Raw genomic sequence first — 72,089 nt, 5'->3', positions numbered from 1 at the left:
ATCTATGTTCTTGATTCTTTAGCACATTTATGTCTATTTTTGAGTTATGGTTATGTGTTGCTCACTGGGGGCAAATGGGTTAGCATACTTTTTTTCCAAGATCCCTAAAAAAGATTTTGGGTGTGCCTAGACCTCTCTAGTGCATATATGTCATTTGTTCCATCATAGCTATGAAATCTACATCTATGTTCCTAGTCTTTATTATGTTTTGAGATTCTAGTCCACACAAAAGGAACCTTATCATTTATGCTACTATAGCACCTGATGCATAGCTACTCTTACAATGTCAAACTAGGGTGTGCTCTCCCATATGAAGACAATTGAATCCTTGGGTATCATTTAGTTAAGATGCATTTAGATTCATTATCCATATTTTTGGGGTAAGTGATCATTGTCCCATTTAGTCCTATCTACCCTATAAATTATGCAAAATAATCTTTTAGTTTTTTTTCCTTCTCGTGATTTTTTTACAAGAAAATTGGGCAAAATACACACCTTCTTCACCCCATTTTCTTGAGGGGGTACCCTCTTTTTAGGACTAAACATAGACATAAAATAACAATTACATGAAAATATTGTTAGAGTATATAGTCCACTGATATAATTGAGGGTGGGAGGGTGAATTCGTTATCCAACTATTATCACAGTTATCAACATTAAACAAACTTAACCATATGAGCGATGTAAACTATAACCACAATAAGATACTCATAGAAAATAACACTAGATATACTAACTAGGAAAACCCTTGATTAGAGGGAAAGCCCTAGTGAGGATGTTACCCACAAGATGATGTACTAATATAAATATTCTTTGTTAGAGGATGAACCTTGTTAGGAGTCTATGAATACATTCAATACATATGAGTCCATGTTAGGAGACTTTGAGTCCCTATAAGGAGATACCAAGGAGTTGTGCTAACACCGTTAGGAGTTGTAGAAGATAGTTAGACCCACTTCTCAAACAAATTCAAGGGAAAGACCAATGAACCCACTATCCAAATGATCTCTATATTATTCCTTGCAAAATAATAGAAATGAAATATACTCCCTTCCTCTTCTTTTTTCCTATCAACTAGACCTCTACTCCTTCTGATCTTGTAACCAAATCACAAATCTCACATCTTGTAACCAAGTGTACTATTTTAACAAGTTGTGTTACTATTCACATCTTCTAACCTTATTTGTAGGTAGTTAAGGGTCCATTTTACAGTTCTTAAAAAATGAATCTCTTACAATGTTCCATGCAAAAACAACTTGTTGATGAAGATAGCACTCATGACAACTGTCGTTGGAATTACAAGTGGGAAAGGTAAACTTTTGAGTGGGGGGGGGGAGGGTGTGAATTAGGAGTTTAAATTTTGACCCATAAAACTTTCAACATTCATACATCACATCCATTAACATACTAAAATAACATGTAAAGTAAATGCATCTAAAACATGTAAGCAATTAAACACACACACTTGACACCAAATATGATTACCCATAAACCCTCCAAATGAGAAGGTATTCTAGGGTGGGGATGACACCCACAAATCTTTACTACTACAACAATAAAGTGTAGCCAATGAAGGTTACAATATTTTGACCATGAATCATGATCTGCCTTGTGAAAAGCCTACCCTATTAAAGGCTTACAAAGATTGTTAAGTCCCACCTTGTTAGAGGATTTCAATACCCTGTTAGAAGTGTGCCTGGTTACAGGAATTTAGAACACTCACTTGGAATGCCACCCTATTAAAGGATTTGGTAAAGCCTATTAGGACTACTTTTCTTAGGAGATTTAACTAAAATTGCCTGTCAAAATGTATCAGCATAGATCTTGTAGTTGACGCTTGCCTGATAACAGATCACCTCTATCCAATCTTTGATTAATCCTTCATGATTTGATGTATCAATGTTGTATCCTCTATCCTCTATTCTTAACCTACCTAATTCTACAATTCATTCTTACTATTAAGCCACCTTGAATGCTCTACAAACTATCTTGTTTGCTCTTGCAATTTGATCATTCACCCCTTCTCAATGCTCTTCACTCTCTTTTTCCTCATTCTATGAACGTTTAGGGCTTCATCCTCCTTAACAAGACTGAGGTGGCTTAGGGTTAGATATGAATCTATGGATGAGATTCATCCATTTTGCCACTTAAACCTTCCCATTTTCTGATTGTCTACATGTAATTACATAGGGAATCTACATGTAAATTCATCCTTATCTCTAAAGAGTCAAAATCTATCCTTATTTTGACTAAAAAATGGTTTACATAGTTGTTTGTGTCATAACAAGAAAATATGTCCAATTTGTATTACTCGAGATATGTAGTTACTGATGCTTGACATATACTATAATTCTACTTCTAACTTGGCACTTGAACTACTTGGCATCTATTGTTCACTTGGAACTTGAGTCACTTGGCATGGTCTATCTGCTCAAAACTTGAGTGACTCGACACATGAGTGACTCAGCACTCATTGCAACTCAGCATGGTCTTGTATTTGCATGTTGTACTTGACATGCATTACTAGTTCAACATGAACTAAGTAAATGTCTTAAGTATGTTGACACTCAATCGTCAAAACCAATCTAAGATCAACAATCTCCCCCTTTGACATGAGTGTTAAAAACACTTGAATATACATAAGCAATCTAATCTTCTTAAGTATAACATAACCATGACTCAGCTTATATATAGAACTTCAAAATTTTCAATTTTTTTGCAATAACCTATATACCTCAAAATGTATAACTTCCTCTAAGTTGATGTGTCTATTTTGCATCCAAAAAATTTTCTCCATTCTGAGTAGATTTGTCTCTACTGATTGGTACTCTTTGTCTTCAATGCATTTATACTCTTTTATGCTCTACCTTCGCTGATATTTTCTCTAGTCTGCTTCTATCTCTACATTTTATTGTATATCATTGGGGTCAAAATTTGATAACTTTTGATTGCTCCACCTTTATTCAAGCTTCCCCTTTTTCTTTATTCATCTCTCCCCCTTTCTTACTTACTCCTCATTTTAATCTATCTCCTGCTTGCTTATTTATATCCCCCTTTTTGATACTTATGTCAAAGGGGATATACACTTATAGTGTATTTGTCAAAAAATGATTTATGGACTTCCATGATTATTTTTAGAGTTGCATCCCTATTTTCATAGGCAACATCCAATGACTCAACTTGGATAGCAACCTCAACTACAAGGTGTACTAGGCCATCAAGTGTAGAAAGATTGGGATCTTTCTTTAGCAAAGTTTCTATATATCCTAATTCTTTATGGAGGATTTCCATGTGTGGGCTGAGAGAGGCCTGAATTTATGTCAATTTGGCTCTTATATTAGCCTCTTCTACCATTAACATAGCTAGTTGACCCTATGATTGAAGCAATGTATGGAAATGCTTCTCACTCTGAGCTGGGTTCTTAGGTAGTTGTGTACTTGATATGCTTAGATTCCTCTCTAGGCTCAAAATTATATGTTTGGTGTCTTGGGTGAAGAGTGTGGGATCACATAGTTTGGTGTAGAATGAGAAGATATTCTCAAGTACCTTCTTAACATCCTCAACCTTGGTTTCCAATGCAACTTGAGTAAGTGTTATATCACCAAATATCTTTTCATTCAATTTCCCTTGAAACGTTCTTTCAAACCATTCCAAAAGTTTAGCATTTGTATCTAGGTCTTCATTATTAACCTTTTCCACAATATCTAATAGTTGTTCCAATAGTGGGTTGGTTTCTTCAGGAGTAGGCAAGATGAATGCATCTAAGAAGATGTCTTTAATTTATTGTAGTGCTTTCTTTTTCTTGTACTCCTTCATAAGCATCTCTTGGCATTTATCCTTTTAAGCAATTTCAACCCTTCAATCAAAGTAAACAACAACCATAAAGAGATTCATACACAAAATTACACTAGATATGTTGACTAATGATGCCCACAAAAGAATGTACTAATATGAATATTCCTTGTTAGAGGATGCACCTAAGTCTATTACAACATTTAGTACAAGATTCCCTATTAGGAGACTTTGAATCCTTGTTAGGAGATTCCAACCCTGTTAGGAGTTATGAAAGGCAGTTAAACCCACTATCCAAATAGCTTTAGGATTAGATCAATGAACCCACTATCCAATTAACCTCAGTAATATTACTTTAAGAATAATAGATGTGTGACAATCTTGTGCTCCTTCCTCTATTTAGTACATTAGACTTCTTCACCTTTAGATCATGCAATCAGATCTGGAACTCTATATCCATCAATAGTAAACCTTAAGGTCACTTACATGCATTATCAAATCACTCTGCTTTGCTACTTCACTATTCACAATTCTTCTCTACTCATTGATCTCATCCATGATGTCTAAAACTCAAAAAACATCTTTCCTTTATACCACACTCAATATTAAATCCTTGAGTTAGCTTCATATTTTATCATTATACATTAATTAAATGAAATACACATTTAATTAATGTTGTTGACTCATAGTTATACCCAAACTTTCACACATGTGGCTTCCATACCTATGGACTCACTAACATCATTAGTGGTTAGTGTACTACCTCCACTTAATTGTGCAACTCTTCATTTCAAATACAATGCACTATATTGATCATACAATAACAACAACTTTCCTAATGATCTATTTCCATGGTCTTTTGTATATCAACCATATCTTCCATACATTGTTGATTCAAGTTCTGAACACTTACCCAAGTGAAAAATACATACTATAGTATGTGCAAGTAACTGCATATAAGTAGATAAGTAATGTATTGTCTTAATACAAATATCATAGTATGTTGCTCTATCATTCTTTTACAAACTCATTACTATGTTGTCATCAATGAAAAACACAGTTATAGATACATCATAACAATGTTATGCAATACTCTCCCATAGCATCAACATTAATGCTAACAATCTCCCCCTTTGGCATTGATGGCAACATAGATGGAAAACATCTAGTTCTAGGAATACCAACAATTCTCTTCATCAATCAAATCTTGCTTCATGAAAATTCTTTATTGCGATATTTCTCTCCCATAGTACAAAATTTCTCCAATATTTTTCATGTCACTCTCTCCCCCATTTACATCAATATCAAAGATAGTACATAAATTGTTCAATTATTTTGAACATATAATAATATATTAGCATGACCATAAGCCAGTTTGTTGTTTTACAACTTTTCATATAACTCTATAAATAATACAAGTTTTTAAAGATACTATTGCATACTAATTACCAATTACCAATAGTCCTTGACTGACTTTTTTCATCACATATAATCCCCCATTGAGGAAGCATCAACATTCAATCTAGTCTAACAATGGTGCTATGTACCCTAGACTGATGCACTTTTGCATCTTCTATTCTAAACTAGGCAGAGGCATGACCCCAAGCATGCCACTTAGGTACTTAAATGTATCCTTTGGTAAGGCATTTGTAAAAATATCTACAATCTATTCCTTAGTGTTAATATACTCTAGTCTGATCTTTTTCTCTATAGCTTTCTCTTTCAATGCATGATACTTTATAGAGATGTGCTTAGTCTTAGAATGAAAAATAGGATTCATAGACATGTTAAGTATACTTGTATTATCACAGTAAATGATAACAAGTTCCTTGAATATAATTCCAATATCCTTCCTCATCTACTTCATCCATATGACTTGATTATAGTTGTTCGTTGTTGCAACATATTTTGCCTCTACAATGCTTTGTGAGGTGCAATCTTGCTTCTTGCTAAGCCAAGAAACCAATCTTCCACCAACAAAGAACACTCCTCCACCGGTGCTCTTTCTATCCTCCCTATCTCTAGCCCAATCAACATCAGTATAAGTGCAAAGAGTAAAATCATTACTTTTGTCATTCCAAATGCCATAATCAGATGTTCCTTTCAGATATCTTAATATCCATTTTACTACTGCATAGTGATATTCCTCAGGATCAGCCTGAAATCTTGCCACAATTCTGACTACATTAGCTATATTAGGTCTATTATGAGTTAGATACTGCAATCCTCCAATCATAGATCTATACTTCTTTTGTTCAATAGTAGGTGTCTAATCCTTGCTTGATAACTTGTGACCAGTTACCATAGGAGTTTTAACAAGTTTATAGTTTTCTAGACCAAATGTTTCAAATACTTTTTCTAAGAAAGAAAGATTCCTTCTTTGTTTTCAACAATTTTTAATCCTAAAAAAAATTCATTTCTCCTATCATGCTCATCTCAAACTCATTCTTCATTTCTTCTAAGAATTTTTTGTTGGCTTCATCATTTCCTCCAAAAATGATATCATTAACAAATACAATAATTATTAGCAAACCATCTTCTATTTCTTTCAAGTACAAGTAACTATCTATTGTTCCTTTAGAAAATCCAAGCTTTGCTAAGTATTTATCCAATCTTGCATACTAGGTTCTAGGTGCTTGCTTTAATCTGTAAAAGGCCTTTTTAATTTGCAAACCATATCCTTTTCTTCTGTCAAAGGAAATCCTTTCGGTTGCTCAATATAGACTTCTTCAAGTTCTCCATTCAGGAGTGCTAACTTAACATCCATCTGATATAATTTGAAGTTTTTGTTTGTTGCATATGCTAAGAATATTTTAACTACTTCCATTCTTGCTACAAGTGCATATGTTTCCTCATAATGAATTCCTTCTTGCTGAGAGTAACCTTTGCATACTAGTCTTGCTTTGTTTTTTATAACTTCTCCTTGTTCATTCATTTTATATTTGAATACCCATTTTGTGCCAATCACATTTTGGTCCTTGGGTCTAGGAACCAATTCCCATGTATCATTTTTAATTATTTGTTTAAGTGATCATCCTCAATTGTTTCATCTGCACTTTTTGGTTCTACTTGAGATATTAGGCATAGTTCTTCATTGATTTTGCTTCTTGTCATTACAACATTTTCTTTACTTCCTATTATCTAATAAGCATAATTATTTCTTATCAAATTCCTATTTGGAGTAGGAGTTGCTACGTCGGTTCTTATTTTAGATACTATTCTCTATTCTTCTCTTATTACTTCAATTTGCACATTATTCTGCAAGTCATTGTTAGTTTTGAGAAATAGTTCATTGCATTTGTTGGTCATCCCAGAGTAATCATCTCCATTAGAAGTATAATCCATCATCTTTTCCTTAGTGCCAAACTTTTCATCTATTTTTACATTTGTGTACTCTACTATAGTTTTTGTTCTATAGTTGAAATATTTATAAGCTTTACTCTTCAAAGAATAGCCAAGAAACATACCTTCATCGCTTCTTGGATCAAACTTACCGATATCATCATCTCTTTTGATGTAGCATTTGCTTCCAAATATCTTGAAATATTTGATTGATGGTGATTGACCAAACCATAACTCAAAGGTGTTTTCTCCATAACTTTTCTAATCTATACTCTATTTAGTGTATATACTATTGTATTGACTACCTCTCTCCAAAAGGTCTTTGGTACATTGTTCTCAAATAACATAGCTCTTGCTACTTCAGAAATTGATCTGTTTCTTCTTTTAGCAATCACATTCTACTCAGGTGTACGGGGTGAAGATAGCTATCTCTTGATACCATGCTTTTTACAATAGGCATTGAATTCTTTGGAAGTGAATTCTCCTCCTCTATCTGATCTTAAGCTTTTGATTTTAATTTCATATTCATTCTCTACTTTGTTTTTGAATATCTTGAATTTTTTAAATACTTTTGACTTTTCTTTAAGTAAACCTACCCACATCATTCTAGTAAAGTCATCAACAAAAATCATAAAATACCTTTCTCCGTAGAACCCTCTTGCTCTTGCAGGACCACTCAGATCTATATGAACCAATTCTATATTTTGTGTAGTACCAAACTACTTGCTAGGAAATGAGACTTTATTTTGTTTATCCAAGATACATTCCTTACAAATAATATCTATGGGCTTAGTGATCTTAGGTAAATCTCTCACAACAAGTGTATTATTGGCTTTCACAATGTTATCAAAATTAATGTGACAAAATCTTCTGTGCCATAACCAACTATTGTCAACATTAGCTACCAAGCATGTTGTTTTAGTGGAGTTTATCTGAAATACATTACCTCTAGTTCTTGTGTTAGTACCAAGTAGTTTTCCTTCCTTATTTTTGATAATGCATGTGTCATTACCAAATTGTAGTTGGTAACCTTTGTCCATAAGTTATCCAACACTTAACAAGTTATGTTTTAGTCCATCAACAAAATAAAAATCATAAGTATTTGTTTTACCATCTAGTGTGATAGATCCAATTCTTGTGATGTGGTAAGCTACATTGTTTCCTACTCTAACAATTCCTCCATCATGGCTTCTGAATTTGACAAATTTTCTCATATCACTAGTCATGTGATGTGAACAACCACTATCAATGATCCAATCCTTCCTTTCAACTTGTGAGATCAGTGTACTTTCTTCTCTAATTTCTCTGTTAAGATCATCATCCTTTATAGCTACAAATCCTAATTCATCTTCACTTTTTCTTTGATTAGATTCTTCTTCTTCTTCTTCATTAACATATAAACAATTTCTAGATATTCTAGATTGAATTTTCTCTTATACTTTCTTTCTCTCCTAGGACACTTAGATGTATAATGACCATATTCATTACATGTCCAACATTTAAAGATATTCTTACCATCCTTTTATCTTTCTACAAGAAGAGCCACTCCTTCCTAAATCTTTTCTTCAATAGACTTGCTGCTGCTAGCAATGTCTTCTTGCACTTTTGTGTTCCTTGCTAGACCTGATTTAATGTTAAATTTTCTCAAATTTTGCTAATTCTCCAAATTGTTTTAGATTGAATTATTTAGCTTCCAATCTACCAAGCAATTTTTCTTTGGTGAAATTAGTAGTACAAGGTAACATTACCCAAATCATTTGTGTTATTGTCTTGAAAGGTGGTGTCAAAATTTTCAAGATCTTCCATATAACTTCATCATCAGACTTCTTTCCACCAAGAGATGTGATTCCTACAACAATCTTAGATATTCTACCAATATAGATTCTCATAGATTCATCTTCCATCATCTTAGCATCTTGGTATACAAAATATAGATTTTTTAATCTAACCCCTTTTGCATGCGTATCACCCTTATAGTTAGCTTCTGAGGTTTTCTAAATTTCATGAGATGTTTTGAGTTGTTTTACCTAGCTATACTCACTTTTAGGTAGTGCAGGAAGTATTGCTTCTCTTTCCCTTATGTTGCACATGAATACTTCTCTTTGTTCCTCAATACAACTTTCAAGATTGTCTTCTTCCACTCTATTTTTAGATGCCTTGGTTGCAAGCCAATATCCTAGACAAATGCACAGGAAAAGAGTCTTTATTTTATCATTCTAGCTATTGTAGATTGTTCCATCAAATCTCAAACTTTCCTTTCTAAATAGATTTTCCATGGATCTCCCAAAGTTGCTAAACTTCTTCTTCACGGACTTGATGCTCTGATACCAATTATTAGAAATAATAGTCCATCAATATAACTAAGAGTGGGGGGATGGGGGGGGGTTGAATCAGTTATATAAGAATCTAAAACATTTATCCTTTTAAGAAATTTCAGCCATTAAATCAAAGTAAACAACAACCATAAAGATATGCATACACACAATTACACCAGATATGTTGACTAGGGAAACCCTTGATCAGAGGGAAAATCCCAATGGGAATGATGCCCACAAAAGAATGTACTAATATGAATATTCCTTGTTAGACGATGGACCTGATTCTATTACAACACTTAGTACAAGAGTCTCTATTAGGAGACTTTGAATCCTTATTAGGATATTCCAACCCTATTAGGAGTTGTGAAATGTAGTTGAACCCAGTATCCAAACAACTTCAAGATCAAATCAATGAACCCACTATCCAATTGACCTGAGTAATATTCCTTTAAGAATAGTAGATGTTTGACAATCTTTTCCTTTTTCCTCTCTCTAGTACATTGGACTTCTTCACCTTTAGATCATGCAATCAAATTTGGAACTTTGTATCCATCAACAGTAACCCTTAAGGTTAGTTACACACATTAGCAAATCACTCTGCTCTGCTACTTCACTATTCACAATTCTTCTCTACTCATCAATCTCATCCATGATGTCTAAAACTTGGAAAACATATTTCATTTATACAACACTCAATATTAAATCCTTCAATTGGCTTCACATTTTATCATCATACATTAATTAGATGAAATGCACATTTAATTAATGATGTGGGCTCATAGTTATACCCAAATTTTCACGCATGCAGCTTCCATACCTGTGCACTCACTAATGTCACTAGTGGTCAGTGTACTACCTCCAGTTAACTGCACAACCCTTCATTTCAAATATAATGTGCAGTATCGATCATATAATAAGAACTACTTTTCTAATACTCTGTTTTCATGCAGTCTTTTGTATATCAACCATATCTTCTATACAATGTCAATTTAGGTTCTACACACTTTCCCAAGTGACAAATACATACTATAGTATGTGTAGGTAATTTTGCATAAGTAGATAAGTAATGTATTTTCCTAAATACAAAAATCAGAGTTTTCTACTTTGTCAGTCTTTTACAAACTCATTACTATGTTGTCATCAATGATAAATACAATTATAGATACATCATAACAATATTCTACAATACTCCCCCATAGCATCAACATTCATGATAACAACAGTGTAGATTGATCTAGAATCTTTTACAAATCTTCTGTAGTTAATGGATTAATGTTCTGAGTTGATGCATTAGAGACATCCTTTACAATGATAGTTTTTGCAAGTGCACTTGTATCATGAGGAGGACTGGCACTCAACATTTGTGTGTCTTGCACACTTTTTTCCTCATGTTTTTGTTCAGTTGTTGCCATGTCAGTGTCTATCTTCTCAGTCTCCTCCTTTGTATTTCTCTCTTCCTTTCTATCCTCATTTTCATCTTCTTCTTTATCATCATTTTTACCCTCAAAAAGGTCCTTTTCTCCTTGCTTCATAGTTGTTAATCCATAAATTAATTTCCACATTTGAGTGTATTTCTTGACAATAGCTTCAATGCCATTTTGAAGAATGTTGAAGGCTCTATACTTGGGCGTAAACCTTCCTTCATATTTCTTATTTGCCTTAGCAACTTTCCCTTTTGTTAGTTTGGGCATTACTTGGGCCAGAGTGGTCTCCCTTATTGTCTTTTCCAAATTCAAACAATAATTCCATTTTTTCTCAAATAAATCATACAATGTCTTGGGTATTGAATTAGAAAATTCTAATGATGTATTCTTAAATTTCAACATCATTGTTTATAGGGCTTCTTCTACAAACTTTTTCTAGACAAATCTGCATTATTTCTGATATTTTCACATAGATTTTCAAGATTAAAAAATGGTGTATGACTTACCACTTTGAATTGGCTTGTATCTTCTAATTAAATTATTTCCTCATCTAAGTTAGGTTGAGCAATATATTTTCTTCACTATTTCTTCTACTCTTGGCCTCCTTGTTCTACCTGCTTTGTTTTCTCCTTGGCCTTTTGTGAGGTGGCTCGATTGCTAGCTCTTGTGGTAGGCGTTGTTAGCTTTGTTGGACTTGGCTTAGCAACCTTCTTAGCTCTAGCCATAGGTTGTGCCTTAGCCTTTCTTTTCTTTTGCTTGTCATGTGTTGGTGTTTCCTTGGCATCCTCTTCCTTGCCACCCTCTGTTTCATCTTCTTTGTACTCACCCATGCCTTGTGTTAATGCAAGAGGTGTTAGTTTGTGGTAACTAATTAGGGAAGTACTATACATACTACATAAAAAAATTAGCGTCATGGCTGATGTTGTGGCCAATGTATGGTTGACATATGGCCAACATGTTGTAACCCTAAAGTGGCATAAGAATACTTGTATAAAAGGGCTTAGGGTTAAGGATTGTTTCATTATGTGGTGATACAAAATTGGTTCTTGTGGCGGTATTGAGCTATAAGGGATTACAGATTGTAATCAAGTTGTAATCACTAGATCATAATAATATCAGACTTGTTGTTTGGTGGATGTAGCCCAAGGATTGGGTGAACCATGTTAAATCTTGGTGTTTTGTGTTCTATTATTTTCTATTATTGATCATATTTGCATGTAATTTTTATTTCTGTCTCTGGTTTAATCCTAACAAGTGGTATCAGAGTGAGGTTGTTTTTCATTTATCCTCTATAGGAAAGTCTCACAGTTGAGTGGGAGTCTCACGATTGAGTGGGAGTGATGGCTGACAAGGGTAAGCTAAGGGTTGATAGGTTTAATGGGCATAATTCTCAGTTATAGAAGATACAAATGGAAGACTATCTTTATTAGAAGGATTTATGGAATTCGTTGGAAGGAAAAACCAAGAATCAGGGATCTATGTCAAATGATGAATGTTTTCTTTTAGATAGAAAGGCACTTGGAAGCATTCAATTATGCTTGGCACCATTAGTGGCATTTAATATTACAAAAGCGAAGACAATAGAAGAGTTGATGAAAACCCTAGTGATGCTATATGAAAAGCCCTCTACTTCAAACAAGCTACTTCTCGTGAAGTGTTTATTTAATATGAAAATGCCAGAAGGTGGATTTATTACAAATCATATAAATGAGTTTGATACTATTACTAGTCAGTTATCTTCTGTGGTTATCAATTTTGATGAACAAATTAGGGCTCTCTTGATTTTGTGTTCTTTGCTTGAAAGCTGGAATGGCTTGGTAATGGTTGTGAGTAATTTTGTTCTCAAATCTAGTACCCTAAAATATGACGATGTGATCAGCATTATTTTGAGTGAGAAAACTAATAGAAAATCCTCATGTGGATCTACATCTAGAAGTGCTTTGAATGCACAAAGTCAAGGAAGAATGACTAAGAGAGGAAATAATTCCAAAAATCATAGAAAATCAAGAGGAAAGTCAAAGGGGAGGAGGTTTCAATTGAGAGGACCGAATGACTAATGGTACTATGGGAAACCAGGCATAAAAAGAAAGATTGTTGGACTCGAAAGAAAAATGAAGGAGATAAACCAGATGGAGATAAGGAGGCAAATGTGGTAAGTAACAAATTTGAAGAGGACGCTTTGCTTCTATCTTTAGAAAGTGTTGATGATTCATGGGTTTTAGATTCTGGTGCTTCATTTCATGCTACACCTCATAGAGGTTATTTCATTAATTATGTACAAGGGGATTTTGGACTTGTTTATTTTGGAGATATGAACCCTGTCAGATTGTTGGAAAGGGAAAAGTTAAGATTAATTTTTAGAATGGGAATCATTGGCTACTACATGAGGTAAGATATGTTCCAAGGCTGAGTAGGAATTTAATTTTAGTAGGGAAACTTGGTGATGAGGGTTGTGTAGTTACTTTTAATGATAAAAATTGGAAGGTTACAAAAGGTTCTCTTGTAGTAGCGAAAGGTGTGAAAGTAGGCACCTTATATCTTTATACAAGTCATATTGTTCCTTCTAATTTAATTTTTTCAAAGAAAAATGAATGTTCAGGAACAACTGCTACAGTTGAATAGGGAGAACAAATAGCTGCTATAAATTCTGATACAACACCATGGCACAATAGACTTGGGCACATGAGTGAGAAAGGTATGAAAGTACATCATTCAAAGAAAGTTTTGATAGGTCTAACCTGTGTTAATATGGATTTTTGTGGAAGTTGTGTGTATGGAAAAAAAAAGAGAGTGAGTTTTGTGAAGACTAGGAAGGAAAATAAAAAGGAGAAATTAGAGCTTGTGCATACTGATGTATCGAGGCTAGCTCAGGTATCTTCCCTTGGAGGATCTCATTATTATGTTACATTTATTGATGATGCAACTAGAAAGGTATGGATTTATTTCCTTAGACATAAATTTGATGTATTTCAAACTTTTAAGAAATGAAAATTCTTGGTTGAAAATGAGACTAGTAAGAAATTAAAATATCTTAGATCTAATAATGGTGGTGAGTATTGCAGTCATGAATTTGAACATTATTGCTCCACTAATGGTATTCGTAGACAAAGAATTGTTCCAAGGACTCCACAAGAAAATAGAGTGGTTGAATGCATGAATATGACTATAATGGAGCGTGCAAGGAGCATGAGGTTGCATGTTGGGTTTCCCTTACACATGTGGGAAAAGGCTATTAATACTACTATATATTTGATTAATAGACATTCCTCTACTCCTTTGGGTTGTGGTATTCCAGAGGAAGCATGGACTAGTAAGAAGGTGAGTTATTCTTTTCTCAAAACCTTTGGTTGTGAAGCATTTACTCACATAGATTCTAAAAATAGAACCAAGTTGGAAGTCAAAAAAATGTGAATTTTTTGGATATGAAATTAATGAATTTGGTTATAGGCTTTGGGATTTTGAAAATCATAAAATTGTAAGAAGTAGAGATATCATATTCAACAAAAAAGTGTTGTACAAAGATCTATTGCAGCAACATGAGAAGAAAGAAGATAATTATGTAGTGTTGAATGATACTCAAAAAGATGATGTTCTAGCCATTCCTCATGATGTGCAACAACTACAACAACAAATATCACACACAATAGTGAATGTTAGACAATCAACAAAGAAAATTACTCCTCCAAAAAGATTTTCTCCCTCTTTGTATTCTATTTTATTAATAGATTCTAGTGAACTTGAATGTTATGATGAAGTTGTGCAAGTGGATACTAAGATTTAGTGGGAGTCTACAATGAAAGATGAAATGGACTCTTTGCTGAAAAATAAGACATGGGCTTTATGAAAGTTTCCTTCAAGTAAAAGGGCTTTATAGAATAAGTGGGTTTACAAGTTGAAAGAAGAGGAAGGAGGTAAAAAAAGATTTAAAGCCAGGTTAGTTGTAAAAGGATTTGCATAGAAACAAGGTATCAATTTCAATGAGATATTTTCTCCTGTTGTTAAAATGACTTCTATCTATACTATTTTAAGTATTGTGGCTACTGAAGATTTGCATTTGGAGTAGCTTGATGTTAAAACAACCTTCCTTCATGGTGATTTGGATGAAGAGATATATATGGCTTATCCATAGGGATTTGACGTCAAAGGTAAAGAGAACTTAGTGTGCAAATTGAAGAAAAGTTTATATGGCTTGAAGCAAGCACCTTGGCAATGGTATCTAATATTTGATAGTTTTATGCATGAGCATGGATATCGTAGGTGTCAATCAGATCATTGTGTTTACTTTAAGAGGTTGGATGATGATAGATACATTATTTTATGTTTATATGTTGATGATATGCTTGTAGCTAGGTCTAACATGGATCATATTAAGGGGGCTAAAATTCCAATTAGCACATGCATTTTCTATGAAGGATTTGGGGGCAACAAAATAAATCCTTGGTATAAAGATTTGCAGAGATAGGAAGAATAGGAAATTGACACTATCTTAGGATGATTATGTTGAGAAGGTGTTGCATTGTTTCTCTATGGAGAATGCTAAAGCTGTCAGCACACCTTTACTTGGTCATTTGAAGTTGACTAAGGAGATGTGTCCCAAGACACAAGAAGAGGAGGATAAGATGTCCAAGGTACCCTATGCTTTAGCTATAGGAAGCTTGATGTATGCTATGGTATGTACTAGGCCAAATATTGCACATGTAGTGGGAGTAGTTAGCAGATATATGAGTCATTTAAGAATTGAGCATTGGAATGTAGCCAAATGGATTATTAGATATTTGAGAGGAACATCCAATAAGTGTTTACACTTTGGGGGATATACTACTGATTTACAGGGCTATATTGACTTAGATTTGGTAGGGGGTATTGATACTAGGTAGAGTACTACAGGTTATGTCTTTACTATTGGTGGGGCAACTGTGAGCTAGGTTTTTAGGTTACAGAAGGTTAATGCTTTATCCATTATAGAGGCAGAGTTTGTTGCTACTACAGAGGTAGCGAAGGAGATGATATGGCTTCAATTTTTCTTGGAAGAATCGGGACACCCTCAAAAGGATAATTTTTTTTATATAGATAGTCAGAGTGCCATTTATCTTGCAAAGAATTCAGCTCTATATTCAAAGACCAAACACATTTAGTTGTGGTACCATTTCATTCAGTCAATTTTGGAGGATCGATAGTTAAAGCTAGACAAGATACATATAAATGACAATCTAGCAGATATTTTTATAAAGGTAGTAACAAGGGAGATGTTGAACTCCTCTTCAACTTTGATTGGTCTTTTAGACTAAACATGAATGAAAGAATAACCAATTCTAGGGTGGTTTGATCCAATGGGAGCCCCATGTGGTAGTAGTATTGCTACAAGATTAGTCACCAAGTGGGAGATTGTTGTCTAGTGTGGAGTCTGATTAGTCCCTAAGTGGGAGATTATTAGTTTATGGTGATTGATCAAGGAATTACTGTACATACTTCACAAAAAAATTTGGGTTGTGGTCGACATTATGGCTGATGTATGGCCGACATATGGACAACATGTTGTAAACCTAAAGCGGCATAAAAATACTTGTATAAAAGGGCTTAGGGTTAGGGATTGTTTGATTATGTGGTGACATGAAATTGGTTCTCGTGGTGGTATTGAGTTATAAGGGATTATGAATTGTAATCAAGTTGTAATCACTAGACAATAATAATATCGGACTTGTTGTTTGATGGATGTAGCCCAAGGATTGGGTGAACCACATTAAATCTTGGTGTCTTGTGTTCTTTTCTATGTGTTCTATTATTTTTTGTTATTGGTCATATTTGCATGTAATTTTTATTTCTATTCATGGTTTAATCCTAACAAGAGGTTCTTTGGTTTGTTCTTATTCTTCCTCTTCATCCTCTTCATCTCCTTCTTCTTCTTCTTCAACACCTTTACCGAATTTTGCCTTAAGTTTCTTTACTAGTTGTCCTTCTTCTTCAATGTGGAGGCTGTCTTCAATTCCATTTCTACTTTGGACTTCATTACATCATAATTGCCAAAGATTTTGGCTATTTTATCAACTTCCTCAGCTAGAAGTACAGTAATGGTTGTTGAGGCTTCATCAACATTAATCTCATAACCTAAGGGTCTTAACCATCTTACCCTAGGTGTGGCAACTTGTACATATGTGTAATCAATATCTACAAGAAAACATATGTCATTGTAATATTTTTCAATCAAGGAAACATGTATTCTCATCCTTTGCTTCATAAACTTCTTAAAGTCTTCAAAATAACTTGTCATGATAGTTTCAAAATTCTCACCCATCTACTCAATGTACTCATTTATCTGAGTAGCAACTGGCCTATTTGTTTTCCATCCTAATTTTCCAAAATATGGGAATGTGTTCTGTACATAGAAAAATATGCAAATTATAATTGAACCAAATTTGCACTGTGCACTCTTAGTTTTCCTGAGCTCCAAGGTTCTCCATTATTTATAGTTGAAGTTTAGCTAGATCATAGGTATGATCTTTCTTCACAATTTTGTATCCCACATCCACTACAATACAAGGTACACTATTTAATCTACTGGATTGATAAAACTTGTGAGAAATTACCCCTACTACAAAGTTTATTAGTGGATCTGTAATGGTGTGAATTCCACTTTGCTCCTATATTCTTCTCTATTGCCTCTTTAGAATCACTCCACAGAGTCTTTGGCCAATCTAGGGTTGGAAAACTAGTCACCTTATGGATTATTCTCTTTGAAATCTTTATTGGTCCTCCTTCTAATCACAAGGGTCCATCATGAATTTGGCTTAATACAATTCTTATCCAGTCAATTTTGAATAAAGTGGGGAATTATAGGGCACATGTCAAACCCTTCCTTTCAAAAATTTTGAATTCTTCTTTCAAGATGTCATTTTTACACAATCTATCATAGGCTTCCCTTATCTCTATGTCACCTATTCCTCCTATCTTGTAGTTATAACATTTTCTAACATCTTAGACCATAATGACTTTCGGGGGATTTATGGACAATGTGCACAAATGATCTTGTTTATATGCAACATCTAGACTTGCTTTGAAATCTGGTTGTTTTACCTTATTACTAACTAATTACACATTCAAGACCTCTTTCCCTTCTAGTTTTCTTGAGCTTGATGCCATTATGACAAACTAGGTTTTTTACAAATGTAAATTACATAGCTTGGCTTGTAAATAAATACCTTTAAAAATTCAAAGAACAGGAGTGAAATCATCTTTGAGATATTTGTAGTCACTTCAAACAAATTTTTGAATCACCTTCTACACTTTTACCTATTGCTCGAATTTGAAATGATGAGAAATAAGTGAAAAATGACCATATACCCTTCAAAAAACTTGCAATTAATGCTTAATGGTTGTACAACTATAAACTTGGTATCAACACAATTTTAGATTCATTTTGAATCTATTGGTGTTACCATTACTCTATAGCTACTATAGTCTCAACATTAACTAGCTAGCCTGGCAGCTCAACACTAACTAGTATTCGACTTGGCATCCATTGAAAACTTTTCATTCTTGGCAACAACATGAAAACTTTAAAAAATTGATCTTGAATTTTCCTCATCTTTCATCTTCATTCATGCTAATGTACTAACATATTTTGGAACTAATGTATAATATAATACTTTAAATATCAGTCCCACATACCTCTTGTTTGCTTAGTTTGATCAGGTGTGATCACTTGACCCATTGGGTGAAGTAATCCCTTCTCCATTTGATATACTACAACCATCTTTCTTCTTCCATATCTTATTCATCTCACTCCTAATGTGTTCAACATCTGTCTTGCCTTTGCCTTTATCAAATTCACAACTTGGTGCTTTTGACCTAATTGGATAATGCTTGTTAATATGGCTAGTCTTCAAACAACTAAAGCATGTGGTTTGACTCAACCACCTTTTGTAGTTACCATTGAAGTGATTTGTAATACAATTCTTTGGAATGTTTCCATATTATTGACAATAGTGGCAACTATATCTTGTATTGTAATCTCAATTATAAGAGTTTCCCTAGCTTCTTACCTTTGTTGGTTTATAGGATGACCACATGGACTTGGATCTACATTCAACAGCTCTATGTCCATAATTTTGATAGGTGTAGCAATATCCTTCAAATTTTGGTGCATGCATGGTTCTGGTTATGCATTCATGTGCCTGATGACCTTGTTTATTGCACTTATGATAGTGGACCATGTTTTTATGCTAAGCATTCTAATTTGTACTCTTGCTCCTACACACATTAGTAGTATGTCCTTTCTTTACACACCTATGACAAGTAGGTTTGGAATTCTTACCTTTGATGTTCCTTTCTTCAGCTTCTTTGGACGATTCTCCTTCTTTAGTGCTTATGTAGCCCAATCTTAATGTATCTGTTAGATCTAGGGGATTTTAGTAATTCCTCAAAGTATTTGATGGCTTCATTTGGCTTGTTAAAACTTTTAGCAAATTCATTTTCTCTTTTTAGGTCATTCTGCAACTTCAATGTGGTTATCTCAATGTCCTTGACATCCAACTCATGATGAGCATTCATCATTTGGATCAAGGTATCCAATTGCATGTTTGAGATCCTGGATAGGTCTGTTGACTTCTCTTCCAGTATGTTTGCCAAAATTCTTTTGTCTTCTTCAATTGTGGCCTTATCTTCTATTGGTGTTTTGAAACAAAGACAGTTTCAAATTACCCCAATGGGAATAAGGTACATCTAGGGGTAGCTAACTCCCATATTCAACATACCCTTTTAGACACCAAGCCAACTATAAGGCTAGACCCTTCTTCTACTTCAGGCTATGCAATGTTGGCTTTAAGTTAGTATTTGCATTAGTGACAACACTTATCCATATCAGTATAGCTACCAAGCTCAACACTTAGTTTCCTACACTCACCAAGCATTACAGTGTTAACCAAGCTTCAAAGAGTTCAAAAATTTACACCAAGTAGAACAATGGCTACCATGGAAATTCAGTGTAAATCGAGCATTGGAAGAAGTAGTGTTTATCGAGTGAAGCCAGGTAAACTCAGTATGTAGTATCTACCGAGTGACACTACATCTACCAAGTCACCAATGGTCACCGAGTTTAGAACTACTTTGAGTGATTAGTATGGACTGAACCCTCACTTCTATCGAGTGCATGACGATGCTGAGTAATGCAGTGAACGCAGAGTATTAGAAGGTCACTGAGTTAGTTTAGTGAACCCAAGTTATTTACTATTGGGCCAACTTTGCAATGTATTGTTCATTTGTATTTTGGTCAACCTTGTAGTTTTGTAAATTGGAAAGGTATATATGTAAGATGTATTGTAAGACATCATTGTATTGAAGTGTCATTATGTAATTTTGAGAAGTGCATGTGAAAAATTATCAGCAATAGTTTAAGGAATACAACAAGTTCAATACAGAAGCATAAAATTTGTATCTATCACATAAGCTGATTAGTGCATAAAAGATCTTATCAGCAATTAGTTGTAAGTAGATCCACTACTTCATCGTAATAGGTGAATCAATTTCTAAATCCTTTAAGAAGGTAGACTTAATAGTCTTTTGTATAAATCTCTTAACTGAGTGCATACTTCATTATATGTTTGTAAATCCTCTAACAAGGTGGACCTAGCAGTCCATTGTGCTCCTAACAGGGCAGATCACTAGAAGTGGTCAATGTAAGCCTTAACAAGCCAACTTTGTGTTGCAGTAGTGAAGTTTTGTGGGTATCATCCCCACCCCAGTTTTACTTTCTATTTGGAAGGTTTCTAGGTCACCAAAACATTGTGTTCTTTTCTGTGATGAGTGTTTTATCTTTCAATACTAATGTATGTAGTAGTATAGATGGATTTATGATGAAAATTTTTGAAGTTACTCATTCACCCCTTCCCTCTTAGTAACTTATCATATCTTGAATATTGACAACAATGAAAAACCTAGGTGGGTGGACCTCAGATTCAATTTATATGGTACTAGTGCTAAAACATATTCTTGAATCTATTAAAAATAGATGAAACCCTTATTTCTCCTATTAACTCATGCACTAACATAGATCTACAGTAGCTAAATGCAAGATAATGCAATTCATAAGCCGAGTGAGGGTTAGACTTTGAATAACTTTCAACATCCAAGGGAAAAATGTTTGATTAATAATGTTGATTTAAACAAGACCTTAAATATGCAATAGTAAGAACAGATTGATCATGTAGTTGATCAATGCTTTATCTATTGGGTAATTTCATGAATCAAATACATGCATCTGTGATATCAATGACATATTCCATACACCAAAGTATCAGATCTATCTAATCACCTTATGAATCAGATATTGGTGTTCAAAAAGACCTCATTCTTATGAAATTTCCCTCTCAAAATAATTAGCAACCCTATCAAATACATCAAGCATTTACTTGGTCCTTTGTTCCAACAGCAAAACATATCTGACATACAATTTTAAAGAGATGCAAATGAGTCTTAGTTCTTTGTTCCTAGACCACGTAAGACTGCAAATTACTAAGATAGAAGATGAGAATCAAAATAAAACTAAAGAAATTCTTTCTTATTTGTATTCATCTCTTTGAAACAATACATTCAGATGCATGAAATCAAAATATAAAAACACCTAATAGATCTGAACATTCTTTTTTATCTTCACTATTGCTATCATACAAGAGAAATATGCTAAAGAATAATGGTGGAATCCTAGTTCTAGATCCAAAAAAGTGTTCTCGCAAAAAGACTAAAAATTTTACAACCAACAATGGTCTTACAGTGAAAATACTGGAACCTCTATAAAGAATGAGAAAGAGAATGATATAGAGAAGAGTGAATTCCTAGATCTATTGTGCATCTAACATGTGTCCACTTGGAAAACATCTCCTGGAGTTGTAAAATCTTTGTTTTCTTCCTACCCCTTTGATCTGATTTGGTTTTCATTAATATTTTGTAACTGACCTGAAAAATATCTCTACTAAATGATGAAAACTTTTGTGTCACCAAAAATCTAAAAGCCTCATGAAATGTTGGTAAAAATCTGAGTTTAAATAGATTGAAGGTAACCAAATTCGACCTTAAATACATTTTTACCATGTTTTACCAATCCTGTAATTGTGTTTTCAATTTTTATCAATTTCACCAAGAAGGCCCAAATTTTACATTTCTACCTATAACTCAAACTAGTGACTTCTTGTGTGAAAACAAACTCCATAATCGAAAAGTTCATCTTCTCCTGATTGTAGCAATATATAATACACCTATGTTCACTTATCAAGAACTCCCAAAATGTCATTTTGAAAAATCCACCCCTTTGCTATAAAACTCTAGTCTGCACTTTGAATTTTCAAAAATTTAAAAATTCCTAAAGTTTAGACTTTAGAATAAATCATTTTTCAATTTAAAACATGGTACATGACCCTTGGAGAAAATAATTTAAAATGATATTTTTAAAAACATTTTATTTTTCCCTTATTATACCATTCAGGTCAACCTTCCCTTGACTGGGTTGCCACATGGTAGCATCTAATTGGTTAACCTTTGCATAGTCACCATCTACCTCTACATGCTAACTAGATCACCACATCATCATTTATCAAGGCCCACTTCCATGTGGCAGCTTGGTGCTTGCTCGCATTACAATCAACAGCTACTAATTGTGCAAGCAAGGAAGCACTGTCGTGACACATGTCCCCCGTGCCATGTCAGCACCTCGAATCTCACATTAGGCTGGAGCCTCTTGCCACTTTTCACTCTAGGAATTGTCCAAAGAATTCCATGTGACCATCTTCTATTCATTTAGATATCCACATCGCTGCTGATGAGATTCGCCACCTCACCACTAGCCTGGGCCCACTGCCATGTGGTGCCCAAACACATTCCCACTTTCTTTATCTCTCAAGCATCTTCCCAAAGTGGGGAAGCATTGGCCATCCAATTTGGCCACATTTCATCATCTGAGCATGGGTTTCCATGTCACTGTGGTAGCATCTTGCATCAAAATTTGTTACATGGTTCAAATTCTAAGGTCCTTCGGTCGACCATGGGCCCCACACCATGCAACTCATGGGTTCCAAAAGCGCATTGTCTTTTAGACATTTAACATGGGAGTGCTTTTGAATTTAAGTGTTAAAATATCTCCATACCCACTCAATGTGGGATATATCCTTTTAAACATGTTTCTCTCCTCTGCTCATGGTGAAAATTTAGAGGCTTCCTCCTTTCGATTAGCGGCTTCTTCCTTACATGGTGCCTCCTTTTAAACCTTCTCTATGACCTTCCTCCCTTTGCATTATCAGCCCCTTCATCTATAATCCAAAATTGATGTGTGTAATGATGATGCTTATTTTTCCTTCATTCTTCACTCGTGTGGGATACCTCCCCTACCTCCTGTGGCTTTTTTCATGTTGCTCCCTCTCAATTTCCATGGGTCTACTCTATTTTGGAATCCCTGGTGGCTTTTTCTTGCAAGGCATGGTCTTCCATTTCATGGCAGCTTCCCTTTTTGTTGGCTATCCCTACCTAGTCACCCTTGCATGTAGTCTGCTCTCCCTCTCTAACGTAGTTGTGGACACATCTTAAGTATTTACCTCTACATGGGCCAATTCAAAAGTGGCTCCAGTGATTTGTTTAGTGGTGAATCTTTGCCAAATGGCTATTCTATATCTTTGGGAAATCACAATTTGGTGAATAAAACTTACATACGAGGTCAAATAGGTCGCCAAGATATTAAATAATTTGTGTCCAAATCCCAAGCTAATCGTCAATTAGTTTACTCATAATTGGTCCCAAATCTTGGTTCAATCACCAATGTAATATACATTTAGGACATATTTATTTTAAACTATCTACTAGCCTTCACCTTATTTCTTCTTATTGGATAATGACATTTCGCCCTTAAAATAAAATAATATATTTCCTAGGATCAAGTGTCACCTACCATCTTACCAACACATGTCTCCAGCTACCCTAGTGTAGCCAACTATTTTATATTTTGGACTTTGGGACATGTGTCTTGATTTTAGGAAGATTCAGAGTTTATGTTATAACATTTAAAATTAGGCCCGAAATAGAGTTTAGGCCATTGATCTATCTTACATCAACGGTCTACATCAATTCCTTTCACGATAACAATGATAACATGCAAAATGATGTTGTCACATTGACCAAGTTGGCAATAAGAAATGGCACTTTATTAATTTAATCTTAATGGAATGACAAACCACAAGTACATTGGCCATTGTACAGTTGTCATATGGGTCATGGCCCACCCATGACTTTGTAAAATCACTATAAAATTAAATAATCTCTCTGTAGCAACTAACAAATTAGCCAACTATATTAATATTTTGCATTATATAACACTTTTTTCACCTCTTACATTACAAAAATGTTTATGACCAAAAAAAAAATTGCCTACATTTATTTGCATACAAAAAAATAATAATTTAATTTACCACAATTATTATTAAATTTTGATACAAAAAGGAAATTTTCGCTGATAGAAAATTATTTTTTTCCTTGCCTTGAATAGAAAAATCACCCTCAATATGAAAAGTTTCCTTCATATTAAATGTTGAATTCACTTGCATTTCACATATTTTTCTGGGGAGGGGTTTCTTAAAGTTATCCGTAAGTGGCTCCCTTTTTCTCAAGGTCTTCCATATTTTGATTGTGACTCCTTTTGAATCATCTTCTCTTAGAGCTACAACTATTACAAACTACTTATGTCTTTTAATAACTTACCACTCTACTTCCTTGGAAGGCTTCATAATCTTGGTAATGATTTCATCATCTCTATAGCTTTTGTATTCCATGTTCTACAAAATTCACTTTTCATCAAAACACTGGCATATTGAGAAGCTTCTACTTTTCAAAATTCTTTGTAGTTGGGCTTCATCTTCCAATTCTTTATGGTCAAGATTGGAACACTCAACCAATCAATGAAGTATCATGCCCTTTTCTACCAAACTTGTTCTTGAACTTATTCTATGTAGTTGGCAGTGAGTCTTTACATATTTTGTTTACTCGCTCTCATTTTCAATGCCTTACAGCTGGTAGATCAAAGCTGAGAACAATGATTGAGTGGTGCTATGCAAGGCAGAAATGGGATGGACTAGGACTTTTGAATGAACATTTGAATTACCTTCTACTTGGCAAAGCATGAAGGAATCGTTCCATTCCATTTTTCATTTGACAAATCTAACTTTTCAATATGACTTAAATTGCACAAACTTGGAATGTTTCCAATTAGGGAAATGTCACTAACCATCTCAAGGCCAAGCAGATGCAATATTTCTAATTAATTAATTTGTACACACATCCAATAGTGTCATAATGAGAATTTCTTTACTTGGGATAACAAGGCTGCCATTAAAATGATATCTTGAAACGTTAAAGAGATATAAGTAAGGATTGAAATCCCATAACCATGAGGGTATTTTTCCAACAATATTGTCATTAGCCAATTCCAACCACCCTAATCAATGCTATATTTAAATCCATGTGGGTACATGACCACCAATACTACATGAGACAAGATCCAAGCATATTAATTGGAACTGGGGAAGCCAAATTTAACTTATATTCAGACAACAATATGATAGGAACAATTTATTTTTTGTGCAAGGTTATGAATCAAACTTTGTGCATCAAGGTTAATACAAGCAGCAACTTGCTAAATTATTTTATAAAAAGCTAACCATTTTTTGCCTTTCATCACTCCAATCACTGTGGCTTCCTCTCTGCCTAATATATTCTCATTTGTCTCCCCATTTTCTTCATATGAGTCATCTTCAACTTTCTCCAGATTATTTGACCACCCCATTTAAGTTCATTATTTTTTCCATGAAGCTATGTCAATTCATCATTTTTCTTATTCACCTTGGTATGCATAATTTTGACTTCTGCTTGATGAAATCAGTCAAGCCCGAACATGGGTCTGGCTAAAAAAAAATTGTTTTCAAACAACTGAACTACCAAATTGGTCCATTAGTCATCTGATACAAATCCAAATCAAAATCCATCACTAAACTACTAATCAAAACTCATGTTAACTCTTTTTTGTGACTTGCTGACTTAGTGCTAGGAGGTCCTTTGACTGGCCTTAAAAACTAATCAAAACACATAACTGGGCTCTAAAATCAAACCTACTAATTCTTTGTTCCACACACTCTTACCCTATCAAATTTCATCTCATGAAAAATACTCAGTCAAAAGATATTTATGGTTGAAGTTGCCCTTTCAAAATTGTCTGCAAGCAAACATGTCAGAAAATAATAATTTGCGTTCAGAATTGGCTTTTAAAATTGGGCAAATTAATATTTGGAGGCACGAAAACTGGGGTGTTGATTCTCTGTCATGAGAAAAATATAAATCTAGGATTTGCACTCATGATGAGTAACTAGATGCATTTGACAAAAAATCAAAGTGAGCTACTCAGAATTTTCAAACTGGAAAAACTAATAGAAAAGCATTTTTAGCAAATGAAATTGACCTGGGAAAGTTTGCAAACAGATTTATCAAGATTTAAAAATTGGCACACTTGAAGTATTTTTAGAGGAGAATATAGTGGTACAATTCATTTGATGTCATCTATCATGAATTTGGAGTTATGAAATCATGAACAGGGGTACTAAAAAATCTGCACCTTTTGACACCAGTAAAAAGTTAGAAATTGCCTTTGGAATCGTATTCAAAAATTGATCAAAATTTGTTGTCATAAGCTCAAAATTGAAACATAGCATGTCTCTAACCTCTAGAATGTAACACAAAATGAATTATCTCATTTTGGTCAATTGGGTGAAAGTTATAACCAGTCAAATAGGGCCTTCTAGAATTTTGAACATTTTGCATCAGCATGACAACAATAAATGACCAACTTTGAGGGATTCAAAACCTAGTCAAATAGATTTGAAATGACTCAAAATCTGAAACATAGGCTCTCTGTTATGGATACTAAAACTCCCAATGTAGCAAGTCATGAAACGGTAATGGGTGCAAGATATTCAATTGCAAACATGGCCTCCTAGTTTTGTTTGACACTTAAGTAAAAATGCAGAAATGAAAATTGCTCAAAACAGACTTCACAAAATGGCTCGAAATGGTAATTTATCATCATGGGATGAGTAGACGTACTGAATACAAGGTGTTAGAAACATCAAACACCTATTAGGCCTCACAAGTATAGATGGGTACACATGCATCAAAAAGTGCTTATGTGGCTTGATTTTTCAATGGTACTCAAAATTAGGGCTTCAATTTTGAGTCCCAACAGTGACTCTATCTAGGGATGCATGTCCCTTGTAGGCATGAAAAGGATTCAGATCTCTAGATGAAGAAAACCATTCCTGAAACAACAAAAACCTCTCTTGAACAACTTTATTGAAAATAGGGAAACTACACTAACTATATAAGGGGTAGCCTGAGGCCACCAAAACTTACTCAAACTTCTTACCTCTGTCAAATACAAAATTTTCATTTTCATTTTGTTAATGTAAGCTACAAATTTCACTTTCACTTATTTTTCCCTTTTCAACAACACCTTCACTTAACTCATGAGGCAAAACAAAATAATTGTCATCATTCTCATAGTGCATATAAAACTCAAAGATTATTTCATCATCATGTCCACTATGAGAAAAAAAATCAGCATGCTCATGATTACACAAACTAAACTAAGAATCAAAATCCAACAATGATTCATGCATGCTGATTGAAAACACAAAAACTTCATATTCTACACCATTCACCAAGTTGCATGTACCAAAAACTTGCAACTCACCTTGTGCCTCTGGATGTGAAGAGTATATTAAATCTAATCCCTACCTACTTGCAATCATGTTACTTATCAAATCAGATTTACCTTTTTCTAAAACCTCTTCACACTCAAACAATTGATTAGTTACCAAGCTGAAAAACTATCATGAAAGTGTTGACATAAATCATGCTGATTGTAATCTTCATCAAACAATTCATTAGAATAAAATTTGAACTTATCATCAGCATATAGTGAAAACTTAGAATCAGATTTATCACTTCTAGCCTTTTCTTCTTTGTTATATTCGAAACCAATTTTAGTATAATAAACATGATAAGAATCTAAAACAAAATGAAACTTCTCCCTATTGGTACTCTCCTTATTAGAAAATTCATCATGTGGATTGATACTTTATCTATTATCACATACACCTCCAAAACTTGACAACAGATATTCTAATTTTATATCAAATTCAACATCAAACCTTGAGGAAATGACATCACCTTGAGAAGAAATACCATAAGGGACAACATGAGAATTTGAAGAAACATTTGCATATATGTCAAGATCATGAGCTAGGAGTTCTAAAATTTCATCAACACTCAACAAGACTTCATCACAAGTCTCCTCTCCTAGGTTCTGATCCTAAATTGACTAATCTAAAAAATTTATAGCAGTAGTACCATTAGTATGACAATCTAAAAACCCAAAATCCATACTACAAGATATTACCTCTTCTTTGCACAATACCTCTTTACTAGTTGTATCATTCTCATCTTTACCAAAAGAAAAATTTCCACACTCTCATGCATACTATCGCATGATTCATTTTCAGTCACTTAACTATCTTCATCCTACTGACTAAAATCATCTAATTCAATAGTGTATCATTCTCATCTTTACCAAAAGAAGAATTATCCATACTACTATTAAAACTTTCCACACTCTCATGCATACTGTCACATGATTCATTTTCAGTCACATAAATATCTTCATCCTGCTGACTAAAATCATCTAATTCAATAGATCTAGTTTTCAATAGTGAAAACTCAGAATTAGATTTATCACTTCTAGCCTTTGCTTCTTTTTTATATTAGAAACCAATTTCAGTATAATCAACATGATAAGAATCTAAAACAAAATGACACTTCTAACTATTGGTACTCTCCTTATTAGAAAAGTTTTCATGTGTATTGATACTTTATCTATTATCACATACACCTCCAAAACTTGATAGCGGATATTCTAATTTTATATCAAATTCAACATCAAACCTTAGGGAAATGACACCAGCTTGAGAAGAAATACCATAAGGGCCAGCATGAGCATTTGAGGAAACATTTGCATATCTTTCAAGATCATGAGCTAGGAGTTTTAAAATTTCATCAACACTCAACAAGACTTCATCACAAGTCTCCTCTCCTAGGTTCTGATCATAAATTGGCTGATTTGAAAAATTTATAGCAGAAATACCATTAGTATGACAATCTAAAAACCCAAAATCCATACTACAACATATTACCTCTTCTTTGCACAATACCTCTTTACTAGGTGTATCATTCTCATCTTTACCAAAAAAAGAAATATCCATACTGCTATTAAAACTTTCCACAATCTCATGCATACTGTCACATGATTCATTTTTAGTCACATAACTATCTTCATCCTGCTAACTAAAATCATCTAATTCAATAGTGTATCATTCTCATCTTTACAAAAAGAAGAATTATACATACTGATATTAAAACTTTCCACACTCTCATGCATATTGTCACATGATTCATTTTTAGTCACATAACTATATTCATCATGCTGACTAAAATCATCTAATTCAATAGATCTAGTTTTCAATAGTGAAAACTTAGAATCAGATTTATCACTTCTAGCCTTTTCTTCTTTGTTATATTTGAAACCAATTTTAGTATAATCAACATGATAAGAATCTAAAACAAAATGAACTTCTCCCTATTGGTACTCTCCTTATTAGAAAATTTGTTATGTGTATTGATACTTTATCTATTATCACATACACCTCCAAAACTTGACAGCAGATATTTTGATTTTATTTGAAATTCAACATCAAACCTTGGGGGAATGACATCACCTTGAGAAGAAATACCATAAGGGATAGCATGAGCATTTGAAGAAACATTTTCCTATCTTTCAAGATCATGAGCTAGGAGTTCTAAGATTTCATCAACACTCAACAATACTTCATCACAAGTCCCCTTTCCTAGGTTCTGATCATAAACTAGCTAATCTAAAAAAATTATAGTAGCAGTACCATTAGTATGACAATTTGAAAACCCAAAATCCATACTACAACATATTACCTCTTCTTTGCACAATACCTCTTTACTAGGTGTATCATTCTCATCTTTACCAAAAGAAGAATTATCCATACTGCTGTTAAAATTTTCCACACTCTCATGCATACTGTCACATAACTATCTTCATCTTGTTGACTAAAATAATCTAATTCAATAGATCTAGAATCCATCTCTTCATAATCACAATAAACATTTTCATTATCTATGGATTCACTAGACTCGCTATTACTTTCAACACATTCATGTTGGCTATTTAAATCATTCTCAAATTTTTTGAAAGGACTATTAACATGAAAGATCTTTTGTAGCCTCAAATGTGATGGCCAGTTAACTGAATTAGGTATAAAGACATCTAAGAAAGAAATAGGCCATGAAGATTCCTTGGGTCTTAAAGACACATTCAACTCCATAAGTGCTGAATTAAACCTTACATAGATCTAATCATCTTGTAGACCTTGAACACTTCCTACCACATTTTTAAAAATCTAAAAATCCAATTGCGAAGAGCTTTCTTAATTTCTATCACATCTTCCAGCACATCTTCATGTCTTGGTAAACTATTTCAGATCTGAGATTTGATTCCATTATAAAATAAAACTTCTACCTCTTCCTTCTAGTGCTAAAACTCACTGAATAGAGGCAACCTTTTTAAACACTTGACTTCCATGAAAGAGAAACATGAAAACCAAAATACCTCAAGTGCTGATGCTAAACTTCAATCTGTTGATTTGGCATAGGTACAAGACTAAAATTCCTTCACACCATTGATAAAATCTTTGTAGATCTACCACTTCCTTGAAAAGGAAAATGAAATCACAGTAGTGATTCACCTATTTACACTTGTATTTCTTATAACAACAGATTGCAAACAACAATTTAAAACTTATCAAGAATTTAAACTTCCTTTTCAAGAGACTATCAAAAGCTTATGATCTACCCACACAACTAAAAGTCCTTCAATATATTGCAATTGAGAGTTTCCACTCACACTTTGTGAGAAATAAAACATAATTTGTCACTTGAAAATTTTGAAATAGACCTTCCATGTAGGGGAAACTTTCAAATCATTAACACCTTGAAAAGAAAATCCACTTCATAAATCCATTCTTGACTCTGAATTTTCTCAACAACACTTGCAAAAACTAAATTGATTGAAGATAGACTTATAACAGTCATAGAACACAACTTACATCCAATTTCACAACATCTTACTATCCATGAATAAAGCTTAATTGGGGATCACAAAACCTTGCATAGAAAACTAAATATGCAAATATATTAGAGGTTTCTAGCTCCTTAACTTAGGCATTTACAACCTTTATCCCCAACAGAGTTGCCATTTTGTTGGTGACTCAGATGGGCAAAGCCATTCTAAAAAATAGGACTGAAGTATTCAATTAACATCAGAGATTCTTGTCCTTTTAACAAGATGTATTGCCATCTTATTTCCCTAGCGGAGTCACCATTTTGTTGATGTTTTGAAACAAAAACGGTTTCAAATTACCCTGATGAGAATAAGGTACATCTAGGGGCAACTAACTCCCATATTCAGCATACCCTTTCAGACACCAGGCCAACTATAAGGCTAGACCCTTCTTCTACTTCAGGCTCTGCAAAACCTAGGTGGGTGGACCTCAGATTCTATTTATATGGTACCAATGCTAAAACATATTCCTGAATCTATTAACAATAGATGAAACCCTTATTTCTCCTATTAACTCATGCAATAACATAGATATATAGTAGCTAAATGCAAGATAATGCAATTCAAGAGCTGAGTGAGGGTTAGACTTTGAATAATTTTCAACATAAAAGGGGAAAATGTTAAATTAATAATGTTGATTTCAGCAAGACCCCAAATATGCAACAGTAAGAACAAATTGATCCTGTAGTTGATCAGTGCCTTATCTATTGAGTAATTTTATGAATCAAATACATACACCTGTGATATCAATGATGTATTCCATACACCAAAGTATCAGATCTATCTAATCACCTTGTGAATTAGAGATCGTTGTTCATAAAGACCTCATTCTTATGAAGTATCCCTCTCAAAATAATCAGCAACCCTGTCAAACACATCAAGAATTTACTTGGTCTTTTGTTCCAACAACAAAACATATCTGACATACAACCTTAAAGGGATGCAAATGAGTCTCAGTTCTTTGTTCCTAGACCACATAAGATTGCAAATTACTAATATAAGAGATGAGAATCAGAATAAAACCAAAGAAATTCTTGCTTATTTGTATTCATCTCTTTGAAACAATACATTCAGATGCATGAAATCAAAACATAAAAACACCTAATAGATTTGAACTTTCTCTATTATTTTCACTACTGCTCTCATACAAGAGAAATATGCTAAAGAATAATGGTGGAATCCTAGTTCTAGATCCAACAAAGTGGTCTTACAGAAAGACTGAAAATTTCCAACCAACAATGGTCTCATAGTGAAAAAACTAGAACCTCTATAAAGAATGAGAAAGAGAATGATATAGAGAAGAGTGAATTCCTAGATCTATTGTACATTTGACATGTGTCCACTTGGAAAACATCACCTAGAGTTGCAAAACATTTTCTTTCTTCCCACCCATTTGATCTAATTTGGTTTTCATCAATATTCTATAATTGACCTAAAAAATATCTCTGTTGAATGATGAAAATTTTTGTATCACCAAAAATATGAAAGCCTCATGAAAGGTTGGTACAAATTTGAGTTTAAATTGATTGAAGGTAACCAAATTCAACCTTAAGTACATTTTTACCATGTTTTACCAAGCCTGTAACTGTGTTTTCAATTTTCATCAATTTCACTAAGAAGGCCCAAATTTTATATTTTTTCCTATAACTCAAGCCAGTAAATTCCTGTGTGAAAACAAACTCCATAATCAAAAAGTTCATCATCTCCCAGTTCCAGCGATATATAATATGCCTATGTTCACTTATTAGGAACTCCCAAAATGCCATTTTGAAAAATTTACCCCTCTGATATAAAACTCTGGTCTGCACTTTGAATTTTCAAAAATTTAAAACTTCCTAAAGTTTAGACTTTAGCATAAATCATTTTTCAATTTAAAACATGGTATGTGACCCTCAGAGAAAATAATTTAAAATGATATTTTTAAAAACATTTTATTTTTGCCCTCATTACGCCATTCGGGCCAACCTTCCCTTAATTGAGCTACCGTGTGGCAACATCTGATTGGCTAACCTTTGCACAGCCACCATCCACATCTGCATGCTAATTGGATCACAATATCATTGTCAATTGGGGCCTATTGCCATGTGGCAGCTTGGCACTTGCCCGCACTACAATTAGCTGCTACTAACTATGCAAGTGGGGAAGTGTCGTTGCAACACATGTCCCCCATGCCACATCAACACCTTGAATCTCATGTCAGGTTGGAGCCTTCTACTATTTGTCACTCCAAGACTTGTCTAATGGATGCCATGTGTCACTCTTCTATTCATTTGGATATCCACATCATTGCTGATGAGATTTGCCACCTCACCACTAGCTTGAGCCCACTACCACGTGGTGCTTGTTGGGACAAAAAATTGCATGCCTCAATTCTAGTCACATTTCAAAAATTTTGAGCACCATTAAAAAATTGAGCCCTATAAACGCTTTAAAATGACTTTGTACCCAACTGTCAATTTGAGCCCTAAGAGGTGTTTAATGCTTCTAACACCTTTCATTTAGTGTGTCTAAGTGTTCCATGATCATAATCTATCACTCCAAGTCATTTGGAAAAGTCTTGTTTTGAGCATTTTACAAATCTGCATTTTACAAATCTGCATTTTACAAATCTGCATTTTACACCAAGTGTCAAACAACAACAAGAAGCCTTGTTTATGCCTTAATATCTTGCACCCAGAATTGCCTCATGACTTGCCACTTTGGGATTGTCTAGTATCCATACCCTAAAACTTATGTTTTAGATTTTGAGTCATTTCAAGTCCATTTGACTAGGTTTTGAATCCCTCAAAGTTGGCCAGTTACTGTTTTCACGCTTTTGCACTTAATTCCTAATTCTGGCTAGCCCTGTTTGACAGACTATAACTTTCGACCAGTTGACCCAAATGAAAAAATTCCTTTTGTATCATATTCTAGGGGTTAGAGAATTTATATGTTCCAAATTTGAACTTATGATGAATCTATTTGATTAGTTTTCAAATGTGATTCCATTTGTAATTTCTAAAAGTTTCACTGGTAACCAGAAGTACAGATTGACCAAGAGCCCTATTCGAGATGTCATATTTTTGTGCCTATGAATGGTAGGACTGAATGGTTTGTTCCCCTATATTCTACTCTAAAAATACTATAAGTGTGTCAGTTTTTAAGCCTTGACGAATCCATATGCACACTTTTCCATGCCAATTTCGTTTGCGAAAATCACTTTTCTGCCATTGCCTCAATCTGCAAAATCCAAGTAGCCCACTTTGAATATCCGCCATTTGTGCCTAGTTATTCATCATAAGCCTAAATCACATATTCATATTCATCTCGTGACATAGAACTAGTGTCCCAATTTTTGTTTCTCCATGTGCTTATTTGCCTAATTTTTCGAGCCAAATCCAAACCCAGTTTATGGTATTCTGACATGTTTTTGTGCAGCTAATTCTGAAGGAGCGACTTTGATGGTCAATATCTTTTGACCTTGAATTTTTCATGAGATGAGATTCAACACGGTGGAAGTGTGTGGTATAGAGATTCAGTGTGCCAAATTTCAGAGCTTGGTCAGTTGTTTGGGTCATTTTTCAAAGGCAGTCAATAGGCCTCTTGACATCAAAAGTGACAGTTTGCAAAATGCTGGTAAAATGAGTTTTAAATGTTGTTTCAGTGGTCGAATTTGTTTTGAATCAGTATCAAGTAGTCAGTGGGCCAGTTATAAGATTCAATTGTTCAAAAATGAAATTTTTTTAGCCAGACCCACTGTAGGGTCCGACTGATTGCATCAGCTGAAAAATTCAAATATTGATTAATGGTAAAAAATAGTGTTACCATGGATTGTTTCCGATGATTTGAAGTTTATATGGAGCATCTATTGGTCAACAATATAGAAACTGAGTATCTATGCATTGTAAAGGTCCAATCCAAGCTAATAAAAAGAAGATTTGAGTTATAATTAATGTGACTTGACAAAAGGCTGGGTGTGCAATGAATTGGAAGGTAAAAAAAGCACAAACCCATATGAAATAAACTTTATTTGAAATTGTTGGTGCTTTTATCTTGAAGATAATATATATGTATTAAAAAGGGCTTGAAGACACTAAGTTAGAAAGGGTAGGCTCCAAATAGCAGAAGCTCATGCATTCAGCAGAAGTCACCCATGTCCAAGAAGCAACGCGTAAGGCAGTCCATAGTCATGATTAAATAATGAAGACAATAGGGATTTTCCTTGCAAATGGGAGACTCGGTGTTGAAAAGCATTCCACCAATGACATCAAAGGAAGACATATTAAGAAGGCTCCACATACCATTGTAAAGTCACAATTGATACAAAGTTAATGAGATGCCATCAAACAGCAAACGAAGACACCATTAAAGTATAGGAAAATGAAAACCCACGCATTGGAAGTGTTACCACAGAGCAAGGAGCCCACGGTTCTAAATAGGGGCAGGCCAAGGTAGCAGGGGCCCGTAGCTTCCAAATATAAAGGAACATGTGCTAAAGAAAGCCGCCACCAATGAAATGGAAGGAGTCTTCACGCCATTAAAATAGAGGTTTCCCACGCAAGCATAGAAATTGGTAGGATAAGCCATGGCATGAAGGTTAGAAACCCACACAGGGGCAGTGTAAGAAGGAGTTTGCATGATGAAAAGATGAACATGCAAAGCATACAGGAGAAGATCACGCCTTTGAAGAGAGAGAGGGCCGTTGTTTCCATCCAGTCCATAAATGCAAAAAAAAATAGGGGTAGAGCAAGCAAGGCACCAAGAAAAAGATGCCATGCCAGTTAGAGAAGAGCTCACATAGCCTCCAATCCACCATTGAAAGAGAATGCCTAGCAGCAATATAAAAGAGCTCTTAGTCCTAGTCAAGGTAGGAGACGCTGTTAAAATGAAGCTCACACCATGCTAAAAGAGTCCCGTAGTCAAATACAGGTTTGAAGCCGCACGCAATCTGCATGTAGGAGACTTTTAATCCCATATTTGTGGTGTGATGAGTAGATAAAGTGTTTTAATAACATAACACTCACAATGTAGAGTTTACAATAAGACACGCCTTTTGAAAGGCATGAAGTGTGCTCGTGGCGGGCCCCTTGCGCATCAAATGACCAAATCTTGCTAGAGGGTGACTTTGAAAAAATTTTGAATGAAAAAGTAATTGCGCTGATGTGGTGAGTTGATGAGCGGACGCACGAGATGATGTCGCATGGCAAAGATCGATGGTTGCCCGTTTCCCCACAAAAATAAAGTGTGAACTAGTTAAATAAAGGGAGAAAGAGGGATTCCAACGCATGGCGGTAGGTCCCAACTATTGATGAGGTGGCACAAATGAGCAGTTGCAGATGGAGGCACAGGATGTTGCTACATGGCAGATCTTGCGGTGCCCGCATTCTCGCAAAAAGAAGATGCAAGGAAGATAAATAATGTGGGAAAGTGAGATTTTGCCACGTGTCCCTGGGCCCAGAGTAGATGGTGATGTGATAGATGAAGGAATAGGTAGCCAATCAAATACTGCCACATGGCAGTCGATCAACTAGAGGTTGACCTCAGATTCAAAGGGTCAGGGCAATATTGAGGAATTAAAAATAATAATATTTTATTATTATTTTTGTTAAAGATTTGTTTACAAAATGATTTTTAATCATTTTAAATACACGTCAACCTTTTTAAATTCAAAAGGGTCATATTTTAAAGTTTTAAACTTTAGACTCATTTAAATTTTTCAAAAAAATTAAATGTTAAGGATGCAAACCTGGGTTTTGTAACAGAGGAGCATTTTTCGAATCGACTTTCTGGGCATATTCAAGAGGCTAGATATGCACTCCAATATATTGCCAGAACTGGGAAGATCTAAATTTTCCAAATATGAGGTTGGTTTTTGCATAGGTAGCAATCTATTTGAGTTACAGGAGGATTTGTCTCAGGTACCTAAATTATAATTGTATTCCGACCAGGAAGTTTAGATTTGATTTTATAACATAAAAATGACCTAAATGTGGTTAAAAGATAGTTGAAATGCAGTTTGGGTTGAATTTTGATAGTATTCACTTAGTAAAATCTCAAATTTTACCAAAATTTTCATAAGGTAAATCAGATATTCTAATGACTCAACAAGGGATTTCATCATTTGAATAGAGATATTTTCCAATCAGTTACAATGTAATGATGAAATAGAAAATTAGATCAGATGGGTAAAAAGATGAAAGAGGTTTTCAGTTGCACAAGATGGGATTCCAAATGGACACTTGTCATCTTTAGTTTCAATCTAGGAATTCATCTCCTTGCTATATTATTCTTTCTTTTTTCCATTTGAGGGGTTCCAATCTTGAGTTCTCTCAGATCTGTGATACCATTCTCCAGCAAATTTCTCATGTAATGAATAGCAAGAAATAAGAATACAGATAGTTCTTATCTATTAGGTAGCTTTGCATTTAAATTTCATGCATCTTATTGTAATTTGTTTCAAGGAAATGAATGATAAGGCAGCAGCAAGTCAATCTTCATTCTGATATCTTGTCTCCCATTCATGTTGTTTGTGATCTTTTGTGTTTTGTAAACAAAGAATATGAAACTCAGTTGCAACCTATTGGTTGTATATGTTTATTTATTTTGCTTATGACTCAAAGAGTTATGTAAATGCTTGATTCATCATCATAGGATTGCAAATTTCATGAAGGGATAAGTCGAGTATGAGGTTCAAAAGGATGCAAATGTCACAAAGTGGATAGATAGATCAGGAAGTCCTAATGTATGGCATATATTAGTGACTTTCAAGGATGTGTGTGAATTGCCCAATAGATAAGGCACTGATCGTTTTGAAGGATCATAAGGTTGTGTTGTTCATATCATGTTTTGCTAAGATCAACATCAATAATCAAACATTTTTCCCCTTTTCATGTTGAAGAGCTATAATAGAATGCCCTCACTCAGTTTATGAGATTCATAGCTTTGAACTTAGCTACTATAAATCTATGTCATTTCATGAGTCATTAGGAGAAATAAGGGTTTTATCTGCTTCATATTAGATTCAATGTATGCTTTGATAACTAGTACCATATAAAGAATCTATAGGTCCACCCGCCTAGGTTTTGTAGAGACTGAAGAAGAAGAAGGGTCTAGCCTTATAGTTGGCCTAGTGTCTAAATGGGCATGTTGAAAATGGGAGTTAGCTACCCCTATATATGTTTTGTTCTCATCAGGGTAATTGGAAACTAGTAACATTTTCAAACACCAATAGTGCCTAGACACATTCTCACTTTTTTTATCTCTCAAGCATCTTCCCAAAGTGGGGAAGCACCGACCATCCAATTCGGCCACATGTCATCATCCAAGCATGAGTGTCCATGTCATCATGGTAGCATCTTGCATCAAAATTTTTTACACGGTTCAAATGTTGAGGTCCTTCGGCCAACCACGGGCCCTGCACCATGCAACTCACAGCTTCCAAAAGCTTATTTTCTTTTAGACATTTAACATGGGAGTGCTTTTGAATTTAAACTTTAAAATATCTCCATACCCACTCAATGTGGGATATATCCTTTTTAACTTTTTGCTCTTCTCTGCTAATGGTGAAAATTTAGAGGCTTCCTCCTTTTGACTAGCAACTTCTTCCTTGCATGGAACCTTCTTCTTTTAAACCTTCTCTATCACCTTCCTCCCTTTGCATTACTAGCCCCTTCATCTACAATCCAAAATTGATGTGCATAATGCTGATGCTTGCTTTCCCTTCATTCTTCAATCGTGTGGGTTGCCTCCTATGACTTTTTTCATGTCGTTCCCTCTCAACTATCATGTGTTTGCTCTATTTTGGACTCCTTGGCAACTTCTTCTTGCAAGGCATGGTCTTCCATTTCGTGGTGGCTTCCCTTGTTGGTGGCTATCCCTGCCTAGTCACACTTGCATGCAGTCTTCTCTCCCTCTCTAATGTAGTTGTGGATGCATCTTAAGTATTTTCCTTTGTGTGAGCAATGCAAAAGTGGCTCCCTTTTGCTTGAGGTCTTCCATATTTTGACTATGGCTCCTTTTGAATCACCTTCTCTTAGAGCTATAGCTATTATAGATATCTTATGTCTTTTAACAACTTGCCACTCTACCTCCTTGGAAGGCTTCACAACCTTGGTAATGATTTCATCATCTCTATAGCTTTTGTATTCCATGTTCTACAAAATGCACTTTTCATCAAAACACTAGCATATTGAGAACCTTCTATTTTTTAAAACTCTTTGCAATTGGGCTTCATCTTCCAATGCTTTATGGTCAAGATTGGAACGCACAACCAATCAATGAATTATCATGCCCTTTTCTATTGAACTTGTTCTTGAACTTATTCTATGTAGTTGGCAATGAGTTATTACATATTTTGTTTACTCCCTCTCATCTTTCAATGTCTTAAGATTGGTAGATCAAAGTTGAGAACAATGATTGAGTGGAACTACACAAGGTAGAAATGGGATGGACCAAGACTTTCTAATGAACATTTGAATTACCTTATACTTGGTAAAGCATGAAAGAATCTTTCCATTCCATTTGTTGTTTGATAGATCTAACTTTTCAATGTGACTTGAATTGCACAAACTCAGAATGTTGCCAATTAGGGAAATGTCACTAACCATCTCAAGGCCAAGTAGACACAATATTTCTAATCAATTGATTTCCAGATGCATAGAATAGTGTTATAATGGGAATTACTTTACTTGGGATAACAAGGCTGCCATTAAAATGATTTCCTGAAAAGTTAAAGAGATATAAGTAAGGATTGAAATCCCATAACCATGAGGGCATTTTTCCAACAATATTGTCATTAACCAATGCCAACCGCCCTAATCAATGCTATATTGAAATTCATATTGGGACATGACCACCAATACTACATGACACAAGATTTGAGCTTGCTAACTGGAACTGGGGAAGCCAAATTGAACTTATATTCAAACAACAATATGATAGGAACAAATATTTTTGTTGTGCAAGGCTATGAAATAGTCTTTGTGCATTAAGGTTAATACAAGTAGCAACTTTCTGACTTCTTTGATAGAAACCTAACCATTTTTCACCTATCATTGCTCCAATCACTATGGCTTCCTCTCTACCTAATATATTTTCATTCATCTCCCCATTTTCTTCATCTAATTCATCTTCAACTTTCTCAAAATTATTTGATGGCCCCATTTAAGTTCATTATTTTTGCCATGATGCTATGTCAATTCATCATTTTTTATTCACCTTGGTATGCATAATTCTGACTTTTGCCTGATGAAATCAATTAGGCCCCAACGTGGGCCTGGCTAAAAAAAAATCATTTTTGAACAACTGAACTGCCAAATTGGTCCATTAGTCATCTGATACAGATCTAAATCAAAATCCATCACTAAAATACCAATTAAAACTCATTTTAACTCTTTTTTGTTACTTGTTGACTTAGTGCTAGGTGGTCCTTTGACTAGCCTTAAAAGCTAATCCAAACAGATAATTGGGCTTCAAAACTAAACCTACTAATTCTTTGTTCCAAACACTCTTACTCTATCAAGTTTTGTCTCATGAAAAATTCTCAATCAAAAGATATTGACTGTCAAAGTTTCCCTTTCAAAACTACCCGCAAGCAAACATGTTAGAAAATAATAAATTGCATTCGGAATTGTCTTTTAAAACTGGGCAAATTGACATTTGTGGGCACAAAAACTAGGGCATTGATTCTCTATCATGAGGACAATGTAAATCTAGGATTTGGGCTCATGATGAATAACTAGACGCATTTGGTGAATGGTCAAAGTGAGCACTTTGAATTTTTAGACTGGAAACACTAACTAGAAAAGCATTTTTTGCAAATAGAATTGACCTGGGAAAGTGTGCAAATGGATTCCTAAAGATTTGAAAATTGGAACACTTGAAGTATTTTCAAAGGAGAATACAATGGTACAATCTATTCAATCTCACCTATCATGAATTCAGAGTTATGACATCATGAATAGGGGTAATGACAAATCTATACCTTTTGACACCAGTAAAAAGTTAGAAATTGCATTTGGAATCATGTTCGAAAACTAATTAAATAGATTTTTCATAAGCTCAAAATCAAAACATAGCATGTCTCTGACCTCTAGAATGTAATGCAAAAGGAATTATCTCATTTTAATCAACTGGGTCAAATTTATAACAAGGCAAATAGGGCCTTCCAAAATTTTGAACATTTTGCATTAGCATGACAACAATAAATGACCAAAATTAAGGGATTCAAAACGTAGTCAAACAGATTTGAAATGACACAAAATCTAAAATATAGGCTCTCTGTTATGGATAATAAACAATCCCAAAGTAGAAAGTCATGAAACATTACTGGGTGTGAGATAGTCAATTGCAAACATGGCCTCCTATTGCTATTTGACATAGGTAAAAATGTAGAAATGGAAATTGCTCAAAATAGGACTTCACAAAATGGCTCAGAATGGAAATTTATCATCATGGGATGAGTAGACGTACTAAATGCAAGGTGTTTGAAACATTAAACACCTCTTAGGCCTCACAAGTATAGTCGGGTACACATGCATCAAAAAGTTCTTGTGGGGCTTGATTTTTCAATGGTACTCAAATCAAGGCTTCAACTTTGAGTCTCAACATTTTCCATGGCTTTCTTCTTTTGTTTAGTCACCTCACATAGCAGTATGGCTTTCAATTTTGCTCCAACATGAGATTTCTAATTTCTTTAGCTTGTGCTCTATTCTTTTCCATTAGATCTTTCATTGCTGCATCAAATTCACTAGAATTATTGTTTACAAATAGCTTTATGGTGTCAATCTCTTTGTATTGTGTGTCATTTTTTGCTATAGCAATCTCTTTCCTTCTCTTCAAGGAACTCTTTAAAGCATCTCTAGCTACATTCAATTGATGCAGTATCAGATGTGTCTTAATCTCTTGGTTCTCAATGGTCTTTCCCAATTTGTAGACTTCCATTTCAAGATCTTTCCTCTAAGCTAAAAAGTTTCTTCTTCTGTGAACTTAACTCTAACACCAATTGTCGGAATTACAAGTGGGAAATGTAAACTTCTAAGGGGGGTGAATCAGGAGTTTAAACTTTGACCCATAAAAATTTCACCATTCATACATCACATGCATTAACATACTAAAATAACATGTAAAGTAAATGCATCTAAATCATGTAAGTAATTAAACACACACATTGGACACTAGATATGATTACCAAGAAACCCTCCAAATGAGAAGGTAAAACTGGGGTGGGGATGACACCCACAAATCTTCACTACTACAGCAATAAAGTGTAGCCACCTTGTTAAAGAATTTGGTATAGCTTGTTAGGACTACTTCGCCTAGGAGATTTTATTGAAATCACCTATCAAAATGTCTCAGCATATGATGCAAGAGCATCCAAAGGTACAAGGGTAATCCTGTGTCACCCAAAAAAAAAAAACCTAGACTTAGTTTCTATTTCATGTGTTTTCATTTCTTGATACCCATTTGGGTAGAATAAAGGTTCCAACTCTCACAATTCCACTATTAGTGTTCTGAGTTAGAGTTTTTAAGCACCTTAGGATACGTGTAAATGTCAAAAAATTAGGACTATGTAATTGAGCCATAATTATGGTGAGTTAGAAGGTGCAATTTGGAGGGATGATGGTAATTGTAATTTAGAACATTCCATAAAAAGAATCAATTCAAAAGGCCCCATAGTTATAAAGTTATTGCAATTTTTCAATTTTTGGAGACCTCCTAAGAATGCTTCAAAGTTAGGTTCAAGGCACAAAATGACCTCGTACGGGCCTAAAAAATGGGGGACAAGCAAAGCTAGTCCATAGGGCTATAGAGCACTTTGAGAGCTTTCTAGCTTTCCAAAAATGTAAACAATTTGTTAATCAGAGCTATGGTTCAAAAGTTATGCCTCCCAGAAGTTTGGCTATCATTTTTGGATTCTTCTAATTTTGCGCTGACTTCTAATGCAACTTCTAGAGCCTTCTATTTTGGCAGTGGATGCCAACTAGCACTTTCTTGAATGTATTCCTACCTTAACCTTTAAGGCTCTATTTAAGGACATTTCTAGCATTGTAAGAGGTAGTTCAGAGTGGAGTTTGAGAGAAGGTACTAGGAGAAGAAATTATCTCCAAATTTATACTATTGTAAGCCCATAGGGAATGTTTTGGAGTTTGTTTTCTCCACACTAAGTGTATTGGCATATTTTCATACGTAATAAAGTTTTCCCTTTCTTTTTGTGTCCATTATGTACTTGGGTTGTGTCTCCATCAAGTGGTATCAGAGCAAGTTTTCCTGAGTGTGTAGACAGAGCGCCAACTGTGAGGCAGTTTGCACCAGGACTGTGTGGTTGTGGGTTTTGAGTTAAGAAGATACCTCCATGAAGAGAGCATGGTGGAAGGGCCAGAGCTATTAATCCTAAGGAGGTTAGAGCCCTCCAAAGGCAAGTTCAAGCATATATATATATATATTTATTTATTTATTTATTTATTTATTTTTTTTTTTTTTTTTTTTTATTATTTTTTTTTTTTTTTTAATTTTTTTTTTGATTTTACAATTAGGAAAAAGCATGATATTGCTTCTATATAAGGCAATTAATTCTACAAGCAAATGCAAATTGTTTCTTTTGAATTTTTTCTCCATGCGCTTACATTTTTCTCTTTTTTAAATTTGATTGATGGCGATTTTTGAATGGAGCATGAAGAGTAACAATGTGGAGATTTATGCATATGAGTTGTAGAGAAGAAAATATTGTATGTTGAGCACTTTTCTCTCTATCTTGTTTCATTTCTTTTTGTATCTTGTTTATGCTATTTACATTCACAACGAGAAGATTTTTTTGTCATGTGTTATTTTCCTGTTCACATTGCCCATATTTCTTTTCAACTTCTTTGTGTTATGCTTATGTATATATTGATCTATTATTATATGTCCTTTATCTTTCATGTGAGTGTAGTCACAATATATTATAAAGTTTTTCATGAATTGTTGCTACATTTTATTTTAGACTCAAGATATTTCTTTATTCTACCATATGATGGATCTCACACATTCAAATCCTTAGTATTTTCTATAACATTGATAGATTCCATAGATTTCACTCATCTTTAATCTATGATCTTGAGCATTAGTTGACTTAAGATATTTATTTTAGACCCAAGATATTTCTTTATTCTACCATATGATGGATCCCATACATTCAAACCTTCAGTATTTTCTAGTATGTTGATAGATTCTATAAATTTCACTCCTCTTTAATTTAAGATCGTGAGCATTAGTTGACCCTAAAACACACAGGGACAAAATTTTTCCTCAAATATGAATGAAATTTGATAAAGCTATGTTTAAAAAAATTTGTTCCTATGTGTCTTAAGTCATATATATATGTCATATATATTTTAGACCCAAGACATTTCTTTATTTTACCATATCATGGATCCCATACATTCAAATACTCAGTATTTTCTAGTACGTTGATAGATTCTATAGATTTCAGCCCTCTTTAATCTAAGACCTTGAGCATTAGTTGACCCTAAAACACACAGGGACAAAATTTCTCCTCAAATATGAATGACATTTGATAAAATTATGTTTAAAACAATTTGCCCCTATGTATTTTAAGTCATATAAGTCATATATATATATATATATATATATATATATATTAGACCCAAGATATTTCTTTATTCTACCATATGATGGATATCCCATACATTCAAATCCTCAATATTTTCTAGTGTGTTGATAGATTCTATAGATTTCACTCCTTTTTAATCTAAGACGTTGAGCATTAGTTGACCCTAAAACACACAGGGACAAAATTTCTCCTCAAATATGAATGGCATTTGATAAAACTATGTTTAAAAAAAATTTCCCTTTGTGTTTTAAGTCATATATATAAAATTTTGTCCTCAAATATGAATGACATTTGAGAAAACTATGTTTAAAAAAAATTGTCCCTGTGTGCTTTCTAGTACATTTATACATTCTATAGATTTCACTTTCACTCCTCTTTAATCTAAGACCTTGAACATTAGTTGACCATATATATATATATATATATATATATATATATATATATATATATATATATATATAAACAAGTCATATATATTTTAGACCCAAGAAATGTATACATTTTGATAAATTAATAATTTAAAAAAAAAATTGATAAATAATTTTTTTAATAATATAAAAATTATTTAAGTAAAATAATATTTATATTTTAATGATTAGAAATAAATCTTAAAATTTAGAAAACATGTACATAGAAAACTTTCAATTAAAGCAATATGTTTTATTACTTATATAGCTGCATTCTATTAGTAATATATAAACAACAATTTATAAAAAACCAAAAAATAAGTTTTATATTTTAATAAGTAATAATCAATCTTTAAATTTAGAATATAAATATTAATATTTTTAATATAAATAATTACCATTGTTCATTAAAAAACTAAAAAAAATAAGAAATAAATTTGCAAATAAAGCAGTATAATGGGAAAGAAAGAACTATGTAAGATTTAGAAACACTTCTAAAAGTAGTATAAAGATGGCTACAAATTTATCTTGTGTGGCCATGCACACCATTTCAGTCGCAACAGAATAAGAGTTCCAAATCCCTTTAAACTTCAGTTTTATACCAATTTTGTTCTGTAGGTTGGATATTGAAAAAGCAGTGAAGTTCTTCCATGATGAACGTGGTGCATGAGCAAGAGGATGATCCTCTTGTAGTGTTGAATAATTTCAAGGTGGCCCTGGTTGTAAACTTTTCAGATTTGCCAAAAGAAACCAAAATTGAGATTGAAAAAGAAGGGAAACGGTTAAAGCCTCGTTGTCCAAATTGTCTATCAAAGCATTACAAATTGTTGTTATGAGCTTTCTGATTGCTCTATTCTGTGGATTTAGCAATTTGATTCAACAGCCATGGAGTTGAAGTGCCAAATTTTTTTGAACTCTGCAATTTTTTTTGAAATTTGGCATAAGCAACAAGATCTAAAAATAAATTTAAAAAATAAAAATAATTTATACTTTAGAATGTAAGATTGTGTCTATTGGAAACAAACTAATAGTAAGGGTCTAATGAAAACATTAGGGACTAATAAACCTAGGTCAAACTAATAAACATTATATTAATTAAACAAATGAGATACTATGATGAATCCACAAAACTTTTAATCATTTTCTAATTACGGGCATACCATTAAACCCTAATTCTAAGTGAAGAAACCCTCCTTGATCATATTTTCCTCCAATTTACAGTGATGCATTTTTAGCATATATAACAATCTGCCCTTATTATAAGGTGTTGTAGTGCTTTTAATAATGCATGATGTTTAGAGCACAACATTTTGATCAACTCTCAGAAACTTAGAAAATGTGTTCTTCATGTGTGGATAATGGCTTATGGTTTTGTTTCCCTTACCTTTGTTGACTATTTTAAACTAGAGGAATAATATTTGTTTAAGACGATCTAGATTGGTTGCCCATTCAGTTGGGCCACCAATCAAGATGTACATTAATTATTTTTCACATAGTTAAATTCAAGTCATGTAGTTGAATTCTACATACAAGTTGGCTCATGTTTGGATCATTTTGTTGTAGATTGAATCAAGTGAACGTTTATTGAATATGTTTAGTTTTATCTATGGCTTAGATTTCAATTCACAATTAGTAAATTCATTTATAGAGTAAGTTGACAATTAATTTCTTTTTCTTGACAATTAATTAAGTTGACAATTAACAAGTCATTTATAGAAATGAAAAAAGATAGAGAGAAAAGTGCTCAACATACAATATTTTCTTCTCTGCAACTCAGATGCATAAATCTCCACATTGTTACTCTTTGTGCTCCATATATATGACTTGTTTATATATATATATATATATATATATATATATATATATATATATATATCCACATATATATATATATATGGATATGTATATACACATACATATCCATATATATATATACATATATATATATACACATATATATATATACATATATATATACACATATACATATCTATATATACATATATATATATACACATATACATATCCATATATATATATATATACATATATATATATATACACATATATATATATACACATATACATATCCATTATATATATATATATATATATATATACAAAAATTAATAAGTAATCATGATATATTATATAGAGCAACATAAAACTAATACATCATATAATCTAAAAAATGATTAAAAGTACTTAAGAGTATGCTTTTAAATCTACAATCTCATTAGTAGTTTAATATTTAAAAATATATGTAAATATATAATAATTAACTTTGAAATACTTATACATTTCTATATATTATAAATAGTTTGCAATTATCTCTAAATTATTAACCCATAAAAATCTATATTTATGTAAAAATGCATTGTAAACATATGTATCAATAAAATTACAAAAATATAAATAATAATATAAAAATTTATATATCTATATATTTAGATTTTAAAAAGTTACAATTGAATATTTATTGTCAACTAATAATAATTTGTCAAATATTAATCCATTAGATTTCTCAACTTATTCATTAATATCAAACATATATATAGAAAATATACATTACCTAAATTTTTTTTGAACAAAATGTAAAATCTAAATAAAATATAAACTTCTAAAAATATATAGAAATAAAGAAGAAGTAAAAAGTAGATAAATAAACTCACATATATATTACTGTCATGTCCCCTTTTCAAATAATTAAAAAATAATAATCTTTGCTAAGGCAGGCAGGCCCAAGAAAGTGAAGTTTCAGAAAAAGGGGGTTAATCTTTGGAAACCGTTGGACTAATAAATGAAAATTATTATTAAAATATGTTTCATTAACCTCTCTTGGACGTGATTTACAGTTATGCCCTCTTTTAAGGGGTTTGGAGGCATTTTGGGTTGATTGGAGAACTTGATTTTTGCTCATTCTTTGTTATTCTTTAGAGGCTGCCAAACCTGTGGAGAAGGAGACCCAAGAACGAGAGTTTGCAGGTTTCCAGGGAGACCCAAGAACGGGAGTTTGTAGGTTTCCAGGAAGGCCAAGGATGGGAGTTTGAAGCCATTCCATGTGCATGCTCATACAGAGTTTGCCTTTGTGCTGAACAGTGTAGATTTGTGGATTTTTGGGTGTGTTTTTTGCATGAGTTTGGTGTTTTAAGTTGAGCATTTCATATCAGTTTTGGTTGCTGCTGTATTTCAGACTTTAAGCTGTTAAAATAGAGCTGAATATATGTATTGGAATGTGATTAAACTTCTGGGATAGTTTATTAGTGTTGTGTGGTGTTTTCGGGCATTTTTGTGTTAATTTCGGGAGCCCGATGAGCATAATTTTTGTCCTACATTTGAGAACTGTTGTGTAAAGGTTATACGGATCTAGAAATGTCATTTTGTAGGCTTTTATGCTACTGAAATTTTTCTAAAAATGTCCACTTTCAGATTTATTAATAATTGGTGAAGCTGTGAAGCTTTTGGCACAATTTCTGGCATACCCGATTTGGGGTTTCTTGAGAAATTTGGAGGATCTTTGTGATATTAGTTGTTTGATCTTAAAGATCTGATTAAAGGTTGGAAATATCATGTAAAATTAGAAAAGGGAAATTTCAATGGTATCAGAGCCATGATCTTGCCAGCCTGAGGGTTTGTAGAAGTTTGCAGGTCAGTTTTGACAACTACCCAGATCTTGCATTTTAGTTTTGAGAACTACCCAAATCTTGCATGTCATAATTTATGATTGCATGTTTCTTCTAATCAGCTGCATGTCAAAATTTATGGTTGCATGCTACTTCTAATAATTTTCATGTTAGTTCTTGGTGAATTTGGTGGTTGTAGAAGTTTGCATTTCAGTTTTGACAAGTACCCAGATCTTGCATGTCAGTTTTGACAACTACCCAGATCTTGCATGTCATAATTTGGTGGTTGCATGTTGCTTCTAATCAGTTGCATGTCCAAATCTATGGTTTCATGCTACTTCTAATCATTTTCATGTTAGTTCTTGGTGAATTTGGTGGTTGTAGAAGTTTGCATGTCAGTTTTGACAAGTACCCAGATCTTGCATGTCAGTTTTGACAACTACCCAGATCTTGCATGTCATAATTTGGTGGTTGCATGTTGCTTCTAATCAGTTGCATGTCCAAATCTATGGTTTCATGCTACTTCTAATCATTTGCATGTTAGTTCTTGGTGTTTGAAGAAGTTATATCCTATTGGGGTTACACTCTACTTTATCCAGAATGGACAGGTATAGTAAAGAGTCTCGGAGGGAACGATCTTGGACAATTGATAGCCAGAGTCAAAATAGTAGAAAGGATGGTTATTTAGACATTCGAGATAAACTTATGAAAATAAGCCATGACATGTCTAAATAGTTGGTTGAGCACCACTGTATAATGAATGACATGTTATCTGACCCAGCTAAGGTGGATAAGTTGACTAGATTTCTATTTGGCAGATTTTCTCACAGGACAGATGACACAATTCCCAAGAACTTGCATGAGGAGTTTGAGAAACTAGCTGATAGCTAGGTAGAGGTCTCAGATTCTACTCTACCACAGGAGGTGGTGGGAAACGATATTACACAGATTGATAGTAACGGTCAACTTGATACTCAAATTGAGACAATTGTTTACAGGTTGTCAAAGGGTGATGCCATAGGTATTCAGGATGGTATAGTTACAACAGGCAGTGACTACAGTGTAGTGGGTTCAGATGATGATTATGAGGATGTTGTTGTGCAGGATGGTGAGATACCTGGTAGAGATGAGCAAACATTGAGCTTTCATGACTTTGCTGAGAAAGAGTACCAGGCACAGTTAGATGCTTCATCACATGAGGTTGAGGCAGGTAGTACTTCACATGATTTATCCCGCCAGCTGAAGGTGAGTGAAGATAGTATTTTGACTTCATTATCTCATCATGATAGGTATGTGGAGTTAGTTGGTATTGGCCATATTACTCAAGTGAGGATTTTACTTGAGTTACCAGCTGATTCTAGTTTACAGATATTGACTCAAGATTGTTATATTGGCATTTGGGATTCAGTTGACAGGAGATCTTTAACACTTTTTGGTAGCAATGTTTGTTTGGGTGCTATCATGGATTTGATTAGCAGATTGCACGGTGTTGTCTTTTCTTGTGCTAGCAGCTTGTCCAATGTTGGTATTAGTTTTTATACACCGATGTTGGGCTTTGTTCATATATCCAGTCGACCATACTTGCTAGAATGTGTTGATGATATTTCATATTTGGCAGTGTGTATAGATGAGTCCCAGGATCATATTGGCATTGATGACATCCAGGAGGATGCAGTGGGCAATTTTGAAGACTTAGTTTCCTTGGGTATAGAGGAGTTGGACAGCAATGCTAATGTTTTTGATACTCCGTATGTTGATATGAGTTTTAGATTTGATTCACAGGATATGGATGGTAATACTCCAGAGACTAGTAACTTTGATGATACTCCTTTAGACAGTGCATCAGAGGAGGTTTGTAGGAGACAGTCAAGCCAGTGCCATCATGTGTCTAATCAGTTGAGAGTTAGTGACCAAGACATTGCTATCACTTGCCAACATTTCGATGCTGCTTGTCAGTTGTTAGCAGTTTATGGATGGGGTTCTCCTACTAGTGATGAGCAGGGAGGCAGTTATCTTTCCTTGACAGAGTTCCACTCTTTATGGGAGGCTATCCAAATTCTGAGATAGGATTATATGCAGTTGGTAGCCGATAGAGATTATCTTATGAAGTGGGGCAGTACAGCATATGATGCATTGTTGGCCAAGGAAGATGAGGTGAGTGAGCTTATTGAGCAGCTTGTGGTGACTTCTGAGATTCTTGAGAGTACACAGTTGGATTTCAAGGAGTCACAGTTTCATTTGGCTAAGGTGACCATGGAGTTAGAGCGACTACAGTCTTCACCTGATTCTATACAGTCACAAGCAGTGGTGTTTGGTGATCCGAGGATGTCCATGGCCGAGGTTGTCAGAGACAGTGGAGATGGGGATGCATCCATTCTTGATACTAACATTGGAATATCAGGTTCATTCCCACTAGAGTTAGGTTCAGTAGAGTTGGGTGTTGTAGCAGATTGTTGTATGCCTGACATGGTGGTGGCCTCTAGTATTGATGGCACAGAGACTAGAGATTTATCAAAGATCATGTGTGATGTTGGTGAGTCGGTAGTTGGCATGGTTCCTACTAGTAACACTACTCCCTTGGTGATATCTTCGGAGGTAGTAGTTAGTTCCAACATGGTTAATGATCAATTGCAGTTAGTTTCATCTAGATTACAGTCTAAGCCATTGACTGAGATTGGTGCATTCTATCGGCATTACACTGTGAGGTATGCTCATCAATTTACCTTTGATGACCATGTTGATGAGATAATGATACAGAGATGTGCTTTGGTTCCTAGTGCTTATCATCAGTTATGGGACAATTTGATGCCTCAAGATGAGAGTTGTGATGGGCATGACATGGCGATAGGTTCTACAGTTGACAGCTTGATAATACATGACTTAGAGCAGGAGTTTCAGAGTGATGCTTCAGCAGGTGTTGTTATTGATTCTACTCCTTTGGCTATGACATCTCCTGACTTAGTTGGTGATCAGTCGCAGTGGGTTGTATCACTTGTTCATGGTGAGTTGTTGACTAAGGTTGGTTTTTTTTATCAACATTATATTTCAAGGTATGTACATCAGTTAGCATTTGATCCTTGTGTTGAGGAGTTGATGGCAGGAAGATTTGGTTTGGGTTCCAATTCTTGCTATTTATCTTGTGATGGCTTTTCACCATCAGGGGTGCATGGTAGTTATGGTTATGAGATAGTGGCCGGTGATTTGCAAAGTTGTGTTGACTACAAGAGTTTTACAGTGTGTGGATTCTCCATACTTGGTATAGTTTCATTCGAGAGCATTCACCATTGTTGCAGAGTTGGATTGTGCATTCTGTATAGGCCAGTGGGATGCGTTGATGGTATTTACTGTGTTGGTAGTTTGATTTGTCCACTTTGCTTGGGTTCTGATGTTCTAAGAGTTTGTGACTCATGGGTTTTTGATTGTGGTAGTGGTGATTTCGGAGTTTGGTTGAGCTATAATTGTCAGTTTGATTATGGATTCCTCTTGGTCATATTGCAGAGGATATTGCAGGAGCCTGTGTTAATTGGTAGTAGTATAGTTCATGACTACATTTGGGATCCAGGTGGATTGATTGGTTTATTTTTCAACCATTGCTTGAGGACAAGAAATGTTTGGGAGGGGAGGACTTGTCATGTCCCCTTTTCAAATAATTAAAAAATAATAATCTTTGCTAAGGCAAGCAGGCCCAAGAAAGTGAAGTTTCAGAAAAAGGGGGTTAATCTTTGGAAACCGTTGGACTAATAAATGAAAATTATTATTAAAATATGTTTCATTAACCTCTCTTGGATGTGAGTTACAGTTATGCCCTCTTTTAAGGGGTTTGGAGGCATTTTGGGTTGATTGGAGAACTTGATTTTTGCTCATTCTTTGTTATTCTTCAGAGGCTGCCAAACCTGTGGAGAAGGAGACCCAAGAACGAGAGTTTGCAGGTTTCCAGGGAGACCCAAGAACGGGAGTTTGCAGGTTTCCAGGAAGGCCAAGGACAGGAGTTTGAAGCCATTCCATGTGCATGCTCATACAGAGTTTGCCTTTGTGCTGAACAGTGTAGATTTGTGGGTTTTTGGGTGTGTTTTTTGCATGAGTTTGGTGTTTTAAGTTGAGCATTTCATATCAGTTTTGGTTGCTGCTGTATTTTAGACTTTAAGCTATTAAAATAGAGCTAAATATATGTATTGGGATGTGATTAAACTTCTGAGATAGTTTATTAGTGTTGTGTGGTGTTTCCGGGCATTTTTGTGTTAATTTCGAGAGCCCGATGAGCATAGTTTTTGTCCTACATTTGAGAACTGTTGTGTAAAGGTCATACGGATCTGGAAATGTCATTTTGTAGGCTGTTATGCTACTGAAATTTCTGTAAAAATTTCCACTTTCAAATTTATTAATAATTGGTGAAGCTGTGAAGCTTTTGGCACAATTTCTGGCATACCCGATTTGGGGTTTCTTGAGAAATTTGGAGGATCTTTGTGATATTAGTTGTTTGATCTTAAAGATCTGATTAAAGGTTGGAAATATCATGTAAAATTAGAAAAGGGACATTTCAATTACATAAATTTCTTTGATTTTAATATGTACAAAAATATGATTTTATATTGTAATTGTTATATAATATTTTATAAAAACATTTTTATGTTTTAAAATTATTTGATTTACAATTTGAAAAAATAACCAAAGCTATATTTAATTTGCAATTGGTTGAATTTAATATAAATAAAAAATTTAAAAGTTATACATAAAAATTTTACAAATTTAATTAAACAAATAAAATAAAATATTTAATTATGTGCACAAGTAAATGTTTAAAGAAACTTAGCTAGAAACATTATAAATGTATTTAAATAAGGGAAAGGAAAATATTAAACTAAAAGTGTCACTTCAATGTCGTATGTCAGACTTTTTTTTTATAAAGGTAATTGCATGGTACAACATATAGTACATATCATATGATATAGATGGACACATAGGGGCATGGCATTACAATTTTGGTTTACATTTTAACCATTGCCATATTTTTGGAGGGTTTGCAAAGTGCTCCTCTTTGAGGGTTTGAATGCTCACATAAATGTGATAGTTTTCTTATTTTCAATAATAATTTGTACACTAGGGTTTCATTTTGATAGCTAGTGGATTTGAGCTTGGGATTTTGTATCAGGTTTTTCTATTGTTTGATTTGTTTTCTAGGGTTTGGAAGGAGATGGGATGTCAAATGAGCAAGGGATCTGAGGAGAATTCTATGCTAGATATAGATTTAGAAGCAAATGCAAATTATACGATTGACTTAAGTGCTTACGAGGAGGCCTACAAGGTTGATTCGGATATAAAGGATTTTAATAATGTTGTGCAGGCTCACACAAAGAAAGCTATAAAGGTTGTGGCTAATGGGGTACAAGTTCAGAGCCTTTCTTTGGATTCATTAAAAGAGGTTACTTCTTGTCTTCTTGTACTAGATCAAGAAGTTGTGAGACTTGTTTTGTAAAACAAGGAGGATGTCTGGGAGAATCGAGAGTTGTTCGACCTAGTAGAAGAATACTTAGATAACAGCTTGAAGACACTAGATTTTTGTTCAATGCTGCAAAATTCCCTGAGAAAGGCCATCGGAAATCAACTAATAATACATATTTATTTATGACACATTCTGCTTGGAGGACCCCCTCCTGGAGAAGTGCAATGCAACAAAATTCTCCAAGACCTAGAAAGTTTTAAAAATGCAAAAAGTGTTGGAATTAAAGATAGAGTAACTGAGAGGGGGGGGGGGGAGGGGGGGTGAATCAGTTACTCACACAAAATAATCCACAGATCCCTTAGATGTCTTAAAGATCTAGTTACTGCTGATACTCAGTAAACATAACAAAAATATTGTAACTCGATAAATTAAACTATTACTTATCTTCAAGCAAACATGCATGCAATTGAAAACAAAATGAACACAAGAGATACCAGATTTAATGTGGAAACCCAATATGGGAAAAACCACCAAGTAACTAGCTACCAATTTTTCACTCTTTTGAAGTAAGCCCTGTTAAGAGCCAACCCTATTAAAGGTTACAATACACACTGTTAGGTGTGACCCTGTTAGAGGATTTAATCACCTTGTTAGGAGTGGCCTTGTTAGAGGTCTTTAGAAAAATTCAACTAAATTGTCACCTTATTAGAGGATTTACAAAATGGTTGTTAAACCAACTCTGTTAAGATATTTGAAATCACTACTACAATTGTGAGAAAGCAACAATGAACTGACCTGAACAAGATGCAACTAAATTTGCTAACTACAGGTCTCTGTTCTGCATCATTACATCCTCCTTAATCAAATATGGCTTTGTTGCTCCTCAATGATCTCTGATCATCCTTCAAATTTGCTTCCACAATAATCAGTCCTCATATCACATTAATTCCACTTCCACACTTGGAATTTGCAACTTGACCTCTTGTTTATACCATTCAGATTATCAAGTTGGCTCATTCTCATGTTACATTTACCAATAATCCATACATTAGTCAGCTATAAATATTACTTTAAAAAAATAAACATTATTTCACAAAACAATGAAATCCTTTACTAGTTGACCCTACTCGATAAATACTGCTTCCAAAAATTTCTTGAGTTAACCGCCTTAACTCGATTAACATTGCAACTTCTACAAAATCCTTTGGCTACCAAGTTGACTTGGTAAGAACTAAATTCCTTCTCTGTCCATGAGAGCTCGGTAAGAACTGCTTTTGTCAAAATTCTATTTGATTATTGAGTGAGCTTGGTAATAACTAAATTTCCTTGATTAACCTTGAAAACTCGATAACAATTGTCTACTCTGTAGACACTACAAATTTTCTTTACTAACCTTCTAAGCTCGGTAGACTCTGCCTTTTTCCTTGTTGACCATTTGAGCTTGGTAGACTCTGTTCTTTTCCTTACTGACCATCTAACCTTGGTAGACTCTGTTCTTTGCCTTGCTAACCATCTAAGCTTGGTAGACTCTATTCTTTGCCTTGCTGACCATCTGAGCTCAGTAGACTCTGTCTTTTCCTTGTTGACCATCTAAGCTTGGTAGACTCTGTCCTTTGCCTTGCTAACCATCTGAGCTCGGTAGACTCTATCTGATGACTGATATGACATTTTTGTGACATCAAAGACAACACACAATTGAACAATTGTATCCAATAGAAAGACCCTTTCCAAAAGATTTTATTCTACATTTTTAGTTAGTCTACAAAGGGCACATGGAGATGCTAGAGAAACTCAATGTGAAATGGAATAAATTAGATAGAAAGCTTAAGCATGTCAAGGTATGGAAAGATCTTGAAACTATTAGGGATCTTGTGGACTACCTCAAGATCACAATCAACTCAATTTTGAGGAGCATGGAGATAGGGTTGAAGTTCAAAGATGATTTACAAATTGCCATGGATGATATCAAGAAAAAGAAATAGAGTTTTATCACTGAGATCGAGAGCCTTTCTGAACATGTGGATAGTTGTAGTTGAGATATTTGGTAGGCCAAGAAATTGGTTGTGCACAAGATCACCAAGCCGACCCTAAAAGAGGGCTAGACTTTGCATTTTTTCTTCGACTGGAGTTGAACCCTAGTTGTTGCAAATCTAGCATGAGATGAGATGAAGAGGAACTTTCTAGAAGGGATTTTATTATAATAAAGTGGTAGAACTCAATTTTCTAATCTTTTAAGGTACAAAAGAAAGAGAAAATTTATGAAATCAATCATTTCAAACTGAAAATAAATTTGTTGCTTGAAGTTTTTTTTATTGGTCTGAGTACACTCGCGGTAGTATAGTCATTGTATTTTCAAAATTGACATATTATTTTGATTTGTTAATGATATATATTCGGTGTAGTACAGTCATTGTATTTTCAAATTTGACATATTATTTTGATTTGTTAATGATATACGATTTCCAGATCAGAATTTCGCCACTATAGATTTTCATACTCAGTAGTGAATAAATATTGAATAATGCAGCTATTTTTGGACTAGATTTCTTAGAGATCATTTTCATCAAAATTTTTAAATATATTATGAAAAAATAACATTTAAATAATGTATTGCAGAATTTTAATGTATTTACTCCAACAGATTAATTTCATGTCTTGTCTTCATCGTCTACTTGTTTCGTAGAGTGTGGCAACTTCTTTTTTTGCAATATGACAAGAGAATGTTCTTCAATTTATTGTTTTATTATTTTGTTATTTTGAGATTCTTGTTGGTGCAATTTAGGAATGAATTACTTTAATTGGAAGCAATTTGTGTTTAAATGATTACTTATTTTAAAAAAATTTGTCCATCAATATGATAGGAAATTTAATATTAGATTTAGTTCCATTTATTTATAGTTTGGATGATTTGTACTAATAGATTGTTTCCTACTATTTTCTATTGATTGTATCCATTTTAGCTAGCAATCTTTTCATTTTCCCTCATGTTCAAGTAAAAATGAACTTGTAACATCTGGACTTGTCATTTAAGTTTCTATATGGATAATAGTGCCTACATCTTCTCCACTTTATTTTTTCAATTAAATATTATAGTTGAAAGATTTATGAAAAGAACTATCTTTTCAAATTTGTTTTAATTTGATCACTAATTTTTGCTTTAATTTACTTATTTAAAAAAAATATAATTAGTAGTATTGATCTTCTTATTTTTTCTTATATATATTTGTAATAAATGAGATGGCGTTTCTCCATAATAAGCACATGCTTTTATGTATAGATATCTACTCTAGAGAAACTTAAGGGATTACCATGGTCAAATCTAGATGAAGAACAACTTCAATCAAATATTCTCTTTAATGTAGTGAATATGAAGTTATGCTATGTGAGAATTTGTGGGTTGAAACAAGACTTTTCAATGGTGCACTTAGACAAGTCAAAGCAATTGCCTACAAAAATGATGAAAAGTCACCTTAGTTTTCCTTGTTCTTGTTGAGTTTAAAAACTAAAAATGTAAAGAGGGGAAAAAATGTTTGTTATTCACATCCACTTGAAGAGTTCATGAACTTACAACACTCTACATCCACCCCATGTGTGCATTCAAAAGTTGTATGTTGGTTGAAAATGATTTCACAGCATTATCATACACAAATCCTTCAACCAATACATATGATTTTCTAGAACTATAGGTTCTTTCATTATTTACTTTAACCAATTTTCCATTCTCACTTGAATGACATAAATGTCAAGCACTTGAAAATAGTACATATATTAACTACCTTTTAGTCTCTTCATGTACTTCATTTTGAAATAAATATCTTTTACAACTTTATGTATTATTTACTACTAACAAATAATTTATTCATTCATTTCTTCTCTTATTATATGTAGTGTTTCAATACTTTTCTTCCTACAAAGTTTCTTATAGTCTACTAATCTATTAGATATTGATTATAAATTTCCATGTCACTATTTTAATAGTGGAGATACAAAATTGGTCTCAACTTTATAGATTATAGATTTGTATTTATTTTAATTTATAAGATTTTAAAAATAATAAGATAGGTCTAATTTTATAAAGCGAAATACATAGATAGATATAGAGGAGAGGGATATGTATATAAGGAAATAGATATATAAAAGGGGGATGGCATAAATATATAGAGGAGATAGAAGTAAAGAATGTGATACAAATGAGTAAGGAGATAGAAAGAGGTGTGGAGTTAAAGATTGAGAAGAAGAGAGATATGGAGATTTAAAAATATAGAGAAACAAACAGAGTGGGACATGGGGGAAGAGGATATATATATATATCCTTCTTGATTTTCTAATGTCCCTTCATGAATCCTTGTTATATCTCTATCAATCTTTTTTTTCTCTCATCCTCTTCCTCCTTCCCCCATATATATATATATATATATATATATATATATATATATATATATATATATATATATATATATATATATATAGAGAGAGAGAGAGAGAGAGAGAGAGAGAGAGAGAGAGAGAGAGAGAGAGAGAGAGAGAGAGAGAGAGAGAGAGCTCTATGGTGTACCCATTGTACACTAAGGTATGATTGCTAGTTTTAATTGGAAGGTTGACTTAGGCATGAAGCAATTTATTTTTAAATGGTTACTTATTTGTTTGATATTTTCCCATTAATAGTTTAAAAATATATATGATGGGAAGTTTTATATCAGAATTAAACAATTATTAGTTCCATCTATTTATAATTTTGATCGATTGTTTTGTATTAATCGATTGTTTCATACTATATTCTATTGGCTATGTCCATTTAGTTGACAATCTTTTCATTTTCTCTCATGTTTAAGTAAAAATGAACTTATAACACTTGGAACTTGTCATTTAAGTGTCATTTAAGTTTTTTGTATGGATAATAATGCCTAAATCTTCCTCAATTTATTTTTTCAATTAAATGTTATGGTTGAAGTATTTATGAAAAGAATTTTGTCTTTTTTGAATTTTCTTTAATTTGATTACAAATTTTTGTTTTAATTCACTTATTTGGTTTTTTTTTTCTTTTTATAATTAGCAATATTCATAATAATCATGATCTAATTACCAACTAAATATAAAATATTTGTTATTATTAAGGTTTCCATAAATTTTATCTTTAATAAAATTTGATTATAAAATAATTGAAGATTTACTAATTTTCTATTTTTTATAAAGTTTATACTTTAAATGATCAATAATAACTATTAAAATCAATTCTTTATTTAAATGTTTTTACATAAATATATACAACCTTTTTAATTTTTCACTCTTGATTTTTTTAGTGACTTTTACTTTCATTTATATATTGCAGTAAGCCGACTCTTACTTTAGAGCTCTTGTTTAAATATTAGTTCCTAATTTACATATTTGACTAAGTCAATTAATCAATAATTTAAAAACATTTGAGTAATAATTGATACGTACTCCCAATAACTTAAAAACATAATAAAATTTGTAGCTTCTGTCTATGAGTCTTTCTCAAAGCTTCTGTTTTGAATTTTATATTGCATAGAAATACATTTAAAAAATCATTGATTCTAAATCTTTGAAAAAATAAACAAGTTTTTGAGGGTGCCAGGAAAATCTTCCCCTTTGCAATTAATGAGGTTGATTGTTTCAATTCCATTCCTTGTGATCTCCATCCAGAATAAACCCTCCTATTTAGTGGTAAGGAGGACATTGAAGTAACTTTCTTGCTATTTTTGAAATTAGGTAATTTGATGGTTGAAATAAAGAAAACTATGTTCAATGCCCCCAAGACTAAGAACAAAAATGAATAAGAAAAATATAGAGTCACAGACATTCATGGACATTGAATTTCTAATAAATACTCCAAAGTTTAAGTTTGTAGAAATTATGAGTACACATTCAAATTTGACACTACACATGGCCAATGAAGAATCTAGACACTGAATGCTTTCCATTATGCCAATCCCAAGCTTCCAAACCATTTCTCGAGCCATTCAAATGCCATGTTGCCATGGTTACCAAACATAGAAGCCCAAGGAATGTTATTCCTCTTGGTGGGCAAAATGCCTTGCTCTAAGTAGTGGATTACATTTATAATAGCGAAATTATTGTCTGTGATAACATCTCCAAATAAACCACAAAATTTGGAATACTACTTACAAGCTAAATTTAATAATTTGCAATCAAATTTGACATTTTTGTTTGTTTACATTCATTAAATAAATTAGCTTTTTATTGTCATTAAACAAGTTGGTGTTCTTGCACCAAATCCATCCATTCTAACTGAAAAATATAAGGTTTGAAGTAGATAAGTCAAACAATAATTGAGGGAAGGGAATAAAAATACTTCCTTCTTCCATAGGTATGTTAATAATTCATTGGAAATAGCATTTAAGAGTACAATGGCTAAGGAAAAGGGATAAAAATACTAAAGTAGTTACTCTTGAAGATAATCAACACCTCCTAGATGGGGATTTGGCAGGATAATTTAGAAAAGCAGTGTTCTCCATGAATGTTTCAGAGGCCCTAGGTCTTGGTGGCTTCCCTCTGGCCTTCTACCAAGAATTCTAGGATATTGTGGGGGTGGATGTGTCCAGGGCTGCTAGGGATTTCTTCAAGACTGGTAAATTGTTAAGAAAGTACAATAAAAACTATATTATGTTGTTTCCTATGCATACTACCCCTATTATAATTAATGAATACAAACCTATAAGCCTCTACACCACCTTTAACAAAATTGTTTCCAAAATTATGGTGAATATAATTAAGACTATATTGGATAAAATTATCAGTACTAATCAGATGGGATTTGTCACAAGAAGACAAATATCAGACAGTGTCATATCTACTCATAAAATCATACTCTATGGACAAGAGTAAGCATGCAGGTATGGCTTTGAAACTTGAAATTTCAAAAGCTTATGATAATGTTAACTGGTCCTTTTTGTATAAAACTCTTTCTAGCTTTGGTTTCAATAACAAATTCATCAATTTAATCAAAGAATGTGTGGGAACTATTAACTAGTATGTTATTGTCAATAACACTCTGGGGGATTTTTTTGGTCCTAGAAAAGGCCTTAGATTGGGCAGGGTGGGGGGAGATCTCTCCTTACTTGTTTATTATTATTGCTGAGGTCTTGGGAAGGAACATGCAAAGATTGGTGGATGACCACAAAGTTAAAGGCATCAAGCCAACTACAACCCTCACCCCCTTTATTATCCAATAGCTCATGGATGATACCTTTTTCTTTGGTGAGTCCTTGGTGGTGGAAGCCAAAGATTAGAAATGTTTGCTTGATCAATATGTAGCTACTTTTGGTCAGAAAATTAACCTTTAAAAGAGAAGAATCTTCTTCTTTAATACAAAACAAGATTATGAGAATCCTGGGCTACCAACTTGCTAATCTCCCTTCTACCTATCTTGGCCTCCCTTTCATGGTCAAGGATGTTAAGTCTAGGTTTTGGGACTTTATCTTGGAAAGAACTAAGAAAAAACTTGTTGGGTGGAAAGTTTATAGTCATGGGGGTAAACTACAACTCCTAAAATCTACTCTCCAAGGTATGCAAGTCTACTTCCTATCCATCTTCAAGATCTTAGGTGTGATGGCAAACAAGTTGGTACTACAAAATTTGGGGTCAAATTGCAATGGAAATTTGTGACAGTGGTGTAATTTGTGGTCATTTTCATTTTTTTGTCACAGTTATTGTCAATGTCATCGAATATCAATGTCTAAGTCATAATTGTGATGCCCTTACAAGCATTTTTTTTTTTTAAAACAAAAAAATCATTTTCCATTTGTTTTGATTTTGGAGAGCTATGCACGAAAGAGATGGTGAGCTCTGAATGAGGGTGGAGAGTTGTGAACATTGTTGTGGCCCTTGTGATCAATGCATTTGGTTGGTGTGGCCTCATGATATTTGCATTTTGTTGTTGTGCCCTTGCTCTATGATTTCATTGTCATGTTGTTTACTTGCTTTGTGATTTCATTTTCATGTCATGTGCTTGTGATTTATGTGCCCTTGCTCTGCAATTTTCTTCAAGGGAAAGAAGAGATATGTATGTAAATATTTTTTTATTTTCCTTGTAAACATCTATGTCTTTATATTTCCTTCTAAATATATATCTCTTTATATATTCAGAGAGATCTCTTTCAAGGTGCGTATTACATATATGATCCAACTCCATACATATTCTAGAATCCAAATAATAAAACAATAAACCTCACTCAACCCATCCTAAGTGACTTACCTCAAGATCCTACACAAAAATAATGCAGACCAAGAAAAGTGGGTTGAGTTTGCAAGAAATTTTACAAAAACCTATCATAGTAGATAGTTTTAGAAAGAAACAAGCCATAACCAGTTAAATGGGTCTAGTTTCTAATTAGCTAAGTTGATATATATGTATATTTAACTAGGTTATGGATTCTACAAGGGAATGAGCCTCATGATTATGCATATGTGTGTGGTGCATTTTGTTCCTGTGATATTTCTCTGTATTTTTTTGTCATGCCCTTGCTTTGTGATTTTTTTGTCATGCCCTTGTGATCTTTGTGTTTTGTTGTCATGCCCTTGCTTTATGATTTTGGTGTTGTGCCATTGCTCAGCAATTTTAGTGTCGTGCCCTTGCTCTACAATTCTTTTTCCATGTTGTGCCCTTGCTCTATGATTTTGTTGTCATGTTGAGCCCTTGCTTTTCCATTTCATTTTCATGCCCTAGCTTTGCAATTTTCTTCAAAGGTATGTAAATGTTGGTTTCTTTTCCTTCAAAATAGGTATCTCTTTATATCTCCTTTTGAACATCTATATTTAGAGATCTTTTTTAGGGTGCTTATTACACCTTAGCTACACAACAAAAAAATTTGATCCAACGACATACATATTCAAAAATCCAAAAAAATAAAATCACTCAACCCATACTAAGTGACTTACCTCAAGATCCTACACAAAAATAATGCAGATGAGGAAAAATGGGCAGAGTTCACAAGAAATTTTACAAAAACATATCATAGCAAATAGTTTTAGAAAGAAACTAGCCATAACTAGTTAAATGGATCTAGTTGTTGATTAGACCAGTTGATTAAAAATTCATGTAGAACTATCATTAGATTAGGTACAAAAAAATGAACAATTAGTTTTTCCTAGCTAGCAGGATCAAATACAATTTTCCAAGGTGATAAAATTGCATATGCAAAGAATTGAAGAATAACTTCAGTGAAGAGTTGAGTGTAAAGAGTTGAAGAAGCAATATTTTCTTCTATGTAAATTCCATAATCATGGGGCTCATTCCCTTATAGAAGCCTCTACCATAATGACATTACCTCTAAACCATGTGAAGGATGTTGAAGTGGTTCCCAACCTTGAAACACTCTTATAAGCATTTGTACTTGGAATCATCATAGGGAGACTGTACCAGTACTTTAAACACTCTTATAAGAATTTGATATTTGTACTATAAATTCTCAAAGACACTTGCAAATGATTCTTTTCTTTGGATTTGTAAGGAAACTCAGGTGTGGAAACATTTTCCTACACTAATCTCATAAGGAAAGTATGATGCAAATCCTATTAAAATATTCTACACTTACAGATTCAATATCATGTAAACAACAATATTGTAGCCAACCATGCATACAGAAATTAGACAGAGAAAGGAACACATAACACAAGGATTTTTCGGTGGGGAAAAACCTTTTGGTAAAACAACCCCACCCCTTCAGAACATGCACAATGTATTATCTTCAACACAAGGTTACAATACACTTGCAATGCAAGTTCAACATCAACAAAAGAAGACTCCAGTAGCTACTCGCAGTACCAAAAATACACCTTTTTCGCATCACTTCTCTTCGCAACCCTAAAAACACTTATAACATGCGCTTCACTTTTCGGGCTACTCCCAAAGATAAACCGTATTACAGTTTTACCATTCTCTGAGAAAATGGGGGTAGAGTGTACAGTACTCAAATATCTTAGTTGCCACATGTCTTCACCTATCATTGAATCTTCCTAACATATCTCTTACGTGTCATAGGAATCCGTCATAACCGTTTTAGTCATGATCTCCTTACACACAATTCAAGATGTCGACACATCAACATTATTTGCAAGAAATACATTTTGCAAAACAAATAATAAAAATAGGAATTATACAAGGTTGAGACACCTTATTCCTAACAAAAATGACCTCTTGTAAGTGGAAGATCTAAATTCCTCTTCTCTTCCTACTATTTTGTTTGTTAGCACTACAGATGATGGGTACTTTGATATGGAATACTATCTTAGTTACAAAGAATGCCTCTCACATTTGACATACAATAAATGAAGGACTCTTAAGTTAAAAGCTCCTAGCTTTATCTTATGGGAGAATGGTCTCTACAAGTAGGCAATGTATGGAACTTTTCTTTGATGTGTGGACAAGAGCCAACAAGTACGATTTTGGATTCTTTTCATAATCAATCTTGTGGTAGACATTTACCAGTACTTGTCACTAAACACAAAATTATAAGAGCACAATACTATTGGCCCACACTTCTTCAAGATGCATATCAATGGGTGAGAAAATGTAAATTGTGTCAACAATTTTTAGGTAAACAAAAGCTTGTTGCTTTGCCATTGAATCTAGTGGTGATCGAAGAACCATTTCATATGTGGGGAATCAATTTCATTGGTAGTATTAATCCACCCTCAAGCAAGGGTCATACTCATATCTTAGCAGCCACATACTACTTTACCATGTAGGTAGAAGCAATTCCTATAAAAGGCTCAACATTAGAAATAAATTGTGATTTCTTGAAACAAAACATCATTTCATGTTTTAGTGTTCCAAATATTTTTTCTTAGATAATGGAGCTTCTTCCTCTTCCAAGTAAGTGACTGAGTTTTGTTTTCATTATGGAATCACTCTAGCACATGCATTATATTATTACCCACAAGGTAATGGTCAAGCACAATCAAGAAGCAAGAATATAGTGACTATCATGAAGAAGCTGATTGAATCAAATCAAAGAACCTGGCACAAGGTATTGTTTGATGCTTTGTGGGTTGACATAATTACTCTAAAGCAGGAAATTGGATTGTCACTTTTTCAATTTCTATATGGGACCAATGCTAAGATTCCAATAACTTTAGAGCTTCCTACTCTTAAGTTGACACGAGCCATAAAAGATGAAACTTATTTAGATGTTCTAGATAAGAGAATTATGTTTCTCCAACAATTAGAGGAGAAAAAAAAGAAGGTGGTTGATAAGCTTGCTACTCACCAATAACAAGTTGGGATTCATTTTAATAAAAATGCCAAGAACAAAGAATTTCAAATTGTTGACCTTGTCCTACTCTATGACAAAATGTGAGAACCAAAAGGAATGCATGGAAAGCTTGATTCTCTATGGTGAGGGCCTTTCACAATTCACCATATTGTAGGAGAAAATAGTTTATGTCTTGCATATCATGATGGAACAAATATGCCACTGCCTTACAATGGAAAACATGTGAAACATTACTTCCAATGATTATCAAATAAGTACCCCTTTTATATTGTTTTTTGTTTTTTGAGTCATAGGGTCCCTTAATTTTAGTTTTGTTTGTGGTAGTTGCTTGACTCTATAACCCAATGGAGTGGATAAAGGCACTTAGAGAACTATATTTTATGTCACTCATTATTTCCAAGAATAAATGAGTAATATTTCCCAGACAGAGCCAGTTGTTGTCCTGCATTTTGTCACCACAAAATGTGGGTAACAATATACATAACTTTTTAAGCTTAGCTTTGCTTTTCTCTAAGTTTAATTTATTATTTAATTGAATAACATTGATCAATTAATCGACCCCAATTGGTTTAATGAATTTATTTGTCATATATCTTTTTCCTTTTTCTTTTTCTTGTTCTTAAGCCTATGCTTGATTTATGAAGCCTTCAATGTCCCTTTTCTTATTAATTATTTGAGTGTGTGTTTGTTTATTTTTGGTTTTTTAGTTTTGTTCAAACCCTTTCTTTCGATTTTCCCTTCAATTTAGTATATCTTAGGGCTTAATCGAGCTTGGCAGTCAAAAGTTATGACCATTTTAGTGTCCAAAAGGCGGACTCTCCGGATGCAATTGCATAAAATGATATTTTGTATTTTAATGTTGACATTCACTTTTTGAAAAATATAACATAAACTCACTGTAATTTTTGAAGTTACTTTATCACTTAAATTTATCGCTTTAGTGAATATAGAGCACTTTATGTTATATTTTCATGTCGATTTGCTTTTTAAAATTTTCACTTAAGTGAATTTATTAACTATATAGTTTGATTTATTTTTGAGTTACTTTATGTTTTATTTCAAAACATTTAAGTTAAATATTACTTTTTGAATTATATTTGCACATAATATATTAACTATATATTATAAATGTTATTTTTTACCCAATTCAGTGATATTTCCTCAAAAATTAATTAAACATGTGCCTAATTGATCACTTAAGTTGTGCAAATACAACTTTCAAACCCATTTACATGTTTACATGTAAAGAGCCTCCAAGAGTGTGATTTGCACTAGAAATTCACTTTGAACACTTAAAACATGTAATAGTCCTCCAAGAATGTGATTTACATGAACTTGGTCTTTAACATGTTAAAGTGTTACATGTAAATGCACGGGGAGGCAATGATTTTTCTTCCAAGGCCCAAATTGCCTCTCAACTCCAAATGGATGCATTCTAAAACATGCAAAAGCAATCCAAGAGTGTGATTTACATAAAAGACCAAATAGATTGCATTTTAAAACATGTAAAGGTCCTTGATATGTTTGGGTATTCCATCACATGTTTTTGCATCTTGAGACCATAATTTTGCCTCCAAGAGCAAAAAATGCCGATACTTTGGGTCTTCAAGGGCATATTTTTGCCAATATTGTCTAGATTTTCTCATTTCATAGCATGAAATCCATGCAATAGGAGGCATTTTTGCATTTTCATGCCTTATCATGCATTGGGTGTTGCATTTCCTTGTTAAAAAGTCACTTTTCATTACATATAATAGGCCAAATTTTGAAATTTTGAGATTATGTTTTGGGGCTCAATAGGAGGCATTTTGGCATTTTAATGCATGTCATTGCTTTTGTGAAACATTTTACTACATTCCCTTGTAAAAAATGTTTCATTTTTTTTGCATCTAGAGACCACATTTTTGCTTTAAAAGTCCAAAAACAAGGTATTTGCTAAAAATGTCTTGTACATTGGAGTATTGAGATCACATTTTTAGGCTTTTGCATTTACAAAGCCATCATTTACAAACTTTGAAAAGGTTAAGAGAGTTGTTTGAAGATTCAAATTTGGAGGAGAAGCATTCTTTCAAACCTATTAATCTTCCACATTTGGCTCTTTGATCACCAAGTAAGTTGAAATTTTCAATCCTTTGCTATTTCATTGCATATTTTGGTTCATCCTTGTAAATTTGTCCAAAGGTATTCCATGTATTTTGAAAATCTTATTTAAATAAGATGAAAACTTTCATTTTCAAGTGCTTAGAATTTCCCCAAATTCCAAATTCAAGTTTGCATAGGAAAGAAACTTGGTAATTTTTATGTTTGAGGAAAAAACCAAAGGTATGTTTTTGTTTTTTGTTTTACGCATGTTTTTGGTTGTTGTGCTTTCTATTTTGTTTTTCTCTTTTTGAAAAGCTAAGGTTATTTCCCAAGAATCCAAGAGCATTCTTCACCATTTCATATTCCACCAACACATGCCAAAGTACATTATATCTATTTTCCAATATATGCAAATACATCCATTCACATTTACATGTAATCTCATTCTCCATCTACATTTACATGTAACTACCTCCATACTCACTTACATGTAATTCCATCCTCTAAACCTAATTATATGTTTACATCAACTCATGATTACATGTAATTGTATCCAGAGAATCCAACTTTGGTAGAAGGTCTCTTTAAATACCAAAGTCATCATTCATGCAAAGCTCATCCTTATCCATGTGAATTCCATCTTCCTAAGTCCCATTTTCACCAATTGCATTTATCTCTTTTATTTTATTGCATAAATTCCATGAGTTATTAATCAATAATCTGAACCCGCCATTTTTCATAGATTCATCTTTGTCAATATCCTCATGGAGTCCATATCTTTAGATGATGTATTCACCCTTTGGGTTTTTCATGTTGTAGCACAAGAAATGCTCACATCTACAAAATCCAAAGGAAAGATGAAGTACCTATATTAAAAAGAGTTAGCCCATGCAACTATATCTTAGGTTTCATCACCTTTGGATCAAGTTTCCGACATAAAGATTGGACACATAGACATTTCTTGCAAAGGGTTGAAAATCCTTCAAATAGAGAGATGAGACACATCAAAAGAAGTAACGTTCATGTGGTGTCTACTTTCCCTGTGGATGCCCTAGAACTAGAATTTATCTTCGGATGTGCTCAAAATTTTCAATCCTTAGTCCAAAAAAATCAAGGATGCATATGGTAATGTTATCATTATCCTAGATCTTGAGGTTATTGAACAAATATTCTAAGTTTCTCAGAGTGTGGAATGTGTAGATATGTCAAAAAAGAAGTCTTTGGAGTTAAGGAATGAGAAGAAATCTAATTTCAAGCCACAAGATGACCCAAAATAATTCACAGATATAATTTCAAGCCATAATGTAAAGATTTGATTATTCTCTTTAGTAGGCTATGTGGTCTGAAAGAGTCTAGTGACTTTGAACCATGGATGTACAAGTTCATGTTTCAAATCTTTGATAACGATGAACCCATTTTCTTAGGAAAGCATATTAGTATGACACTACAATTCCTCAATATGGGAATGTTAGCACCATTTTACATGAATTTATACCTAGTCTACATTGTTGCATTTATGGGATCCTTCTCTAGACTTTCAACCAAAGTGGATTGGCTTCAAATTCCAATTTGGAGCTAGAAAGATCAAATCACATTGACACAGAACACGTTTACTACTATAGGAGAGTCCAAGATGCATTTTTTGGATATTTCAGGAGTTATTTTGATAAACAATTGGTAATCAAGAGAGTATAAGATGAAGCTTGGAATAAGGTATATCAATTAGATGCTATCTTTTTGCAGTTTCAAACTTTCACTTATTTGAGAGCCAATATTTCAGAGGAGAACCATATACTATGCCAAGATATGTTATTGATAAAATCATTTCGATGGATTTAGCCAAACAACCGATGGAGATGCAAATGTACCCAAATACTCAACATAGGCTAGGGTTTGATATCACTATAGCTAAGCTCTTGGTGATTGGTCAATATATGATCAATTTAGTTTACAATGCAAAAAATATGGAGGCATAACTTCAACTTACAACATTGAAGAAGTTCAAAGCTAGGTATGACTTTGATTATTGAGGAATGCACTCAAAGATCAAAAGAGCATTCACTCACGTTCACCCTATAGAGGACACATGGATTAATTTGCACACAAAGTTGGACATCATGAAGATGGATTATTAGAGGCTCGTATTGCAACAAATCATTGACTTAACATGATTGAGATCCCACCCAATTTCATGTTAAAGATGATGGTAAAATTCTTGATCCAAAATATCATTGAGCAGGTTTTGACAAGTAGTGTCCTTTTCCCGTGTAGTAGCAACAGAAAGAAAGTGCTTCTATCTTTGATAGATTTTAATCCATCTTGGCTAATACTAAAAAGTGGCTGAAAATCAATTGCCTCAAGAGAGTATATCCTAAGCTCGAGGCAGATTATTATTGTTTTGGACCAATTGGAAAGATAAATCAAGTAGAGATTACAAGGAAAGATGGGGCATTTTCCTTAATTCCGGTTAAATCTCTCATGTTTAAGCTTAAAGGTGAAAAGGGATCAAAATCAATTCAAGAATCTTCTCAAGTACCTATGCAGGCTCAAGAATTTGAGCACAAATCTAAGGAGGAATCTGAAAAAGAATTTGATGAGGAAGATGAAGATGAAGATGATGATGAAGAATGAGATATTATGATAATTTCTCGTCTACGATCGACAAACACTCAAGGTCCATCCATTCAAGAAACACCTTTTTTGGATGATATAGATAATGATGTGGATTCATTTCCACAATTATTACATCTATCATCTCCATTTCAAAGGTGAGTGCATCAACATTTCCTATCTCTTTGACAACTCCTCCTATTCTCATAGCTGAGCTGTATGAAAATTTGGGAAATGTGTTTGAAGCTTTCCTAGCTCTCATGGAGGATCAAGTTTCCCAACTTGATACTTGAATGACTAGTTTTGATTTGTTCATGACATAATCTTCTCATCAGGCACCTATGAATATAGTCGTCTAGAAAGAAGCATGCATTGTCACAATGGAAATACAATCAAGATCAACGTCTATAGTGGCCACTATCCTTGTTTCATCAGATGAGGATTTTTGTTTTCCTACATGGCTAGGTAAGATCACTATGAAAAGTGGAAAGGTTGTCATACCTCTAGACAATCTTTTTATCAAGAAAAATAAGTCTAAATTTATGAAGGACAGGATTGTTTCAAGGATTGTAGTACATTTTGAAAAAGAGTAAGTATACAAATATTATTGAACTTTTGGTATATAAACCAACTAAAGAACTTAACATCCAAATTATATCTTCACCAAAATTGAACTTGGTAAACAATCACAACTGAGTTGTCAATATGATGCTCAAGGTGCACTTGCCAATGTGTCAAAAACTAACCATGAGTTGTGGAAGAAGAAGAATCATTTTAAGCATGAAGTTGCTTGTCTCAATGAGGTCATTCACTAGCAGTCTTCACAACACGTAGGCACCACATCTCAAACACCTCAAGAAAGACAAATAATTGAAGCAACAAAGACTTGCATTGGAGAGGTCATCTCTAAAGGTGTTCATGCCATCAAGGATACAATCAAAGTTCTTGAATGTACCTGAGGCATTGAAGAGATGTTACCTGACTTGATTGCTTCATTGAATCAAAAAGTAGATATCTTGAAAGAAATTCTAGGTGATTGGAATCAAATAGTTAATACTGATCTAGATGACATGGTTGCATGGGAAGTCATTCTGTCTTCAAAAATGTTTTACAATGTTAAGGAATCAAGGGTCACAAAGAAGATACACTAAGAAAACTTATGATAAAGTTGTAGATAGCTTTAGAATACTATCAATCAATTGAAACACAAATCGTGTGTAATTTGTAGCAAATGGGATGTAATGTCCTTACTGAACATGACAAATTGGTCATATATAGTTGGAGTAAATGTTGATCTTGATTCTAAAGAATTTGGGTCACACATGATGAACAAGTTTGCTACATACAAATCAATACCAAAACACCTATGAGATTCTCTTTCACCAAACTACAAGGTTGTGAAATCAACATGTGTCGATATAGTTAGAATTAAAGCCATATCAAAGACAATGGAAATCTTATATCTTCCTACAATACGTGATTGTATCACCAAGTACAAGGTCCTTCAGAACAATCCCTAAGCTTTTTTCACCTTTCTTCAGTCCTCTTGTTTCTTTAATTTTTATGTTTGCAGATTGGAGACAATGAATTGCATGAAATTATGTTATTACATATAATTCAATTGCTTATCCTCATGACATGTAATCCAATGATTTCTCTCACCTAGTTAGACCAAGTCAAAGTTGGTTGAGTTGCTCTCACTTTTTCCTCCACTTTTCTCTCAACTCCTTTTCCTATATAAAGGAGTGTTCTATCATTGTAAGAAATTGTCTTTTGTTGTATGCAAGAAAGATTTGAAGTAATTGTGCAAGTATAACTTTGATTGTGTAGTACTATTTTGAATGAAAAGTGAAGACAAAGAAACAATTGGAGCTAGACTTCGATTGAGTGCAATTGTGAGTAGTACAAATTGAAAGCCTTGACTGTAATT

At 33.5% G+C, this 72,089-nt stretch overlaps 1 pseudogene; it reads left to right on the top strand.

The window, feature by feature from the left end:
* The first annotated feature begins 53,963 nt into the window (after window positions 1–53,963).
* On the top strand, window positions 53,964–70,180 carry LOC149551745 (UPF0496 protein At4g34320 pseudogene; annotated as a pseudogene).
* The last annotated feature ends 1,909 nt before the right edge of the window (window positions 70,181–72,089 follow it).

The sequence above is a fragment of the Cupressus sempervirens genome, chromosome 6 (genome assembly GCF_028749045.1).
Source record: "Cupressus sempervirens isolate cs-2001-9-10 chromosome 6, ASM2874904v1, whole genome shotgun sequence".
NCBI lineage: Eukaryota > Viridiplantae > Streptophyta > Pinopsida > Cupressales > Cupressaceae > Cupressus > Cupressus sempervirens.
This window is presented reverse-complemented; position numbering and strand designations above follow the sequence as displayed.